The 53,303-nt window shown below is 51.5% G+C and overlaps 1 protein-coding gene across 1 annotated transcript; it reads right to left on the reverse strand.

Annotated features, from left to right (window-relative positions):
- Window positions 1-714: 714 nt before the first annotated feature.
- GPT2 (glutamic--pyruvic transaminase 2) lies at window positions 715-48,605 on the reverse strand. Its single transcript, XM_010354859.2, has 12 exons — window positions 48,491-48,605; window positions 48,012-48,274; window positions 34,760-34,849; window positions 31,887-31,995; window positions 25,359-25,492; window positions 22,478-22,721; window positions 15,264-15,343; window positions 13,215-13,351; window positions 9,548-9,722; window positions 7,423-7,578; window positions 5,016-5,128; window positions 715-3,110 (listed from the first exon to the last, which is right to left on the reverse strand). The coding sequence occupies exons 2-12, from the start codon at window positions 48,252-48,254 to the stop codon at window positions 3,020-3,022; spliced, it is 1,572 nt and encodes a 523-aa protein (XP_010353161.1). The 5' UTR covers window positions 48,255-48,274; window positions 48,491-48,605; the 3' UTR covers window positions 715-3,019.
- Window positions 48,606-53,303: the final 4,698 nt, after the last annotated feature.

Consider the following 53,303-nt stretch of genomic DNA (forward strand, 5'->3'; position numbering starts at 1 on the left):
CTCCCTCGTATAGACAATTCCCCCTTTGCCCACGAGCCCCCAGTGCTCCCTCACTCGCCCACCCTCCCCAGCCCCGGGGAAGAGACAGTTTGTTCTTACTTCTCTTCCACCAGGGAGCCACGGTTTGTGTTCATTTTAATCACATTCTATTTCAAAGAATCCATGAAGTTTCTCCACCACAAGCGAACAAAATAGCAGCTCAGGTGTCTTAGGATCAAGCCCTAAGAAGACATGGAGGCCGGGCGAGATGGCTCACGCCTGTAATCCCAGCACTTTGGGAGGCTGAAGCAGGCAGATCACCAGTGGTTGGGAGTTCGAGATTAGCCTAGCTAACATGGTGAAACCACGTCTCTACTAAATATACAAAATTAGCTGGGTGTGGCGGCATGCGCCCATAATCCCAGCTACTCGGGAGGCTGAAGCAGGAGAAACGCCTGAACCCGGGAGGCGGAGGTTAAGGTGAGCCAGAATCATGCCACTGCACTCCAGCCTGGGCCCTGGGTAACAGAGTAAAACTCGGTCTCAAAAAAAAAAAAAAAAAAAAAAAAAAAAAAAAAAAAAGACATGAAAGCTGAGAAGCTGTGCCTGGAGTTCTGTCATGTTTGGGGGAAATGCCCGTTATCGTGCTGGGAACATAAATTACAAAGGGTGAAGCTGTAAAGTTAGTAATGTCCTCAATGTTTAGATTCAAACTACAATGAAAGTTAAACACAGTCACCATTTTGGACATTTTATTTATAGAAATTTCCAGCAGAGCCATTGTTAAGTACCTTTGTCAGGAGATGCCTGTGAGAACCTAGATGGGAAAACAGCCACAAGTTGATCTGCATCTGTTCCTCCCCAAAACTCCACACACACCAGAACAGGAACAGCCAGGGGAGCCTCTGGGTGCGCAGTGATGCGCTGTCTGAGGCACAGCCCAGCACGTGCTTCCTCAGCAGATGCAACACACACAGATCTGGAGGAATGACAGAAACTTCACAGATGTAACCTCCAAGTGCGACCTCAAATGACAACTTTCTCAGGTGGTGCCCGGACAGGAAAGGCACCAGAACAGAATCTGTAGAAAACCAAACCTGTCATGATCAGCATTCCTACCCGACGTTAACCTCCTCAACTAGCTGACTTTATTTATTTTGAAAGCAAATCAAGTGTATACAATCTCTTTTAAAAAATTGTGCAAACATTGTAAAGTTTTTAGGGGCTGTTTATAATCTGAAGAGATTTATAAAAAATTACTGGATTTGTTAGGACTATAAATACTAACCCAGCCTCCCCCATGAAAAAAGCAATTGTTACAAAAATATAAAAAATATACTAGCTTCTACGATTTAACCTTTCCACCAGAAACCTCACCACTCTGGGACTCATCCTGGTTTATATACCACACAGCAAGCACAAGCGCAATTTTTTCCGTTTTTTAAGGAAGGAAAAGTTTTAGAACATTCCCTTTTGTTATTTGAGATTGTGGCTATTTTCTTCATAGGGGCTGTGACGAAGGTGGGTAAGGACAGTTTGGAGTTTCTGACTGTTTCCTCTACACGGACCCGGTGTGGAAATCACAGCATAGAGACTGCTCTAAGCCTCACTCCTCGGCCTCTTCTGCTTTCTCTCCAGCTCCTCCAATCCCATTTTGGGACATGCGGGGTCCCAGGCTCCTGAGCTTCCCTAACTTCCCACTGGGGAAGGCAGGGAGGATGGGGAGGCTCCCAGTGAGGGAGGCGAGGGCTAAGCCCGTAGCACCGCAGCCTCGAGTGTGGTCGGCCCGCCCAGGGTTGCTAATGGCAGGGAAGCCGCATGCTGGGGGATGGCACCTTCCTGGCCTGGGAGAGGACTGACGCCACAGGTCAGAGTCTGCAGCCTGGGAGGGGAGCCGGAAATTAACGAAGGCAAAACACTGCATGAAAGCACGCCAATGAACCTCCAATCACGACTCACTGACTCCTCCACAGCAGCCAAGCTGCCAGGCAATTTTATCACCTAAAAGCAAGGAAACCGACCAGATTCAGCTCGCCACCATTCAAGAAAGGACAGGGCCTTGGCTGCTCTGCAGGTCCGGCGATTGCCTTTGAGGGGAGGACATTTCCAGCCCTCATTTCCCCGCTGCCGCCAGCAGGGGGCGATGTGCACACAGGCTTGGTCAGGGCCTCGGAAGAACAGGCACCGGTCACCCACGGGATGGGTCCACACCATTCCAGTGGGACTCTCCACGGAACTGGGACACTGCCGGGCTGCACCTTGTGTCCCTGAAATTCAGAGAGACCTCTCAGATTGGGTTCCAGCCTACGCATGTTCAAGGGAACCCATCATTCCCAAAGCTCGCCGGACGCACAGAATTCTCAGGCCTGGCTGCGCTGCTGGGAAGCGGAGACCCGGTTCCTCCTGCAGCCTGGCTCACCCCCATGTCTCACCGTGGGGCCCTCTGACCGTGGCCGCAGCCCCCAGCATCTACCCAAAGCTAGTGCAGCATCCTGCCCAGTCCACGTGCTACTGTGCTCCCCGCGCCTGCCTCCAGGCCACCGGGCGGACCCTCTCTCAGCCCCAGGGGCCTTCCAGGCCCTTCTGTTCAAAGGACCGGATGCTTCACACCGCTAAGGGTTTTATTTCACAGATCACGGTGGTGAGTTTGGATTTCCAGCCCTCACCACGGTTAAGTCACACATTTCCCGACACCTGCTCATTTCTCCAGATCTTAACATCTCACCCAACACACCCTAGTTGTTGTAAACCCCAAATGAATTTTCCAGAAGCAAAAACAGTAACAGATTCAGAGAACCCTGGCCACACCTGCTGAGCAGGTCCCCTCTACTCTGGTTGCATATAGAATGCTTGTCTGCTCAAAAGAGAGGCGCTGTCAACATCAAGGCACAAAGAAAGACGTCTCCGGGGGCAAAATGATGATGAAGTGACCAGCGGTCTCTGCGAGGCCCAAGGCAGAGTCACGGGGGAGGCGAGTTCAGCCTGGTGGGCACTGGGCGGAAGAGCTGATGACGGGCCTCCCGCTGGGGCTCAGGCGTCCTCACGCGTACTTCTCCAGGAAGTTGATGTGGAAATCCTTCACCTTCTGCAGCACCGTCTTCAGCTTCTCCACTGGAGGGAGGATGGTCATCCTGGCAGGAGAGACAACAGTGTCAGCCTGGCTGCTCTGCAAGATGGGAGAGGAACGAATCCAGCAGCTCAACCGCCTCTAGGATTGGAGGAGGGAGGTCTGCCTGGTCCGCTTCCACAGCTCCAGACCGGACAGCGCCCAGCACTTGGACCACTTTTCCCTTCATTCATATGTTGGTTTTTTCACCTAAGTAATACACGTGAACAAAAGCAATAAACTAGAGCAGCATTTAGGCTAAGATATATCCACCCATTACTGCAGAAGGCCTGCACCCCCCCTTTTTTTTTTTTGAGATGGAGTTTTACTCTTGTTGCCCAGGCTGGAGTGCAATTGCATGACCTCGGTTCACTGCAACATCCACCTCCCCGGGTTGAAATGATTCTCCTGCCTCAGCCTCCTGAGTAGCTGGGATTACAGGAGGTAATTAGCTGTAATTACAAAAATCACCATGCCCTGATAATTTTTGTATTTTTAGTAGAGACGGGGGTTTCACCATGTTGACCAGGCTGGTCTCGAACTACTGACCTCATGATCCGCTCACCTTGGCCTCCCAAAATGCTGGGATTACAAGCATGAGCTACTGCACCCGGTCACATTTTTTTTTTTTAGACAGGGTCTCACTCTACTGCCCCAGCTTGAATGCAGTAGAGTGATCACAGCTCATTGCAACCTCAAACTCTTGGGCTTAGGCAATCCTCCCATCTCAGTCTCCCGAGTAGTTAGGATTACGGGCATATGCCAATATCACTGGCTAGTTTTTAAACAACTTTTTGTAGAGACAGGGTCTTGCTATGTTGCCCAGGCTGGTCTTGAACTCCTGGACTCAAGCAATCCTGAATTCAGCCTCCCAAAGTGTGCGAGCCACTACACTCAGCGCTCTGGAATATTCTAACCACTGAACAGAACTTTCTCTAGAGCATGACTCTTGCTCTTTCCTGCAGTTTGAGAGAGAGATTTCACTCCCACCTGAGGGGCCTTTTTTATCTCCAGTCAGTCTGACAGTGAGACACCCTCCAGTCACAATTCTGCCTCCAAAGGAATTCCCAAGTTGCCACAGTAACTAACACCTCCCTCTCGTCCACCAATATGCTCCCTGGCCTTACCGACAGCCTTCTTGTTCAAATCACTTTCTGACCAAGCCATCAAACACTGAGATGAGCCTGACCAGGGGTGGGAAGGCCAACCGGACAAGGTTTGTCCATCCAGGGGACACGACCCACAACCTTGCTTAAGTCAAGACTTGGCTCCGGTTGCTAACAGCTCATGCCATTTCTTCTTTTTAGCATCTGCCGCAGGAGACATCCGAGAGCAACATGTGTGGGGAAGATGCTGTTCTGAAGAGAACTGGCCTCAGTGGAAAACCTCTGCTCCAGCCAGCTCAGCTGTGGGCACTGGCATTCGCGTCCACGCAGGGCCAGAACGGGGTACGCCCTGGGCGTGAGTGGAGCGAATTCCACTGCAGCTCCTCAGCAGGTTCCGGGATCACAGGCAGCGCTGCAGCCCAGGGTGCCATCAGGAGCTACCGAGCACGTGCCAGCACCACTCCAGGCACTGGCAGCTGTGTACTGCCGTCACAGAATTGAAAATGGACAGCGAAATAAGAAAACACCTTACTGGGAACATTTCAGATGACGATGGGACAGCTGATGGAGGGGAGAGACAGAACAGTCAAGGAAGACCTTTCAGGGAATACGACCCTGAGCAGGCAACCACCCAGTTTTTCTTAATCCCTGGGCAGGGTCTGAGCTTGGCTCTGCAGCAGGACAGAGTGGGGGTGACTCATGGGAGGACAGGGTCTCCGCACCTCTCTCTCCGAAGTAGTCCTCTGCTCCATGTCAAGAAGCCCACATTTCCCTGGACCAGCCCCTGGTACGGACCAGCCCCTGGTGCGGAGAGGAAGTCGTACCTGAAGTGGTAAGTGCCTTCCCTCTGCCCAAAGCCACTGCCGGGCACGACGCAGATGCCAGTCTCCTCCAGGAGCTTCATGCAGTAGAACATGTCTGGAGCCATTTGATGGGCCTATGGGAGCAGACAGAGCTCATGATCATTCCTGGCTTTGCAAACACACCATTCAACCCTCAAAGCCAAATGTAATCTAAATGGCAGGTCTCTCTCCCACGGCAGTGCCCTTCTCCCCTTCCACTCCTAGAGGACCAGGGCCAGACGCTGGGATACTGCTGGTGGCTGGTGCCAGGCACAGACACCTGAAAACTACTGCAGGACAGCCAGGTGTAGCGGTGCTCCTGCCCGTCATCGGGGAGTGCCCATCCCCAGGCAGCCACTCAACAGGCATCAGTGGTGGCTTCCTGCAGGTCAAGCCGCATAATTCTCTGAAAATGGGGCCCTGGGGTATGCACGCAATTTTCATGGAACAAGCTTCTCTGAGGCAGTCTCAACACTGCTTTCCACACACTGGTTTGCATGACCACCCAGGGAGCCTGTTAACTACAGATTCTCAGGTTATATCACCAGGAAGTCTTTACTTTTAGTTTTATTTATTTTTTTTTAGAGTCTCCCTCTGTTGCCCAGGCTGGAAGTGCAGTGGTACAATCTCGGCTTACTACAACCTCTGCCTCCTGGGTTCAAGCAATTCTCCTGCCTCAGCCTCCTGCGTAGCTGGAATTACAGGCATGCGCTACCATGCCCAGCTAATTTTTGTATTTTTAGTAGAGACAGGGTTTCACTATGTTGACCAGGCTGGTCTCGAACTCCTGACCTCAAGTGATCCGCCTGCCTCAGCCTCCCAAAATGCTGGGATTACAGGCGTGAGCCACTGCGCGCCCAGACTACAGCAGGAATTTTTTTTTTTTTTGAGACTGAGTCTCACTCTGTCACCCAGGCTGGAGTGCAATGGAGTGATCTCGGCTCACTGCAACCTCTGGCTACCCAGTTTTAAGCGATTCTCCCTGCCTCAGCCTCTGGAATAGCTGGGATTACACTGCAGGCCACCATGCCCGGCTAATTTTTTTTATATTTTTAGTAGAGATGGGGGTTTTACCCATCTCTACTTGGCCAACCCATGTTGGCCAAGCTGGTCTCGAACTCCTGATCTCAGGTGATCCACCTACCTTGGCTTCCCAAAGTGCTGGGATTACAGGCATGAGCCACCATACCTGGCCCACAGATTTTTTTAAAACTTAAGAGGTCTTGCTCTCGCCCAGGCTGAAGTGCAGTAGCATGATCATAGCTCACTGTAGCCTCAACCTCCCAGGCTCAGGCGATCCTCCCACCTCAGCCTCCCAAGCAGCTGGGACCACAGGCCTACACCACCCAGCTAATCTTTAAATTTTTTGTAGAGAGGGTTTCACCATGTTGCCCAGGCTGGTCTCAAACTCCTGGGCTCAAATGATCCTCCCACTTCAACCTCCCAAAGTGCTGGGACCACAGGTGTGAGCCACTGCACCCAGCCTAACACTAGGAATTCTGATTCTGTAGGTCTAGGGTGGGGCCTAGACTTGGGTGTTTAACAAGGTGTTCAGGAGGCTTGGGGGTGGGTGAGGATGCCACCTGCAGAAACTGCGCTCCCTGTGAGCCTCCAAGTGGGGTCTGTGGCACCTGAGAACTCAGTGGAACCACAGACTCTTAGGTTCCTTGCAGACATAAGACCCTTTAAGAAAAAAACAACAACAAAAAAACAAGCCAGGCACAGTGGTTCATGCCTGCAATCCCAGCACTTTGGGAGGCTAAGGTGGGAGGTTCCCTTGAGGCCCAGGAGTTTGAGACCAGCCCTGGGGCAACAAAGTAAGACCCCATCTCTCTGTATAAGAATGTAATTAAGGCCGGGCGCGGTGGCTCAAGCCTGTAATCCCAGCTCTTAGGGAGGCAGAGGCAGGAGGATAGCTTGAGCCCAGGAGTTTGAGACCTGCCTAGGCAATATAGCAAGACCCCGTTCTCCACGAAAAGGAAAAACAAAAAGCAAAAAACAAAAAAAAAAGGCCCTAGGTGATGGGTGTACACACTGAAGTCTGGGAAGCGCTGCTCCAGGATGCAGTGGCTCGGTGGAGGTGGCAGCTCCTGCTGCTTCCCCCGCAGGCATCTCACCCAGGCACCTCCCTTGGGAGCAGCAGCATTGACAGAGTCCAGATCAGCTCCTCTCTCCTGGGGCCCGCCTCATGTTTGCCTGTCATCACAGCCCATGCCTGGGCCTCTGAGAACCTGTCATCTTACATGGTCAACACCATCTGGTCGAAAGGTGCATACAGTTCAGAGCCTCCAGGGCCAGCACTTCTGCTCCCCAAGATAAGCAGGGGCCCCCAACCCAGTGTCTCAGGTGAACCTGGTAAGAGAGAGCTAGCCCGGCCCATGCCCCAGACCTGAGCAGCCTCCACAGCTTTGACAGGAATGAAGATCCGAGGGAAGGCATACATGGCACCCTGCAAGGGGCTGCAGTGAATTCCTGGGACTTGGTTAAACAGGTCTTCCGTCAGCTTTGCTTTTTTGGCCAGATTACCCAGGACCGACTCCTTCTCCTGATGAGAGACGGAAACAGCACAGCAGTCAGTATCTCTGGATAAAGATTCACTCCAGCCACTGATCTTTCCTGCAGCACTTGCAGAAATCCTGGATGATGACTTTGCTCCAGCTTTGAATGTATATCCCCTCTGACCCAGGTGCTGACTCGGATTTGCTCTGCCTGGGTCACAGGCCCCATGCACACCACACAGACGGAGTGGGCGGGGTGGTTTGTTCCTTCGACACCGGGGTATCAGACAGACTGACCAAAGAAGAGTTTGTGTGAGCCCGAGCACAGCAAAACAGGGAGTGGCTGGGCCTCCCAGCAGGAATTCTTCCACAGCACTCACCCTGGGACGCTGCCACGTGCCCTGGGGTGTGGGGCACACAGACACCAGGGAGTTCTAGGCCAAAGGGTAGAGCCCGGCAGCCTGTGTCATGGGTTCTATTCTCGTACCAGGATGTCCTTCCAGAAAATGAGAAAAACCAGTTGTTGCCTGTCAGTCTGTATGGACTCGGCTCTGGAGGGAATTCCTCAGAACATGCTTCTAGGACACGTGCCCATTCTTCTGCAGACAGGCCACACCAATGCATATGGGGGCCAGTGCACCCCACCCTCTGTCTGTGTGGTGTGCATGCAGCACAGGACCCAGGCAGAGCAAGTCAGGATCAGTGACTGGGCCTGAGCTGGGCGTGTGTCTACGGCTAGAGCAGAGTCGCTGTCCAGGGCTTCCACAGGTGCCGCTGGCCAAGTGGTGTGGAAGGTGTGGGCTGCAGGTGGAGGCATAAGCACTATGTGGCCTGTCCGCGTGGGGAGCATGGTTCAGCCTGGCATCACGACACAGGCCACAACACAGATGGACCTGGAGGACATCATGATTAGGAAAATAAGCCAGCCACAAAAATACAAATAAGACATGACTCTGCTTTTTTTTTTTTAGACAGAGTCTCGCTTTGTCACCCAGGCTGGAGTCTCATGGCACAATCTCGGCCCACTGCAACCTCTGCCTCCCGGGTTCAAGTGATTCTCCTGCCTCAGCCTCCCGAGTAGCTAGGATAACAGGCATGTACCATCCCCAGCTGATTTTTGTATTTTTAGTAGATAATGAGGTTTGACCATGTTGGCCAGGCTGGTCTCAAACTCCTGACCTCAGATGATCCACCCGCCACAACCTCCCAAAGTGCTGGGATTACAGGCGTGAGCCACTCACTATTCCCGGCCAACATGACTCCATTTATATGAGGAACCTTGAGGAGGTGAGTGCAGAGAGAAGAGGGTAGAAGGGTGGCTGCCCGGGCTCAGGGAAGGGCAGGGTGGGGTATTAGTGGGTAACAGGCAGAGCTCAGTGTGGGATCATGGAACAGCTCTGGAGATGGATGGTGGTAATGGCCGCACAATAGTGTGAATGGCCTGAATGCCAGAGAACGGAGTACTTTATAAAGGTTAAAAAAGTCGACTTTATTTGCATTTTACCACAATTTTTTAAAAAAGAGGTGAGCCTGGACCAGTTGGGAGTTGACTTCTAGGTTACCTGACCCATAAATTCCTTTGTTTCAACGGATCAAAGCTGGTCAGAGCTGGAGAACTCTGTCAAGCTGTGAGAACACGGGTTAGCAGAGGTAGGCGGAGGCCTGGGATCCATGCTGCGCCCCACCACCTCCTCATCTTCTTTTCAATTTCATGAGTCCCCCCAGTGTGTTATCGGGAAACAACGCCCTTCCCTCCTCGACACTCGCCGTGAGGAAGAGGAAGGGTTCACCTGCCCACACACACTCTCAGTTCTCCTACTTCCAAACAATGACCAGCTGTACCTCTGGACTTCAACTCAAGGGGGTGGTTCAGGCTCCGAGAAGACATGCGTGCCCCTGCAGGCCACACCCCCAGGAGGCTGCCGTCTGGCCATCTGGAGACAGGCCAGCCACCGGCCCAGCAGGAAGTCTCGTGACCCTGGCTGCAGGGATGTGGACACATCACAGTGGACTCACTCGGCTGAATTGCTCAAAGGACTCCTCTCCTGCCACCGGGGGATTCACAACGATGTCCATGGCAGCCTGCCCGGACACTGGGGGGCACAGGCGCACTGAGAGCAGCTTCACCAGCTGGCCCTTGATCTCAGGGTGCAGGTTGATCACCTCCATGTAGCCTCCTCTGTAACCACACCTGGAGGGCCGAAGAGAGGGAGAGGACCACCAGTTATAGAAAGACCTCAACAAAGTGCCATTTGGACAGCCAGAATCGAAAGCATCCCCACACCCAACACCTAATGGCCAGGTGTGGCTGCGTTCTTGCCAATGGAAGGTGAACAACAGTGATGATTGTGTACAAATTCCTATTTTTTTTTTAAGAGACAGGAGCTTTTCCTGTCACCCAGGCTGGAGTGCAGTGGCATGATCACAGCTCACTGCAGCCTCAACCACCTAGGCTCAAGCAATAGTCCCACCTCGGCCTCCCAAATAGCTGGGACTACAGGTGTGTGCCACCACATATGGCTCATTTTTTTACTTTTTATATATGTAGAGATAGGGTTTTGCTATGTTGCTCAGTCTGGTCTTGAACTCCTGGCCTCAAGTGATCCTCCCGCCTCAGCTTCCCAAAGTGCTGGGATTACAGGCGGGAGTCACCATGACAAGTTTCTGTAATTTATAGCCAAAAGAATCCTCATTGATACATTCAAATCATATGAAAATAAGCTGAGGACATGTAATGAGTTAAAAAAAAAACAAAAAAAACCTTTCTAAACCAAATCAGCAACATACATCTTCTTCTCCAGTGTGTGGCTGCAAACGTTCACACTAACTACCATAGGAACGCAGGTGCCCAGAGGCAGGAACCTGGTCACCTTCTTCCATGCATCCCCCACCCCCAGCCTCAGAGTACCTGACACGATGAGATGCTCAGTAACATGCTTTTTGGGGGGCCAGGTGCGGTGGCTCACTCCTGTAATCACAGCATTTTCAGAGGCCAAGGTGGGCAGATCACTTGAGGTCAGGTGTTCAAGACCAGCCTGGCCAACATGGTGAAACCCCGTCTCTACTAAAAATACAAAAAAATTAGCTTGGCATGGTGGCACATGCCTATAATCCCAGCTACTCGGGAGGCTGAGGCAGAAGAACTGCTTGAACCAAGACCGGGAGGAGGCACAGGTTGCAGTGACCTGAGATCGCGCCACTGCACTCCAGCCTGGGCTCCAGAGCGAGACTACATCTCAACAAAACAAAAAACAAAAAAAAACATGCTTTTGGGATCACACTGCTGAACAAAACCGGCCAAGATTCCCATCTGATCCCTTGACTGGACATTCCAAGGTGGGAAGATAAATTCTAACATCTCAGAAAAGTGTCCCGTAACAAAAATGGAAAGAAAGAACTTTCTGCTTAATCCTCTGCTGATGAGCAGAGAATCAAAATGAGTAAAGCAGTCAGACCCTAATTCATCCAGATCTGAGAACACAGGACACTCAGGACCCCAACATCAGGGCACTGACTGGTAGCATAATCAATAACTGAGATGGGGCAATGTATAAGTGTGTAGTAAACACGCTTGAGTTTGAAAACTGAGTTCACCGAGAACAGATTTGTTTAGGAAAAGAGCTACAGAGCAAAAGGAAGTGAAGAAGGCGCCAGGACTGCTACAGTGTAGACCAGAAAGACCAGTCTACATTAGCCTGCGTCCAGATCAAAGAAGCCCAAGAACAGTTTCGCAGCCATCCCAAGGGGGCTGCTCCCTTGACCTGGCGGAAGTATTCCTTCGAGCTGTCACGCTTACACTGTTCCAGCCTAACAACCAACAGCCCTCCCCATGCTGACACCTGGCACAGAATAGGATCCCACCATGTTGGGAATGCATGCCCTTTGCTGCAAACCCACTGGTCTCTCCTCAGTCTCTGTGGCTTCCTGCTCTTTCCCCTAACCTCCCAGCAGTGGGGGCCAAGGCCCAGGCCTCACTCCATGTGAGTATGAGACATGTCCAGGCTCAGAGCTCCAACAATCTTACAATTCACACCCAGACATCTCCCAAACTTAAAACACCTACCAGATGTCAGCTTGTCTGGAGACTTACACATCTCTCTCCACCTGGACACCAAGCTGACATATTTCACTTTAACAGGTTCAAAACTGAACTCCTGCTCTTTCTCCCTAAACCTGCTTCACCCTCAGCCTTCCTCATCTATTGACTGCAACACCATCCTTCCCGTTGTTTGAACAAACAACTAAGGATTCATTGTGCAGTGGCGCAATCACAGCTGCCTGCAGCCTGGAACTCCTGGGCTCAAGCGATCCTCCCACCTCAGCCTCCTGAGTAGCTGGAAGCGTGCACCACCAAACCTGGCTGAGTTTTAAAACACTTTTTTGTAGAGAAGGGGTCTTGCTATATTATCCAGGCTGATCTCAAACTCCTGGCCTTGAGTGATCCTCCCACCTTGGCCTCCCAAAGTTCTTGGATCACAGACGTGAGCCACCGCACCTGGCCAGGATTCATCCTTGACTCTTCTCTCCCACACCTGTCTTTTCCATCCACAACTCCTATCAACTCCACCTTCAAATACATCCAGGATCCTCTCCCCATCTCTGCCTGGTGCACAATACTTCATCTGTGAGACTGTAACAGCCTCCTGGTCTCTGTCTCCATCTGTACCCCATCCCCTACCACACAGCAGCCAGAAGGAGCAACATACCAGCTAAGCAAGGCCACACCCCCTCTAAAAGCTCCTATCTCATGCTGAGCACAGGTGAAAAATGCAATCACCAAAGTGGCCCAGGTGACCCGGCCTCCTATGATTCTCAGGTCTCCACTTCTGCCACTGCCCCCTCATCCCCTCCTTTCCAGCTCCTGGCTGTTCTGCCAACATGGCAGGTGTGTTCCACCAACACGGCAGGTGTGCTGCTACCACAGGGTCTTTGCCCAGGCTGCTCCTGCTGCCTGCAATGCTCTTCCCCCAGATATCTGCACAGTTCCCCACCACACTCCTTCGGGGTTTAACTCAGAAGCCAACTCCTCAGTGAGGCTGCACCACTTCAGCCTTCGACCCCACCCCTACCTCTCTCCTAATGACTGTTCTCCGTTGGATGCACGATTTACTCATTTGCCTACAGCTCTCTCCCCTCACTAGAACCCATGCTTTGTGCTGGCAGGAGGGTGTTCGCTGTGGCATCCCCAGCACTGAGATCAGTGCCGGACTCATCGTAAGTGCTCAGTAAATATTAGCTGAATGAACAGACACAGGATTACAGCTGACCCTTTAGCCTCTGAGGTCATGCAGTGCCTAAGGCAGCCCTGCATCCAGAGTACGGCCCGTCAGCCTAACAGCATCTGTTTGTCTGCTCCATCTGCTCTCCCTGACCCCTCAGACATCAATCAACCTCAGAACAACAGTGACAGAGAAAACACCAGGTGTCACAAGCTGCCACAGTAGTCCTGTTTCCACTCCATCATTTGTCTGTTGTCTGGCTTCTCTGAGCACGTCCTTATTTAAGCCCCTGCACCAGGGCTGTTCTCACACCATGGCTCTCCCGCTGGGGAGATGCAGAAGCAACAGATAAGGGCAGCCTTCTCTCCATCCGGGTGAGTAGACCACGGCACAGGGCAGAGGAGCCGGCAGCGTGAGGATCTGGTGGGCCCAGCAGTGGCGGGAGGGGAGGGAGGCCCACGTACTCGCCCATGTAGCCCTTGGAGGTGGAGTGGAAGGAGGCGAGCTCCACGTTGCTGGAGTACTCGGGCCCCATCTCGTACAGCACCTTCTTGAAGGAGTGGAATCTGCAATCTGGAGAGTACACGTTGTCCTGGTACACCTGCGGGGGCACGGCAGGGACGGTCACCAAAGGGCCCTCAAAGAGGCTGCTGCCCAGTGTGGCCAAGGCAAGGGAGGGCACAGGTGCTATAGGCCATGAGGCCCAGCCTCCTGTGCCACTTCCAGGGATGAGCCAAGTGTGCCTGAAGGAACTTTCTAGAATAAGCAAGGAGGCAAGGCCTCAGGCTGGATGCTGAGACAGCTCAGGAGCTCACTTGATTTCTCTCACATTCATCCCCGCCCAATCCCCAGACTTCCCTTCCACCCCATCTGACCAGTGATGGTGCCGAGACGCCCATCCTCCCAAGCAGACTCTCCTCCTAAAGCACGGTGCTTCCTTGCTTTACCAACACCGTGGCGACGGCATTAGTGCCCCTTTCCTCTGATCTCCTATTTGAAGAGCTAACCCTGTTGGGTTTCCTTTGCAACACTTAACCCCCCAGAGTGGAATCATTGTGTTCTTCCGCCCACTTTTCCCTGCCAGAGCAGCACCTACACCTGTTTGGTTCTTTCCAGTCCCCAGAGTCCAGCACTCACAGCTGGCAGACACCCACCCTGGCCTTTGAGGTTAATTCCCCATCTGTTTTGGAGATCAGAGAAACTGAGCCTTTCTGGGGCCCTGGGGATCAGTCGGAGGGTCAAGCTGGCTCCATCACCAAGCCAGGCCCTATCCTCCTCATCCTCCTCTTCCCAGACCCAGAGGGAAGTTCTGTGTACCAGGTCATGAGGAAAACCATGGGTCTCTCTGCTGCCTTCTCTCTCCTTTAGAAATGAAGATGTCACGCCTATCTACTATTAAGGCAACAATTTGATGGGTAAGCTGTGTGTGTATGTATGTATCTGTGTATGTATGTGCATGTGTCTGTGTATGCATGTGTGTGTATGTACGTACGTATATGTCTGTGTGTATGCCTGTGTGTGTATGCGTGTGTATGTGTCTGCATTTGTATGTGTGGCGTGTGTTGGGGGTGGTGACAAGGAGCAAATAAATGAAGGCAGCGGGCTAGAAGCTGCAGCTCACCGGAAACCATGCAGAAATGAAGAAGAAACAAAAACAGGATTTGATGGAACCTCAGTTTCTTTCCAAAGCAGAAAAATAATGAGCAGACTTTGGTTCCAGAACTGGAGTTCAAGAAGCAACAGGTATGGGGTTAAGATCCCTTCCTAAGATGTAAGCGAATTAAATGAGACAGTAGATACAGAAGCGCTGGGAGGCATAGAACTACAGCTTTATGAGGAGTGGGTGTCAAGTCATTTCTGCCACTGGGAACCCACCCCCCCTTGTTGGATAGGAGCCCCTCAGCTGGCCCTCAAGGAATAACCCTCCTTGGTTCTCTATCTGGAGGTTTGGGAAAAGAAAGCAGAGGGCCCACCCTAGGCTCTGGGCCTGGCCAATCTGCATACTGGAACACCTACATCACAGTGATTGGTTCAGCAATGGGCGTGTGACTCAGGCTGAACCAATGAGGCTCAATTCTGAGACTTGCTGGAACCACCAGGGCAAAAAGCCCTCTTTCTAGGCTGGGAATCTCTAGGCTGGGAAGATAACAGGCCTGTGTATGAGGCCAACACAGAGGGGTGGAAAAGGGAAAGAGGACCTGAAAGATAAGGTCCAAGCCCCTGGATTCAGCTGCACACCTGTGACCCCACCAGCATTTTTCCTTTTTCCTTTTTCTTTTGGAACTTAAGTGATTTGGGCTGAATTTCTGAAATTTACAACCAAGAGTACAAACCAATAAAGGGGTAATTTAGGTCACAGTCTCACAAGTTGTAACACTGAACATCCTCACCCTAGGCCAGAATAATTCCTCCAACACCAAGACAGCCCTCTGGCTGCAGAACAATGGCGGCTGGGTACCTCCCTCTAGAAGAGAAAGCTAGTGCCCATCCCCTCTGAGTGGGGACACTCTTACCTCATCAGCCAGAAGAAAGAGTTTCTCTTCCCAGGCAAAGTGGATTACATCTTCTATGCACTTTCTGCTTTGTACCTGGCCTATAAAATCCCCAAGAAAACCAAAATGTTGGTTGTAATGCTGTTTAAATTGTCCCCAGGTCAGAAGCCCATCCAGAATCACTCCGGTGCCCTGTGTTCCCTCGAGTCCCCCAGAGACCCCCTCCCCAGTGCCACGCATGATGGTGTAGTCAGCCTCCAGGGACACCCAGAAGAGCTGCCCACGTGTCTGACTCTCCTCAGCCAGTTATGCGAGGGAGAAAGGGTTCTCACCCGGCTCTCTTATTTTTTTTTTTTTTTTTTTGAGATGGAGTTCTGCTGTTGTTGCCCAGGCTGGAGTGCAGTGGCATGATCTCGGCTCACTGCAACCTCCACCTCCCAGGTTCAAGCAATTCTCCTGCCTCAGCCTCCCGAGTAGCTGGGATTACAGGCTTGCACCACCACGCCTGGCCAATTTTGTATTTTTAGTAGAGACAGGGTTTCTCCATGTTGGTCAGGCTGGTCTTGAACTCCCAACCTCAGGTGATCCACTCGCCTCGGCCTCCCAAAGTGCTGGGATTACAGGTGTGAGCCACCACGCCCAGCCTGGCTCTTATTTTTATGAAGGCTTTGTGTGTAGGTGTGGTGGTGTGTGTGTGTGCATACACTCGCATGTGCAAGTGTCTGTGTGTGGTGTGTTGGCATGGTGGGGTGTGTGTGTGGTGTGTGGTGTGGTGGGGTGTGTCTGTGTGGTATGTGTGTCAGTGTGGTGGGTGTGTGTGTGTCTGTGTGGTGTGCATGTAGGTGTGGTGTGTATGTGTGTGGGTGTGGGGTGTGTGTCTGCGTGGTATGTGGGGTGTGTCTGTGTGGTATGTATGTAGGTGTGGTGGGGTGTGTGTGTGGTGTGTGTGTCTATGTAGTATGTGTGTAGGTGTGGTTGGGTGTATAAGTCTGTGTGTGGGGTGTGTGTGGGTGTGGTGGGGTGTGTGTGTGAGTCTGTAGTGTGTGTGTAGGTGTGGTGGGGGTGTCTGAGTCTGTGTGTCTGTGGTGTGTGTGTAGGTGTGGTGCGGTATCTAAGTCTGTGTGGTATGTGTGTGGGGTGTGTGTGTGGGGGGTGTGTGTGTGTATGTGGTGCGTGTGCAGGTGTGTGTATGGGTGTGGTGGGGGTGTGTCTGTTGTGTGTAGGTGTGGTGGGGGTGTGTGAGTCTGTGTGTAGGTGTGGTGGGGTATGTGTTGCGTGTGTAGGTGTAAGTGTGTGTGTGTGCAGGTGTGGTGGGGTGTGTATTTGGTGTGTAGGTGTGGTGGGGTGTGTGTATGTGGTATATGTGTAGGTGTGGCGGGGTGTGTGTATGTGGTGTATGTGTAGGTGTGTTGGGGTGTGTGTGCGCACACGTGTATGTGTGGGTGTTTGTGTGCAGTGTGTGTAGTATGTGTCTATGTGTGTTGTACGTGTCTCTGTGGTGTGTGTATGTGGTGTGTTTGTGTATGTGGTGTGTGGTATGTCTGCGCTGCAGAACAGAGAGGCATGGAAGCATCATAAGGAGCAGGGAGAAAAGGCCCAGTACAATGGCTCACGCCTGTAATCCCAGTGCTTCGAGAGGCCAGGGTGGGAGGATCGCTTGAGCCCAGGAGTTCCAGATCAGCCTGGGCAACACAGCAACACCTCATCTCTACAATAAAAATTATCCAGGTGTGGTGGCTTATGGCTGTAGTCCCAGCTACTTGGGAGGCTGAGGCTGGAGGATCGCTTGAGCTCAGGAATTTGAGGCTGCAGTAAGCTATGACTGTTCCACTGCACTCCAGCACGGGTGACAGAGCAAGACTCTGTCTCAAAAATAAAACAAAGAACAGGAAAATACAACTGCAGGAGTTAAATCTATCAGCTAGTGCCCTCCCCCGATTACTGCATACCAGCAGCAGATGGTGAAGAGACTCGCACTGGCTATGGTCACCAGGTGAAGAGTTAGCTCCTTTCTCCCCAGAGAGGCACCCATGAGCTCCACAAGGCAGGGACAAGGCCTCTCCCCGCTCATGATCTGCCCTCAAAGACAGCACTCAACAGGCACTCAATAAATAACTGCAGAATAAATGCTAAGTGAATGAGCCTGGGCACCAGCTTTGGTGTCTCCTGTCAGCTGCTACCCGGCATCACTAAAGATGAGCACGCTGCAGGACTCAACACTAACAGGGAACACTTACAACACATTTTATTATTTCTCTTTAATTTTTGAGTCAGAGTCTCACTCTGTCACCCAGGCTGGAGTGCAGTGGTACAGTCTTGGCTCACTGCAACCTCCGCCTCCTGGGTTCAAGTGATTCTCTTGCCTCAGCCTCCTGAATAGCTGGGACTACAGGCGTGAGCCCCCATGCCCAGCTAACTTTTTATTTTTGAAGAGAAGCGGTTTCACCATGTACCCAGGCTGATCTTGAACTCCTGGACCCCAAGTGATCCACTCACCTCGGCCTCCCAAAGTGCTGAGATTACAGGCGTGAGCCACCACACCCAGACTGCATTTTAGAGAAATGAGTGCAAACAGCAAGATGGTGATCCATCCGTTCACACGAAATGCCATGGGTACAGGTGAGGGAAGGAGTAAACGCAACGAGGTAGAAATGGGACCTTCCCTCAGTATTTCCTGAGATCTGCTTTGAGTGTGGCACCGGGAATATCTGATGTGCTCACAATATCCTCTGGAAAACCACCACTACAATCAGGCTTGCTAACTTCTTAACAAGGGCCATGTTTGTTTACTATATGTCTGTGTATATTACATATATATCTTGAGTGTGTGTACATACATGTCTATACATGCATGCATGTATATTCTTTGCAGTGTCTTGCTCTGTCACTCTTGCTGGAGTGCAGTTACATGATCCTAGCTCACTGCAGCCTCAAACTCCTAGGCTCAAGCCATCCTCCAGCCTCAGCCTCCCAAAGTGCTGGGATTACAGGCATGAGCCGCACCCAGCCTATTATTGTGTGTGTGCGTACATACATATATACACACATATATACACACACATACACACATATATGTACATATACACGTATATATACACACATATATATACGTGTATATATATACACGTATATATATATATGCAAAACAGTATGTAGAGTATCTTACCTTTTTGTTAATAATACCTATATTCTGGTTTATGCAAAAATATAAACATGCCTGGAAAAAACATACACACGTATCTTGTAAGAGTGTGGCATGATTCCATCAGAATTTCTATCTTGAACTAGCTAAGCAATGAACCAATTCCGTTACTAAGGGACCAACTTTTCTTCTTCCAAGAAAGCACCAATTAGCCTTCCTGTTTAAAAAGCTCAGGGTTCTGGGATGCCAGGAGGGTGGCAGGCACCAGTTTCTATAAGAAACCAGCCACTATTCTCATAGAGAAGGGCTGGCTTCTGAGGACAGCAGAACCTGCTTGTAATTCCTCCTGGTCTTGCCCTTCCATGCTTGTGATGCCACAAACTGTATCCTGTTGGAATGCAAACCAGGATTTGAGCACCAGAAAAGCTGTGTTCACTAAATGCTAAAGGGAACACAAGTGGCTAAGCAACAACCAGAGCCTTAAAAAGATTTCAGCCCAGTAAAGGAAATGAGACCCAGTGTGTGCAAATACTTCTGCTGTTACACACCACGTCAGCGTGAGGATAAGGGCAGAACTTACTTCTCTCCAGCACCTCAGAGCATGCCCGCTGAGCCAGTGAACAGACAAGTGCATGAACAGCGGTGCAGGAGGAGGGAATGTCATATATGGCATTAGAGGAGCCAGGGCACAGCTGTGCCCAGCTGGGGGTGACATGAGATACAGCTTTGATGCAGGCCAAAAGGCTGGAGAGGGGTCTCCCAAGTACCTTTCAAGGCTGGGCCAAAGTAATTCCCCAAAAGCTGATGGGAAGATCTGTAGCTTGTGACTGAGCATCCTCCTTTGAGTGACAGATCACGACTGTTCACGTAGTTTGGATGTCTGTCCCCACCCAAATCTCGTGTTGAAATGTAATCCCCATGTTGAGCTGGGTCTAGTGGGAGGTGTTTGGGTAATGGGGGCGGACCCTGAAAGTATGCGGCATCCCCTACCCCACCCTGATTCTCTCTCTTGTTCCTGCTCTTGCCATGCAATGTGCCTGCTCCCCCTTCACCTTCCGCCTTGACTGGAAGCTTCCTCAGGCCTCCCCAGAAGCTGATACCACCATGCTTCCTGTACGGTCTGCAGAACTGTGAGCCAATCAAGCCTCTTTTCTTAAAAATTACGCAGTCTCAGGTATTTCTTTATAGCAATGCAAGAATGGCCTAATACCACTGTCCTATGGGGAACTCCAGCGGGAGGCCTGGGACACAGAGCTGCCAATCAGAGTCCCAGGGATTTGACTGGTTCAGGAATGGGCAGGTGACCCAACCCCAGCCTGGTGAAACTCTGGAAGAGGCTCTGCTGTAAGGTAGCTCAGCTGATGGCAATGGCTGAAAGTGCTGAAGCCACTCCAAGGATGGATTCTTCCTGAGGACTCCAACCCAGAGGAAGGTAGAGCTGAGGAAGGACTGAGGCTCCTGTGACACGGACTCTGATTCAGGCACACTGCTTCAACCCCGCACTCCACAGTTCCACCCTCCAATCCCTTCAGTCTCGAGTTGGGTCTCTGTCTTGACACCAAAAGGGCCCTGGTTTAAGAACCCAGTCCACTTGGACACCTTTAAGCTACCCTGGTCACAGTGTGTGGTCCAGACAAGACATATGGTCACCACAGGTGGGTTTCTATTTTCCAGAGACCCTCTTCTTACAGCTGACTGACTCTCACACAGTGAAGATCGCAGAAGCAAGGCCAGGTCCTGCTCACTCATAAAGTAATTTATAAAAATTACTTATGTTAACATATCAGATTAACAGAAAATGACCTCTTTACTCAGAGCAGGAGAGTCTCTGGAACAGTGACTTCTTCTCAGTCAGGTGAAAAGATTTATGTAAACACCAGGCCAAGAATGTGTTGACTCTGTGATGTGGACTCGGTACAGTGTCTTTCCCAAGATGTTGTAGAACTTGCTACCCCAAGTGTGGTCCTGGGCCCGGCATCATTATCACCTGGGAATGTGTTAGAGATGCAAACTCTCAAACCATACCCCGGCCCAATTACATCCAAGTGTCTGAAGTGGGGCCCTGCAGCTTGGGCACCATGCTTCTGAGGCAGTGGGTCTCACCCTCGGCAGCACAGGCTACCGATATCTCAGAGATCCTAGGGTGTGGCCTCGATTTTGAGATTTTTCAAAGTTCCCTTTGTGATTCTAATGTACAACTGGGATTGAGAAGCCAGCTCTATGTTATTTTCCTACTGAATCTTTATCCGCCCGCTCCCAGGAGCTGGGGTAAACAAGCCAGTGGTATTGCCAGCTGCACCCATTTTCTGCATGCAGGAATTCAAGGGATGTTTTCAGCTGACTGAAGCATCATTTGATGTTCCCGAGAAACAGATTCCACAATCAACTCAAACGGATTTTGGCCCTGACCCAATTTATCTCAAAAAAGGAGGAGGAGCCCTTGTTCCCTGCGTCCAAATAGCACTGGGGGCATATGAAGCCAGCTGCCCAGAAATATCAAAACAGACAGGACTGCGGACTTTTTTTTAAAGAAGAATATGCAAAACTGGGGGTGCTTTTCAACTTCTGGAAATTCGTGGCTTTTCTGGTTTAGTAGCTTTAGTTTTGAATATGACTCTTCCTCTCAGGCCTCAAAGGGACACAGCAGTGCTGTATCAAAGAAAAACCAACACACACACCAGCATTCTCAAAACTGGTTCAAAAAATAAGGAGGAGTGACGGTAAAATGAGGCCTATGATTAATGGTAAGTTTTTGAGTAAATAATCTCAAGGAGGCAAGTCTTTGCAAATGTACGAACAAAAAACCAGTCTTAAAAATAATACAACCCTGGCTGGGTGCAGTGGCTCATGCCTACAATCCCAGTGCTTTGGGAGGATCACTTGAGGCCAGGAGTTAAGACCAGCCTGGGACACACAGCAAGACCTTGTCTCTACAAAAATAAAAAATTAAAATACGAGCTGGGTGTGGTGGCGCTGCCTGTAGTCTGAGCTGCTCAGGAGGCTGAGACAGGAAGATCACCAGGAGTTCAAAGCTGCAGTGAGTTATGATCATACCACTTGCACTTCAGCCAGGCCTGGAACCACAGAGCAAGACCCAGTCTCTATAAAATAATAATAATTATTCAAACTGCCTAAGAAAATGTCTGCATTTACTCACTTTTTTTTTTTTTTTTTTTTTGAGATGGAGTCTTGCTCTGTCGCCCAGGCTGGAATGCAGTGGCACGATCTCAGCTCACTGCAATCTCCGCCTCCCAGGTTCACAGCATTTTCCTGCCTCAGCCTCCTGAGTAGCTGGGACTACAGGCGCCCGCCACCACGCCTGGCTAATTTTTTGTATTTTTAGTAGAGACAGGGTTTCACCGTGTTAGGCAGGATGGTCTTGATCTCCTGACCTCGTGGTCCGCCCACCTTGGCCTCCCAAAGTGCTGGGATTATAGGCGTGAGCCACTGCGCCCGGTCTACTCACTTTTTTTTTAGACAAGGTCTTATTCTATTGCCCAGGTTGGAGTGCAGTGGCATAATCTCAGCTCACTGCAATCTCTGCCTCCTGGGTTCAAGCGATCATTCCACCTCAGCCTCCCTAGTAGCTGGAACTCCATGTACCACCACACCTGGCTTTTTTTTTTTTTTTTTTTTTTTTTTGAGACAAAGTCTTGCTCTGTCACCCAGGCTGGAGTGCAGTGGCATAATCTCAGCTCACTGCAACCTCTGCCTCCCGAGTTCAAGCAAATCTTATGCCTCAGCCTCCTGAGTAGCTGGGACTACAGGCGCACACCACCATGCCCTGCTAATTTTTGTGTCTTTAGTAGAGACAAGGTTTCGCCATAATGGCCACGCTTGTCTCCAATTTCTGACCTCAAGTGATCCACCTGCCTCAGCCAAAGTGCCAGGATTACAGGCATGGGCCACCGCACCTGGCCTACTCACTTCTTGAGGTGGCCTGTGGCAAATTTTAGGGCTTTAGGTTAGCAAATCTGGAAGGGAAACTAGGGGCAGAGAGAACCTTTAATTATTTAACTCTTTGGTTTCTAGACAGCCAGTGTATCAGCCACCCCCACCCTCTATGAAACTGGCGAGGAAGTAAAGTGCAGACCTGTGGGGTTCCCGGGGTTGATTATGCAGAGCACCTTAGGGTCACAGTGGTCTTTGGCCTCCTGCACCGCCCGCCGGAGCTCATTCACATTTAGTGCCCAGCAGTTCTCCTCGTCCAGGTAGTAGTTCACCTGGATGGCGTCGAGCTCAGAGATGACGGCTGAATAGAGGGGATACTGTGGGATGGGGATCATCACACCTGTCCGTGACTTGCCGCCTCCAGAGACGAGGATCTTCAGGATTGTCTGCAACACAGAAGTCACATGTAGAAAACCAGCACCACTTCTCATCCCTGACCCAGCCTTTCACCCGTGGCTGCACTGCATGCCTCCAGTCCAACTCTGTGCAAGTCACTTTACTCCCCCGAGTCTCAGTTTCCTCATCTGTAAAATGAGGGAAGCTGCAAGGAGTAAGCAAAATACAACATTCTAAAGTTCTCGGCACAGTGCAGAACATGTAGTTAACGACTCAGTACTTAGGCTGGGCACGGTGGCTCACGCCTAAAATCCCAGCACTTTGGGAGACTGCGGCAGCCAAATCACTTGAGGCCAAGAGTTCGAGACCAGCCTGTGCAACACAGTGAGACCTCCACCTCCCTACATAAAAATTTTAAAATATATATTTTTCTTTCAAAAAAAGTATTTTAAAAAAGACTCAATACTTGTATTTTTAATACTTATAAAATAGTAGTTCCCATACTAGCCCTGTCTCAGAATTATTCTGACCCCGCTCCTGTGATCCTGATTCCCTATGTCAGGGGTGGGGCCCAGGAGTATGTGTTATCAGTATCAGTGCCCAAGGTTGGAAAGACCCAACCCTACATCCACCCCAACAAGGGACTTTTAAAATGGGATAAAATACCCATCTACTGCCACCAGGTGGCACTTTGACCTGTTTTCCAAGCTGAGCAGGATGCTTAAGATTTCTGAGAAACCAGGCCATGAGATTCCTGTGGGGTATTGGTGGAAGTGCCAGTAATTCATTGAATTAATTAGCCAAAACCCTATGCAGGGAGAGTCTCCACCTTAAACACGGGCATAGGTCCTTTTCCAGACTCAGTTCCTTACTGCAAAAATGTCACAAGATTTTGAAGTACAATGACTTGATTCTTTCCACTGAATCTTGTGGACACGCCCCCTTCTCTCCTCCGGAACCTCTTCCCACACTGGGCATTTCTGGGATTCAAGAGAGGCCTTGACAGCAGAGGGCAATGGAAGCTGATGTGACTGGTAGCTGGAGCTCCAGTGTTAGAATCCCAAATGTCACATGAACTGACTCAAGGCAGGCAGACCACTTAATGTCTCCGGGCCTCCATTTCTCATGTGCTCCAGTAAGAGCTTAATGTGTAGGAAAGGCTTTGGGAAAGGAACAAAACATTCAACAAACAAGAGCCTTACAGGTCAGGAAACAAAGACAGCCCCATTAAAGAAGGAAGACAGCACATGGCTCCCTGAGAATAGATGAGTCAACAGCACCTAAAACCAAGCCAGGCCTTGGGAGGGGTGTGCAGAAAGGGACAGGCAGGCAACCAGTCCCCAACCCCAGACTGCAGACTCCACCAGTCCCCCAAGCCCAGGACTGCAGGCTCCACCAGTCTCTGAAGCCCAGGACTGCAGGCTCCACCAGTCTCCGAAGCCCAGGACTGCAGGCTCCACCAGTCTCCGAAGCCCAGGACTGCAGGCTCCACCAGTCCCTGCAAGGACTGTAGGCTCCACCACTTCCCCAAGCCCAGGACTGAAAACTCCACCGGTCCCCCAAACCCAGGACTGCAGGTTCCACCAGTCCCCCAAGCCCAGGACTGAAAACTCCACTGGTCCCCCAAACCCAGGACTGCAGGCTCCACCAGTCCCCCAAGCCCAGGACTGCAGGCTCCACCAGTCCCCCAAGCCCAGGACTGAAGCCTCCACTGGTCCCCCAAGCCCAGGACTGCAGACTCCACTGCAAGTAACCACTGCACTCCAAACTGCAAGTAACCACTGGCCCCAGCCCTCCCCGACCCCACTCAGCCTGATCCACCTCCTCTTGCCTCCTGTGCCCCTCGCAGCCAAAATTTAAACTTAGGAACAGAAATCTAACTGCCCCACCTCCTTCTCCTTCAAACCCTTCAGTGGCTCCCTGTTGTTCTTAGCACAATGACCCAAATCCTCAGCGTGGCCTCTAAGGCCCTGTACTGACGCCAGCTGCCTTGCCAGCCCACGCCTGGTAACTCCGTCCCTCACTGTACACTCATCCCCCAGCATCTCCAGTTCCCAGCACTCAGACTCCTGCCAGCTCTTGGCCTCTGCACACAGTGACCTTCAGCTCAGAGCACACCCCCTCTCCCAGTTCACTCCTGTGTGTCACTCAGGTCCGTGTCTGCTCAGCCTTCCTTGGAGACTTCCTGCCCCCGCCCCACCAGGTCGGAGTTCCCACTGCTCCCTCCCATAACACCCTGTTCTTCTCTACTGCAGAAGAGAAACTAAAAGCTTGTGATGTGCATTTATTTTTGTGATATCAGCTGGTCTGCTCTGCCTGTGTAGGCAGAGGCCAAATGATGTGTTTGGTTTCCCATTGTCTCCTCAGCACCTGGCACAGGAGGAACATCAGTACATGCAGAACCACAGAAAGGCCAATGGTTACCCTCGGGTGGCCCCCGGCTCCTCTGCAGCCAGACCTGCTGGTGTGTACTCCGGATGGAAATCAAGGCTGCCTCATGAAGACTAAAAGAGGCAAAGACTGCAGGCTGCCAGGGCAGGGGGACCAGAGGTGGCCGGCCACCCATGCTGCCACCCTCCCTGCTAGCCAGTCTCCCTGCTAGCCAGTTCCAATGCTGGGCCCTAACAGGCAAGGCTGCTCTTCATGTGGGTAAACACCGGATAACAACAAGCCACCCTCACACGTACAGAAATGCCGTCACTAGCTCCCGTGGTCAGGTAGATGTTGTCGGGGTCTGCAGGCACGCCGCCATCCCTCCTGGTGATATAGGCAGCCACGTCTTCACGGATGCAGTTGACACCCTGGCTAGCACTGTAGGACCCTGTAAGACAGCAGGTAAGACGGTAACAGAGGCAGGATGTCTGGCTCCACAGGGTCAATATAATATCCATATAATTATAGGGATGCCTGTTTGGGATGAGGGTCTCAGGTGCAGCCCAACTCCCATTGCTTTGGAACTGTGGCAAGCTGCTTAACCACGTGTCTGGGCTTCATCCACCAACCCCTCTATCCATCCACCCATCCACTCATCCACTCACTCACCCAGTACTGAGTACCTATCATGTGTCACACATTATTCTAGGCCCTGGCTCCTACTCAAATGGTAGGAGCCTGTTCCACCCACTCTCCAAACCTGTTCCACCCACTCTCCTGGGATTTATATGTGTTCTGTGACACTGTCAGTCACTAGAGCTGGGATTCCCATGCTTTTATGATGGTTGCCTACACATGGTTCCACAGGACTTGAGAGAATGGGCCAACATTTAGGCTCCAAAATAGCACCCTCTGGGCTGGGCACAGTGGCTCACACCTGTAATCCCAGCATTTTGGGAGGCCGAGGCAGGAGGATTACTTGAGTCCAGGAGTTTGAGATAAGCCTGGTCAATGTGGCGAAACCTCATCTCTACAAAAAACACAAAATCAGCTAGATAAGATGGCGTGCGCCTATAGTCCCAGCTACTTGGAGGCTGAGCTGGGAGGATCACTTGAGCTCAGGAGGTAGAGGCTGCGGTGAGCTATGATGACACCACTGCACTCCAGCCTGGAGTGAAACCCTGTCTCGAAAAAATAAATAAAAATAAAAACAAAAACCCCACAATAGCACCACCGGCCAGCCCCAGGCACCCAGGGCTCTGACCAGCATCAACCACAGATCCCTGGGACTGTGAGGTGTCCTCTAGTCCCCAGTCCCATGTGAACATACCCTCCCGCTGCCATTTAGGGTTGTAAGTCATTTATACTAAGTTCAAAAACAGGTAAAACTAATGAATGGTCCCGGAAGCTGAGCAGTGGTTAACTGCTCTGGAGTGGCGGTATTGACTAGAAAGACGAACGAAAGAGTGTTGGCAGCTCCGTATCCAGAGTCTGGTGGGGTGACATCGATGTTTGCATGTGTGAAAGGTATTCCAGCTGTACGTTAACATTTTTACCTCCATAAAAAAGATTTTTTTAAATGTCAGGCCACTATTTAGGTTTTTGAAAATAAACTGGAAAGATGTATTTGTACAGGTGCAAGATCTCTCTGGAAGAAGACTCAAACTAGTGAGGTGAATTCCCTGTGGAAGTGCATGGGGGCTGGGGGTCAGAGGTGGAAGGCAGACGTTTCATTGTATATTCTTTTAGACCTTTTGAATTTTACACCACATTTAAAGAAAACCAGACTATTCCTTCTGTGGCTACTGCAAAAACCACCCCCAGGAGGCAGGATGGCGAATGGAAGTAGCAGATTCTCCTCTGGGGCCTCAGCATGCATCATCAGTCCAGGCCTGGCATCAAGGAGGAACAGTCAAATGCTCTAAACTGGGGCCAGGCGCAGTGGTTCACACTTCTACTCCCAGCACTTTGGGAGGTTGAGGCAGGCGGATCACCAGAGGTCAGGAGTTCAAGACCAGCCTGGCCAACATGGTGAAACCGCATCTCCACAAAAATCAGCCGGGTGTGGTGGCAGGTGCCTGTAATCCCAGCTACTCGTGAGACTGAGGCAGGAGAATCACTTGAACCTGGGAGGTGGAGGTGCAGTGAGCCAAGATCGCACCACTGCACTCCAGCCTGGGTAACAGATTGAGACCCCGTCTTTTAAAAAAAAAAAAAAAAAAAAAAAAAAAAAAAAAAAAAGATGCCCTGAACTGGAATCCCCCAGCTCTGCCTCAGCCTCTCTGCACAGCACTGGGCTCTGCATGGCTGTAAGAGGAGCAGCCAGACCAATACTCTAAGGTGCCAAGTAGCAAACATTAACTGGTGTCACTCTGGGTGGTGGGCATGGGCTTCTGTCATGTTATTTTCAGTATTCTAATACATTGGGAGTATTTTGTAAGTTTAAAAAAGGGGAGGTGCAGATGCTTGTGTTAGAGCCCACCCCCACTAGGTGATTTAGTTGGTATTTCTGAGCTTCTGTAAGACAGACCTTCTAGGACTCCTTGCTTCCCTTCACCCCTTTTCAATGCCCCACCTTCTCCTCAGGGCCTCCCCTCTTCCTGCCTCTAAGAGCATCCACTTCCCTGAACGCCCAGGCCTTCACCCATTAGCAAGCCCTCTGCTTCTCTGAGTCACACTTCTGCAGGTCACAGACTTCCTACCCTTCCAAAGAGGCTCCTGGGTTTTTCTTCAGATCTCACGTTATGCTCCAAAACACACTGATCTTTCTAGGATCATTTCTAGTCTGTCTCCAGGAGACTTGCCCTAAAGATTCTGCTCCACCTCCAGCCAATCTCAGCCTATAATTTATCCAGTTACTTTACTATTTATTAGTTTGTTTGTTTTTTTTTAAGAAACAGGGTCTCACTTTGCTGCTCAGGCTGGTGTGCAGCGGCACGATCATAGCTCACTGCAGCCTTGAACTCCTAGGCTCAAGCAGTTCTCCTACTTCGGCCTCCCAAAGTGCTGGGATTACAGGTGTAAGCCACTGTGCTGGCCCCTCCAGTTATTTTGTACGGAAGCAGCCCTGCCCTCCCCATGCTGACTCTTGACTCTTGGTTCCTCCAGAGCAGGGGATGTTACCCGTTTCTTCTGTGCCTTTCTCCCAGAGCACCTCGCCCACTGCGGGCTGCGCTACACTACACCTTGCTGAGGACCCACTGCCGAACTCCCACTTCACTGAACACCACTGCCCTAGGGCCCCTTCATTCATCACACGGAGGTCCCGACCTCGGGGCCTTTGCGCACACTGCTCGCTGGTCCAGCATGCATCTGCAGGTTCTTACTCATCCTCCCCATGACCTCTTCCTCTCCACAGAGCTCCTTGTTATAGTCCTGCAGCTCTCTCCAAGATCTCATGAGAAATCGTGATTACACGTTCGTAGAAATTCTTTTTCATGTTTGTTCCTCCCAAATCTGATAGCTTCGTGAGCACAGAAGCTCCACCCACCTTGCTCACCAGTGTCTTTGATGTCTAGAATACAGCCTGGTACGTGCTCAGAGAGGGGCTGGACAAGGGCACACAGCTCCTGCCCTGCCCCAGGCAGGTGCTAGGTTGTACCTCAACCCCATTAAGATCTAGGACACACCTGAGAACCAAATTGCTCATCAAAGAGAAAATAAATGAAGTTGCTGGGTGTGGTGGCTCATGCCTGTAATCCCAACTACTCTGGAGGTCAAGGCAGGATGATCGCTTGAGCCCAGGAATTCGAGAGCAGCCTGGACAATAGTGAGACCCTATGTCTACAAAAAATATAAAAGTTGGCCAAGTGTGGTCGTGTATGCCTGTAGTCCCAGCTACTAGGGAGGCTGATGCAGGATTGCTTGAGCCCAGGAGGTCAAGGTTACAGTGAGCTATGATTGCACCACCGCACTCCAGCCTGGGTGACAGAGCAAGACCCTAACTCTTAAAAAAGAGAGAGAGAGAAAAAAAAGAAGCCCTGCTAAGAAATTATATATATATATTCACATACATATATATATACACATATATATATATATATATATTTTTTTTTTTTTTTGGAGGGGACAGAGTTTTACTCTCATCACCCAGGCTGGAGTGCAATGACACGAACTCGGCTCAGTGCAACCTCCACCTTCTGGGTTCAAGCAATTCTCCTGCCTCAGCCTCCCAAGTAGCTGGGATTACAGGCGCCTGTCATAATGCCTGGCTAATTTTTATATTTTCAGTAGAGACAGGGTTTCGCCAAGTTGGCCAGACTGATCTCGAACTCCTGACCTCAGGTGATCTGCCTGCTCTGGCATCCCAAAGTGCTGGGATTACAGGCATGAGCCACCATGCCCAGTCCAAGAAATCTTTTTTTTTTTTTTTTTTTTTTTTTTGAGACGGAGTCTGGCTCTGTCGCCCAGGCTGGAGTGCTGTGGCCGGATCTCAGCTCACTGCAAACTCCGCCTCCCGGGTTTATGCCATTCTCCTGCCTCAGCCTCCCGAGTAGCTGGGACTACAGGCGCCCGCCACCTCACCCGGCTAGTTTTTTGTATTTTTTAGTAGAGACGGGGTTTCACCATATTAGCCAGGATGGTCTCGATCTCCTGACCTCGTGATCTGCCCGTCTCGGCCTCCCAAAGTGCTGGGATTACAGGCTTGAGCCACCGCACCCAGCCCCAATAAATAATTTTAAAGGGCATGATAAAAACACATCCTGAGTGGCTGGGCGCGGTGGCTTACGCCTGTAATCCCAGCACTTTGGGAGGCTGAGGTGGGCATATCACAAAGTTAGGAGTTCAAGACCAGCCTAGCCAATATGGTGAAATCCCATCTCTACTAAAAATACAAAAATTAGCCAGGTGTGGTGGCATGCATCTGTAGTACCAGCTACTCAGGAGGCTGAGGCAGAAGAATCGCTTGAACCCGGGAGGCAGAAGCTGCAGTGAGCCAAGATCACGCTACTGCACTCCAGCCTGGGTGACAGAGTGACACTGTGTCTCAAAAAAACAAAAAAAAATCTCTTGGGTGAGCTTCAAGACTTTGTATACACATTTAATAATCTCCCTGTGGGTCAAGGTGGCCCTGGAGCATAGTGACGTGCTCCATTTCTTTTTACTCCTGTGGGCAGAAAAGTGCTCAGGCTGCCCAGAGCGTAGGTAACAGAGAGCGACACCACTATGTCCTGTCATGCGAAGGACCACACTGTCCTGCCCCCTGGAATGCACAGGGCTTGTCTACAGCTAACAAGGGGATTTAGCACACATGAACCTTCCTTGCAAGCCCAGAAAGTGGGTACAAAGTACTTCCTAGCTGAAGGATGAGGGAGACTCCAAGCACTCCTACCTCACCTGTATTCACGAGGTCCTGGAACAGGGCTCAGAGTGGGTCCCAAAAACCATGAGGGCCAACTGGTCTTTTGCTGCAACACCCCACGAGGGAACTCCCAGGGACACAGTCTCTCAGCCCCACTACTCCAGCTCTGGCTGACACGAAGTTGCAAAAACCTATTGATGAGGCTTAGTATGTGGAAGAAAAATCCCTACCCCGTCCCCAGACACTCGCATCAGACACACAAAAGGCACATTCCTCTCCCTCTGCCTCTCAGCTGGGGGCTTCCAAGAGTTTTAGGCCCATGGCCATGGGGTCTTTGAGAAACACCTTTGCCCTTGGGGCCAGGCAGAGCGTGCAGCAGGGAAAAGAGCCTGGCAGCTGGGCCTCTGGGCTGCAGAGCTGCTTTCTGCCAGCCTGGGGTTAGGTCGTGGCATACAAGACCCCAGCCCACACCCCATCCAGGCTGGCAGGTGGAAAAGCAAGGGGAGGCTGGCCCCCTCCTGAGAGAGACAGTGCCCAGACTCAGAGGGAGAGCAGTGGGGCTACACCCAGGAGGGTGAGCACAGGGCCGTCAATAAGGGACAGAGCAGAAAAAGTTGGTGGGGGGTGGCAGGAGATAGAGACAACAAGGGGGGCCACTCCCCTGCTGAACAAGCCGCCAGAATCTGTCCCCACCCTCAGCTCCACTTTCAGGAACATCAGGGCTCATATTCTAGGAAGATCCTAAGAACAGCAGCTTTCCTCAGGGCGAGGGAAGCCGGATTCCCAACGTGGGTGCTGCATGAAGGAACCAGCAGAAATAAACAGAGGAAAGAAAATGACAGACAAAGAGCTGGAGGCCCAGAGGCTGGAACTCCATCCCCGCAGGGAAGGGAGAGAATCATCTTCACATCTACTGAGGCCAAGTTCCAGGTCCATTCTGCGGAGCCTGGTGCCACGTCAGGAGGCAGACATTGGGGCGTGGGTCCCCGAAAAGGGGAGTGAGGGCCAGTCTGAGGGGAACACCATGAAGTACCTGGGGGTACTGGCACCACTGGACGCAAGAAAGCCACAGAAAGGGGCCGGAGGGGTCCCAAGGTGCTTCCCTTCCCCAGCAATTGGCTGCCATCTCCAAGACAATGCAGGGACATGTTCAGAGCTGGAGGCCACAGAGAGGCAAGGATGCTGAACAAAACTGGGCACTGCACTTCTACCCAGTCTCCAGCTGCTGGGTGAAAACTGCTGTGACAAAGGCAGGCTCAGCTGCTGTCCAACGAGGCTGGCTCCAGGGAGTAGGACCCACACCTGGCATGATGTAGGCACTTGCACCTAAAGGTGGTGCCAGCACCGCCCGCTTAATAAACAGGAGGCCAGCAAGGCGCAAGTGGGATGAGGACGCTATTTTTTGTTTACTCTGCGCATTGTCAGCCACCCACACACATTCACACACCCATTTGCATGCATGACTCTCACTCGAGGCTGGGGCCCCCCTGGGAACACTCGTTAATTTCACGTCCCGGGGCCTGGCAAGTTGGGGCCTCACCCAGGCTGTGCCCGCCACAAGCCTGCAGGATCCGCCGGGCGCGTTTCTTAGCATCTTCTGGGAAGCTGGGGCTGTCCAGCAGGTTTGGGTAGGTGCACAGTGCCATCACCTGGGGGAACAAGACGCAGGCTGAGCTCCCAGCACCCCGACTCCCAGAGCTCCGGGAGGGGCACAGAGGCCACTGGGAGGACGACGGCTCCCAGGGATGGGGCTGATGCAAGCCTCTCTGCAAGGACTCAACCTGTGGGAGCTTGGGGGCAGGAGGGGAAGATGCTGGGCTCTCTGCAGCAGAAGGGGAGAAGCTGAGAGTTGGGATGCACTATGACCTGGGCTGCTGGAAGAGGAGTCGACGATCAGAGTGAGGCTGTTCCTCCGCCCCTGGCCCAAGCTCTTCCACTAGGGACAGTGGGCTTACACACCCAAGGCACAATCAGGGGCCTGCAGAGCAGGGGACAGGCGATTGATGCCCAGCTGGGTGGAGCAGGGCTGCAGACCCCCCCTACTCCCAGCCTGAGCTCCCCCAATGCCCTAGGCCCCCTCCTCCTGCATTCCTCATCACCCCCTTTCCTCCCCAGATGAAAACTGGGCTAGCTTTCTCTTCTCTGTAACAGAGAACATCACCCCAAACCCACAAATTAAGAGGATTAAGCAAGCAAATGTGTACAAAAGTGCCGGTAACCCCAGCTTGCCCAGCAAGTTGAGGCTGGCACTGAGGAGCCAAGCCAGGTGCACTGAGGGGGTCAGGACTTGTGGCTCTGACACCAGCGGGGTGACTTCAGCGAGCTCCTGGCTTCCCGGAGCCCGGTTTCTCTTCATCTGCACAATGGGCAGTGAGCTGGCCTGCCCGCCTCCCAGGGGCACCTGCACAGGTCAGAGGAGATGTGTGAAGGCTGGAGGCAGCTGGCACTAGGCTGGAGAGGCTCGGCCTGCCATGCACAGTGGCAGGGCTGGACCTGGGAACACAGCTCCAGCAAATAAGGCTGAGTGAGGCCTGTTCTGAAGCCTGTCACAACTTAAACCCAGGCCCATGTGGGGACCTCTCCTGAGAGGTCACTCTTGCTTGGCCCTCCCCTTCAAAGCTCACGCTCCAGGGAAGTCAGGGCCCTCTGGCCTCCTCCCACCTCGTTTCCCTGGCAGAGCCACTCTGTGTGGTCTGATTCATTTCCCCCTCCTGGGCCCAGCATGGGGACTCTAACATCCAGGGCTGCGGGCCTGCTCCGAGGGTCAGCAGCAGTGGCCGTGGGAGGGAGGTCCAGTGAGCGCCCTCCATACCAGGCCCAGCCTCAGCTCCTCTCCCTCACTGCCCTGTGACAACTCCCTCAGGGACTGTGGGCTGAGCTCTCCCAGCCCCTCCCCAGCCCTTTGCCCCAGAGAGCAAGGCAGGGAACAGGGAACTGGGGTTCCCGGGCTCGACTTCCCTGATGGCCCTAGCCCATGAACCTTCACCACACACAGCACTGCATTTTGATCCAAAATGGGCCTCAATCCCAGTGGCTCAGGAGGTTGAGACAAGAAAGGATTACTTGGGCCTAGGAATTCGAGACCAGCCTGGGCAACACAGCAAGACCCTGTCTCTACCAAAAATTTTAAAAATTAGCCAGGTGTGGTGGCATACGCCTGTAGTCCCAGATACTCAGGAGGCTGAGGCAAGAGGATTGCTTCAGCCCAGGAGTTTGAGGTTACAGAGAGATCGTGACAATCACACTCCAGCCTGGACAACAGAGGAAGACCCTGTCTCAAAAAAAATATATATATATACACACACACACACACACACAAAATAAAACAGGCCGGGTGCGGTGCCTCACGCCTGTAATCCCAGCACTTTGGGAGGCCGAGGTGGGCGGATTGTTTGAAGTTAGTTTGAAACCAGCCTGGCCAACATGGTGAAACTCCATCTCTACCAAAAATACAAAAATTAGCCAGGCATGGTGGTGCATGCCTGTAATCCCAACTACTTGGGAGGCTGAGGCAGGAAAGTTGCTTGAACCCAGGCAGTGGAGGTTGCTGTGAGCCGAGAGCATACCATTGCACTACAACCTGGGCGACAGAGAGAGACTCCATCTCAAAACAAAAACAAAAACAAAACCTAAATAAAACAAAAGAGCCTCAGTCCTTTGAGAAAAAGTTGTCACACACCGGGTCTCCCGCCTCTGTTCTGCTCTGGGGCATCTCCCACCCCACCACCTCCAGCCCACCAACCCCACAATCCCACAATCCCAGCCCAGGCGGCACTTTTGAGGTTAGTGCTCAGACTGAAATGTGGAAGCCACCTTCTCCTGGAGCCTGAGGGGGGAGCTGGGTCACTGCAGAGGCAGCCAGGGCGCAGCAGCTCACAGCGGCCGTCCCCAATCTGGAGCTCCTGTGCTGGGCCCCAGGAGGCCTCTGCACTCTTCGCCTCACCAAGGCCCAGCAATCTGCCAACTTCTACCTGCCCAAAGCCACCCAGCTGGTAGGCAGCAGAGCCCACACTCACACCCAGAAGGGCCTCAAGTGGGAAGCCACATCCTGCCCCCCCACGACACCTCCTGCTGCCCCCCGACGCCTGCTGCCAGCCCAGCCGGCCTTTCCCTGTCCCCTGGGCTACCACCTACCCCACCACTGCCTTTGCCCACCAAGTTCCTAACTCAGCTCCTAGGACCCCACCCCGTGGAAGAGTCTCCCCGGGAGCCTCCTACACCACAGCAACCCCAAAATAGGTCTGGAAATTTTCAACAACCTCAGCAAGGCAGGAAGGAGGCTAAGGGAGACAGCCAGAGGGCATCAGGCCTGGGAGGGCCTGGACATCGAGGGGGCAGAGGATGGTCCCTACGACGGCCCGCCCAGCCCAGGGCCCTGCCCTCCTTCAGCCTCTGTTCCTGGGGGTGGCTCACCTGCCGGAGGAAGGTGATTGGCTGCTGCCCCATAGCCTGGGCGTCCCCGATGTTGGCTCGGATGACCTCTGTGAATGGCTTTTTGATACCCTGGGCAGACAGAAAACAACAGGTGGTTACTTAGAAACTCTTAAACCCTGGATTCCAGAGGCCAGGCAAGGTTCCCGCAGGATATTAATAAACAACCCTATTTTGAGCCTTACCAAGTATCTGACTTGGTGCCAGGCCTTTGACATGCCTTGTCTCATTTAACCTTCACAGCCATCCCATGAGGAAGAACTAGTATTAATCCCATTTGACAGATGAGGAAATCAAGGCTCTAAAAGGTTAGAAAACTTGCTCAAGGTCACATAATTTTATTTTTTTGAGACAGAATCTTGCTCTCTTGCCCAAGATGGAGTACAGTAGTGCCATCTCAGCTCACTGCAACCTCCACCTCCCGGGTTCAAGCAATTCTCGTGCCTCAGCCTCCCGAGTAGCTGGGATTACAGACGTGCACCACCACGCCTGGCTAATTTTTGTATTTTTAGTAGAGACGGGATTTCAATATGTTGACCAGGCTGGTCTCCAACTCATGTGATCCACCCGCCCCAGCCTCCCAAAGTGCTAGGATTACAGGCATGAGCCATTGCGCCCGGCCAACATAATTTTATTTATTACTTATTATTACTATTTTGTAAAGACAGGGTCTCACTCTGTCACTCAGTCTGGACTGCAGTAGTGTGATCATGGTTCACTGCATCCCCGACCTTCGGGCTCCTCCGCCTTGGCCTCCCAAAGTGTTGGGGTTACAGGGGTGAACCACTGTGCCCAACCACATAACTGATTAATGTAAGTGCTGGGACTGAATATAAGTACAGGAAGCCGGATTCCAAGGTCACTCTTCTTAACCACTATGTTTCTCCTCTGCCTCCCACTTTCCAGAAGGGCTGGAAGAGCTTTCCTGGCTGCCCAAGCATCCCGAACAGCTGCCACTCCACTGCCTGAGCGCCACCACACAGGGAAGCCTAAAAGGCAGCTCTGGGCCAGCTGTGTGGGAGGGAGGCAGGAGTCAGCAGCAGAACATGCCAAATGTCAGGGACAGAGGGTCCCAGACTCCTCTGCATCCTGCCCCAGGCACAGCTCTACCGCGATGGCCTAAGTGATTGGCCAGGGACACTGAGGAAACTCTCCCCATCAGAACACATGCATCAGCAGGGAATCCTCAGGGTCATTTTCTTGCAACCCATTCTTTGTAGAATGAAAAATGTGGGCTGATTTTCACATTAAAAAAAGAAAAAAAAAAGTATCAGGGATAAAAAGACTGACTGAAGAGCAAATTGAGGCCACTGCCTGAGCAATGTGTGTAGCATAGAAGAAAGATCACAGAGAGAAGTCCAAGACCCTTGCGACGTCACTGGGGACGTGATGGAAGGACACCCTGGCTGCTGCAAAGGCGAAAGCAGAGTTTGATGAAGAGAATTACGGGGACCTGGAAATGTGGGAATCCTGCACATTTCCCTGATAAACCCAATCAGCCACTGGGAGAAGTGCCGTCAACAACAGGTTCAAGGACTTCCCAGGGCAGCTGAAAGGATTACCTGAAACAAACAGTGTGAAAGCCCTTAGCAGAGTACAAATATCATCTTACAAAAGCCAGCCCAGGAACAGGTTGCCAGGGTCACAGTGGGAGGAAAAGCGGGCTCAGCAAGGTGGTGGCCACAGCCCGGGTGGGAGGGCTTGGCCATTGTCCTGTCTCCAGCTGCCCCTTCCCCAAAGGTACCCCAAATACAAATTTTACAGATATAACTCTGTGCTTGTGACATTTGTCTTTTCTCCTTTTCACGCAATGTGTGAATAAAAGCAACCTTAGAAGACATGATGGCCTTTCCAAAATCAGTAATGTATACCTTAAGTAAAAACTAGTGACTGGAAGTGGTGGCTCATACCTGTAATTCCAGCACTTTGGGAGGCCAAGGCAGGAGGATGCCTTGAGGCCAGGAGTTCAACAACAGCCTGGGCAACACTTTCAAGTTGCCCAAGACCTCATCTCTACAAAAAAATAAAATTAGCCAGGCATGGTGGCACATGCCTGTAGCCCCAGCTACTGGGGAGGCTGAAGTGGGAATATCACACTTGAGACCAGGAGTTCAAGGTTGCACTGAGCTATGATCACGTCACTGTTCTCCAGCCTGGGCATCAGAGTGAGACCCTGGTTTTTTTTGTTTTTTGTTTTTTTTTTTTGAGACAGGGTTTCCCTCTGTCACCCAGGCTGGAGTGCAGTGGTGTGATCTCGGTTGACTTCAACCTCCGCCTCCTGAGTTCAAGCAATTCTCATGCCTCAGCCTCCCAAGTGGCTGGGACTACAGGCAAGTGTCACCATACCCGGCTAATTTTTGTATTTTTAATGGAGATGGGGTTTCATCACATTTCCCAGGCTGGTCTTGAACTCCTGAGCACAAATGATCCACCGCCTCAGCCTCCCAAAGTGCTGTGATTACAGGTGTGAGCCACCTCGCCTGGCCTGACCCTGTCTCCTAAAAACAACAACAACAAACCAGTGGGCTTGAGAGACAAAAGCAGAGGCCAAACACATTTTTCTGGCCCTAGTGGGCCACCCCTAAGCCCTATGTGAGGAGGCATGGATGATTGAGGAAGATGCCCCCGAAGTGGCTCTGGGCCGTCATAAACAGGGCCTAAGTCCTACAAGCTGTTTCTTGGGGGAAGGGGGCCCTCTAAGCCCCTTGTGGCCCGTCTGCTGAATTCTTCAGTGTCTGGCCAACATGGATAAAGATTCCCAGTGGTGGCCAGGCGCGGTAGCTCACGCCTGTAATCCCAGCACTTTGGGAGGCTGAGGCGAGCGGATCACAAGGTCAGCAGATCGAGACCATCCTGGCTAACATGGTGAAACCCTGTCTCTACTAAAAATACAAAAAATTAGCCAGGCGTGGTGGCAGGCACCTGTAGTCCCAGCTACTTGGGAGGCCAAGGCAGGAGAATGGCATGAACCTGGGAGGTGGAGCTTGCAGTGAGCCGAGATCACGCCACTGTATTCTAGCCTGGGCGACAGAGCAAGACTCTGTCTCAAAAAAAAAAAAAAAAAAAAGATTCCCAGTGGCATCCAGATGCAGCCACTGTATCTGGAGAGCCAGGGCAGCACTGCCCACTACATGGGGGTATAGGCACTCCGGAGAGGCTCTGGCTGCAGGGGTACAGTCCCCACACTCATCCCACAGCCAGAAGCCCAGAGGCTGAGGGTGTGGGCAGTTACCCAAGCCTCTGTGTACAAAGGGGCGGGCCCGATCCACTGCTTGGCACTGGCCTGGACTCCTGGCATGGGGTCCTTGCTCAGCCTGACTGAATTGTTGCAGACCCCAGGCCTAGCTCGCTGAACCTGGGTGATTTCTGGGGTGTGGATACAGCCCATTCTTCATAGGGAGTAAATCTGTCACGGTTGTGAGGCCCAGGAGCCAACACACAGCTGTGGGCCTTGGGCCAGCCTAACACAGGGAGAGTTTAACGCCTGGAACAGAGCCCTGAATGTTCCTTTCCCGTGCCCTTCCCCGCACTGCTCAACCAATGCAGGGCCGCCGCCGTGAAGCCTAGGAACACAGCATCTCCATTCTTGGGTCTCGGTGCCTGCAGACCCTGGACATTTTGCTATGATGGACGAGCTGGGGGTCAGGACACTGGCTACCCTGAATGGGTAAAGAAACCAGCCCATCCAGCCAAGGGCCACCACGCAGAAGAGACTCTTCTGAGCACACTTCTGCATCTAGGCACTCAAGGTCTACATGGGGTGGGAAATACCAAGAGCCTGGGGTAGACTCCCCATAGTGACTCCCACAGTGACTTGTCCAGAGCCCACAGGCACAGCACCCATGGGAACCTTGCCCCTGCCCTGCCCTCCAGGACCTGCCAGCTCAGAGGGACTAAGGAGCCGCATCATCCTGATTCCTCTCATGGCATTCTAGAGACACCTTCGAATCCACCTGCACACATCCCGCCCAGAGCCACCCCCCCTGTGCAGCACAGATGGACGGAAGGTCCTTCCCAGGGAGGGCTCCCCTCCCACCACTTTGGCTCAAGCAGGGATCTGGGGAGGGCACCATCCCCACCGCCCTCTCCCCAGCTCTGGGGACGGCATATTTCATAGGGTGTTAGCAGGTAGAATAATTGTCCTCCCCAGCCCACAGGCCTCTCACCAGCATGAGGGTCACAGGCGGATGGATGATTCTAACCAGGCACAGCAAAGGAAACAATCAACAAAAAGGCGAACCACGGAAGGGAACATCGTCGGCCTCCGCATCCGTGGCTCCAGCATCTACGGACTCAACGAACCACAGATCAAAAATATTCAGGAAAGGGCCGGGCACAGTGGCTCAAGTCTGTAATCCCAGCACTTTGGGAGCTGAGGCGGGCGGATCACGATGTCAGGAGATCGAGACCATCCTGGCTAACACAGTGAAATCCTGTCTCTACTAAAACTACAAAAAAATTAGCCAGGCATGGTGGCACGCACCTGTAGTTCCAGCTACTTGGGAGGCTGAGGCAGGAGAATGGTGTGAACCCAGGAGGCGGAGCCTGCAGTGAGCCGAGATCGCGCCACTGCACTCCAGCCTGGGTGACAGAGCGAGACTCTGTCTCAAAAAAAAAAAAAAAAAAAAAAAAAAATCCAGGAAAAACCCTGCACCTGGACTAAACACATACAGACTTTTATCACTGTTCCCTAAACAATAGAGTTGAACCATATTTACACAATATGTACTACATATTATATGTAATCTATAGAGGCTGTAAAGATGATTTAAATTATACAGGAGGATGTGCATAGGCCATATGCAAATACTATGCCATTTATATCAGGGACTTGAGCACCCTTGGATTTAGGTATCTGAGGGAGGTCCTCCTTGGATACTGAGAGACAACTGTGTTTGTAAATAAAATATCTGATAAGGGGATCCTTATATCCAAATATCCAATATATGCAAATAAGGAATTCATACAACTCAAGAAAAAAAAAACATTAAACCTGATTTAAAAATGGACAAAGGGGCTGGGTGTGGTGGCTCAAGCCTGTAATCCCAGCACTTTGGGAGGCCGAGACGGGCGAATCACGAGGTCAGGAGATCGAGACCATGCTGGCTAACATGGTGAAACCCCGTCTCTACTAAAAATACAAAAACTAGCTGCGTGAGGTGGCGGGCGCCTGTAGTCCCAGCTACTTGGGAGGCTGAGGCAGGAGAATGGCGTAAACCCGGGAGGCGGAGCTTGCAGTGAGCTAAGATTAGGCCACTGCACTCCAGCCCGGGCGACAGAGCGAGACTCCGTCTCAAAAAAAAAAAAAAAATGGACAAAGGACGTGAAGAGACTTTCCACAAAAGACATACAAATGGTCAACAGATGCATGAAAAAGATGCAAAACATCTAATCAAACACAAATCACAGCCACAATGAGATATCATCTCATACTTGTTAGCATGGTTATTATAAAAAGTTGAAAGATCAGTGTTGGTGAGGCTGTGGGGAAAGGGAACCCTGCACACTGTTGGTGGGAATGTAAATTGGTATAGCCATTATGGAAAACAGTATGGAGGTTCCTTGAAAAACTGAAAATAGAACTACCCTAAGATCCAGCAATCCCACTGCTGGGTACAGATCTGAAGGAAATAAAATCAGTATCTTGAAGAGATGTCTGCACTCCCTTGTTCATTGCAGCACTATTCCTAAGAGCCAAGACAAGGAACCAACCTAAGTGTCCATCAGGTTGATGAATGGATAAAGATATGGTACATATACACAATGGACTATTATTCAGCCACTTAAAAAATAAGAAAATCCAGTCATTCGCAAAAGTATGGATGAACCTGGAGGACACTATGTGAAGTGAAAAAAGCCAGATACAGAAAGACAAATACTCTATGATCTCACTCATATGTGGCATCTAAAAAAGTTAAACTAATCTAAAAAAGTTGAACTAATAAAAGCAGAGGTGATAGCTGCCAGCCGTGGGGTTGCGGGAGTGGAAATGAGGCAATGTCGGCCAAAGGGTACAAACTTTCAGTTGTAAGATGACACATTTTGCATGTTCTCACTTATTTGTGGGAGCTAAAAATTTAAAAAACTGAACTCATGAAGATGGAGAGTAGAAGGATGGTTCCTAGAGTCTGGAAAGGGCAGTAGGGGTGGGTGGGGGCAAGTAGGGATGGTTAATGGGTACTGAAAAGTAGAAGGAATGATCTAGTATTTGACACCACACAGGGTGACTATAGTCAATAATTGTATATTTTTTTAAAAAGCTAAGAGTATATATAATTGGATTGTTTATAAGACAAAGGACAAATGCTGGAGGGCATGGATACCTCATTTACCCTGATGTGATTCTTACACACTACATGCCTGCACCAAAATATCTGGTGTACCCCATAAATAATACATCTACCACCCGGGTGCAGTGGCTCACGCCTATAATCCCAGAACTTTGGGAGGCCGAGACAGGCGGATCACAAGGTCAGGAGATATTAGCCAGGTGTGGTGGTATGCACGTGGAGTCCCAGCTACTCAGCAGGGGAATCCCTTGAAGTCGGGAGGCGGAGATTGCAGTGAGCTGAGATTGCGCCACTGCACTCCAGCCTGGCAAAAGAGCAAGACTCCGTCTCAAAAAAAAAAAAAAAAAAACTACCATATACCCACAAAAATTAAATAATTTTTAGGCCAGGCGTGGTGGCTCAAGGCAATTTTAACATTGTCTTGAGATTACAATAAAGGGGGCTGAATTTAGCCTCCAGAAACTTTCATTTCATTGTTTCTTTAAAAAATCCAGGCCGGGCAAAGCGGCTCATGCCTGTAATCTCAGCACTTTGGGAGGCTGAGGCAGGAGGATCACCTGAGGTCAGGAGTTTGAGTGAGCCAAGATCGCGCCACTGCACTCCAGCCTGGGCAACAGAGTGAGGCTCTGTCTCAAAAAAATAATAATTTTTAAAAATATGAATAAGTTCTGGGAATCTAATGTACAGCATGGTGACTATAGTTAATAACACTACATTTTTGGCTGGGCACGGTGGCTCATGCCTGTAATCCCAGCACTTTGGGAGGCCATGGCAGGTGGATCACCTGAGGTTGGGAGTTCGAAACTAGCCTGACCAACATGGAGAAACCCCATGTCTACTAAAAATACAAAATTAGCTGGGTGTGGTGGTACATGCCTGTAATCCCAGCTACTCGGCAGGAGAATCGCTTGAACCGGGGAAGCAGAGGTTGGGGTGAACCGAGATCACGCCATTGCACTCCAGCCTGGACAACAAGAGCGAAACTCCATCTCAAAACCAAAACAAACAACAACAAAAAGCCAAAACAAAAAACCTGTATTTTTTACTTGAAATTTGCTGAGAACAGGACTGAAATGTCTCAGGTGCACACACACAGATGGTGACTGTGTGGTAAAGGATGGAGTATTAATAATTGACTGTGGTAATCATTTCCATGTCATATTACATATACAATGTATAAATGTCAAACCACCACACTGTGTCCCTTGAATATATACAATTTTTCTTTGTCAATTATATTTGTCTCCCCCTCAATAAAAATGGGGAGAAAAAACCAGGCACAAGGCTGTTTCCTTATGCAAGGGATGGCTCTGGTCACTTTACATGGCCTGTGGGCAGAAAGGCTGGCAGAGAACTTTCCTCCAATTCAACAAATACTGGTCACCCATGCCCCAGTGACAGCCATGAGCAGCACAGATGAGACCGCCACCCTCCAGAGCTCAGGCTGGTAAAGAATAAGAATGGGGTGCGGGGAAGGAGAAGGGCAAGGCGTGGGAGAGAGGGCCTGCAGGCCCCAGCCCTAGGAGCATGACGTGAAAGTGCTCCCGGGCTCCTGATCCCAAAAAGGGCACTGACTGGGGCTAGGGCGGGCAGAAAGTCCTACAGAGAGCTCCCGCAAGAGGTCCCAGAGACAAACATCAACTAGACCCACAGTCCCAGAAAACAGGTTCATTTCACAGCTGAGGCTCAGCACAAGATCTGGTCCCAAAACAGAAAGACAAGTGAAACCAGAAGAAACTGGAGCTGCAGCTATACACGTCTGTGACTGAGAGCATAGGCGAGAGTCCCTAAGGCTGAGCTGCCAGATCACTGAGGCAGGGAAGGCAGGGTGTAGGCCCCTGAACTCTGAGCGTCCGTGGGGTGGTCAACTATAGAAGCCCAGATTCGCAAGGCAGAAGCAGGGGTGAAAGCTGAATAAATTCCAAACAGGAGAGTGGGAGCTGCTCAAAACAGCAAGCAGCTTGCCCAGGAGGAAAGAGCAAACCCCACAGAGCACTTCCCAGACCCAGAGCCTCAGGAGGTAGGAAAGACAAGCGACCCTCAGAACTTCTTATCCCTAGACCACTCTCATTAGCTTGAGAAGGAAGACCTGGCAGTTCTAATTAGCTTCACAGCTGTTCAAAGTATTATCATCAAAGTATCAAAGACTCAAACTAGTCTTTCAGAGAAATAAACTGGTCACATTTTGCAAATGAGTAAACCAAGGCTGAATGACTTGTCTGAGGCCCATAGCACACAAAGGCAGAGCCCAGCATATGTGTGGTGACTGACCTGCGCAGGCTGGGTAGATGGAGGGTTCATCCTATTGGAAGCCTGCACTACAAATTTTAAAGTAGCATCTAGACCAAGCACAGCGGCTCATACAGGTAATCCTGGCACTTTGGGAGGCTGAGATGGGAGGATCACCCAAGGCTAGCAGTTTGAGACCAGCCTGGACAACATAAGCAAGATCCCATCTCTACAAAAAAGGAAATTAGCCAGAATGGTGGCACACGCCTGTAGTCCTAGCTTCTGAAGAGGCTGAGGCAGGAGGATCACTCGAGCCCAGGAATTTGCGGCCACAGTGAGCTATGATTTCACCACTGCACTCCAGCCTAGGAGAAAGAGTGAGGCCCTGTCTCTTAAAAAAAAAAAAAAAAAAAAATTAAATTAATAGCCTGGGCAACATGGCAAACCCTGTCTCTACAAAAAAGTGCAAAAATTAGCCAGGCACGGTGGCATACGCCTTGTGGTCCCAGCTACTCAGGAGGCTGAGGTGTAAGGATCGCCTGAGCCCAGGAAGTCGAGGCTGCAGTGAGCTGAGATTGCGCCACTGCACGCCTGCCTGGATGATAGAGCTATGGAATCCTTTCGCCAGGTGCTCTGCAAACAGTATGGGCTGTTTGGCTGAACAGCTATAATTAACAATAATTAGTATTACTGTGTAATAATAATTACAAAAGAAAAAGTAGCTGGGTGTGGTGGCTCACGCCCACCCATCCAGCACTTTGGGAGGCCAAGGTGGGAGGATTACTTGAAGCCAGGAGTTTGAGACCACCCTGGGCAACATAATAAGACCTGGTCTCTACAAAAAATTTAAAAATTAGCCAGGCATGGTGGTGCACACCTGTAGTCCAAGCTGCTTAGGAGGCTGAGGTAGGAGAATGGCTCGAGCCCAGGAGTTCAAGGCTGCAGTGAGTCATGATTGTGCCACTGCATTCCAGCCTAGGCAATAGAGCAAGACCCTGTCTTTTAAAAAATAAAGTAGCATCTGGTGGGGTGCAGTGGCTCACACTTGTAATCCCAGCACTTTGGGAGGCCGAGGCAGACAGATCACAGTCAGGAGTTCAAGACCAGCCTGGCCAACACGGTGAAACCCTGTCTCTACTAAAAATACAAAAAATTTAGCTGGGCGTGGTGGCGGGCACCTGTAATCCCAGCTACTCAGGAGGCTGAGGAAGGAGGATTGCTTGAACCCAGGAGGCGGAGGTTGCAGTGAGACGAGATCGTGCCACTGCACTCCAGCCTGGGTGACAGAACTACACTCAGTCTCAATAAATAAACAAATACATAAAGGAGCATCTAAATGCCACAGAAAATAAGTGAGATTCACCACCTGTGCTTGGCACATACAGGGTTTCCAATCTTAGTTCTTAGCTAACTATAGCCACGTGCCTTAGCACTCTCTGCCTTTACCTTTGTTTGGATGCAACACACACTGACATGACCAGTAACCGTCAGTCTTTCCCTCAGTTCTGAATGTCTGCCCTGACTGTTGCCTTACAACTAGAAGCAAAGCCATTCCTGTCTCCACTTGTACCAATCCCCAACCCCCATCCCCCAATAAAGCAAGGGAAAAAGTAGGTTGAGAAAGAACTGTCAGATCTTTTCAAAACTCATTTTAATTGCAGCTTATTTTTAAGTGCTGCTTGCAGTGAACACCAGGATGTGAAAAGCTAAGATAGTTCTCCCCTTTGGAGCTGCTCTCAGGGAGAAGCAAGGCCCCTCTAAGAGCACAGAGCTGGGGTTGCAGGAGAACGGCCCTTTTCACAGCCCTTAGCCCACCTCCCCGCCTCCTTCAGGCTCCACTGCCAGAGAAGCAGAAAGGACAGGGATTCAGCTCAGCCAGCCACCCAAAGTCAAACACCAGAGCCACATGCCCAAACAGCCCGCATTGTTTGCAGAACACCTGGTGAAAGAGTTCCATAGACAGCATGAAGTCCTTGGTACCACCAAGAGTCACCTTGAGTCCCCAAGGACAGTTTTGAACGGACAAGGAGGTATAAAACTGAGGACAGGGAGAACCCTGGCCCAGCCAGGCCACATCTGTTTATACTTTAGGGAACCTGAGGTCCAGAATGGATATAGGATTCACCCTAAGTCACCCTCCTCCCTACAAATCCTAGCCCATCAAATCTCTAACCAATCAGTTTTTTTTGTTTGTTTGTTTGTTTGTTTGTTTTTTGAGATGGAGTCTCGCTCTGCACTCTGTTGCCCAGGCTGGAGTGCATCTCGGCTCACTGCCACCTCCACCTTCCGGGTTCAAGCGATTCTCCTGCCTCAGCCTGCTGAGTAGCTGGAGTTACAAGTGTGTACCACCATGCCCGGCTAATTTTTGTGTTTTTAGTAGAGACAGGGTTTCGCCATGTTGGCCAGGCTGGTCTCGAACTCCCGACCTCAGGTAATCCACCCACCTCGACCTCCCAAAGCGCTGGAATTATAGGTGTGAGCCACCGTGGCCGGCCTCTAACCAACCAGTTTTGATCACGACAGTTCAAAACAGAAGTAAAAAAACCAAAGCTGCACAAAGAGAAGGCAAGCCAGAAATAACTAAAAAGAAAGGACGGGAAATGTGGCTCTTGCAAGAAGGGCACTGTTTAAGCTGGCAAGGAGAAGCAAGGCTGTCTCCCAAGAAGGAAGGGTTTCAGTGAGGCTATCTAAGCTGGTCTAGCCAGCACCCACAGCCAGCGAACTGAGACTCACAGTGAGAAGAGAATGAGAATGGATGCGCTTGAATGAAAGTACCAGAATGTAGGTGGCCAAAAAAACTCAACTAACTCAGGAGTAGGATATGGGGGTGTGGAGCTTCTGTCTCAGAAATCAGAGATGTCCCTGGCCCAGTAACCAAGATATTTGCCCACCTGCAATCATCAAGCCACACCCCTGCTGAAAACCCTTTCTGGTTCCCACCTCCAACCAAAATGCACCACGACGTCCTAATCCCAGCACACAAGACTCCAGTCCACCTCTTCTGTCTCATTCACCGCCCACATCTCTCTGTTAGCGTTCCACTAAAGCACCAGCCCCCTTCCCCAAATGCCCAGAACTCCCCAACTTCCTGCCGTTGCTCACAGCACTGCTCCCACTTGGAAGGCTCTCACATATTCTGCCTGCTAAAAAATCCCAACACATTCTTAAAGAATCGGGGGAGGGGGACTCAGGCTCAGAGAATAACACAGCAGTCAGATTCCTCAAGGCAAAGACAGTGCTCTTCTGTCCTCATCATCCTCAAGCCTCATGGAGCCAACACAGGAGCTGCTTTTTAGCAAAAGGCAGAGGTAATTCCTGGAACCCCTGCCAGTTATGGAACTAGAGAAATCAGCTGTAACGTGATAAACCAGGAACACGTTAATCCCAGCTGTGTTTTAGCAGGGAGGCTGTTGCCTCAAGGAGGGCCAGCTCCAGCCTGCCAAGCAGCAATAGCCCCTGTTCTCTGCCGGGCCCACCTCTGGGCCAGGGAGGCACAAAAACAAAGCCAGCCTCCTCTCGGCCAGCTTCAAACTTAGCCCTGCAAGGAGTCCGCAGGAGACTGGACTCTGACTTGTCCAGTTCACTGCTTTGAGTCAGCAGAACTGAGTGTCTCAACCAGGTCTCAGGAGGCCAGGAGCTCATTAAAACCCCCAAGTCCCCACCGGAATGGAGTCAAGTGTCATGATCCCCCTGAAGCTTACTGCCATGCATTCATGCGGCACTAAGTGATCTGGGTGAGGGCAAGATCAAGGAACCCTCCCTCCCACCTCAATTCTCAGTCAGACTCTCTCTAGCAAGCAGCTGGGTGATTATTAGCTTCTTACAAATCTTAGGAGTATTTACTTTTTAAGATAACCCCTCTCGGCTCTGCCTCCTGAATTCCACCCAGGCTAGAACTCTCTCCTACAGGGACCCCTCTATCACCCCAACCCCAGACATCCTGGTTGTGGGGAGGCAGAAATCCTTCCTGGCTGTGGGGTCACCTTACATGAAGCTATAAACTCAAGCCAAGATCCCAGCCAGCCGGCTGGCCACCAAGGTGACGAAAGTCCCAGGGCCCCCTTACCAAAGCCGGACAGGCCCAACCCTCTGGTTCCCCACCTCGGTGACTGTCACCAGATCAGAGAAGTGGCTGGTCGGCCAAGGCTCCAGAGGGGCCTAAAGGAAGGAATTCTGCCGACTCTTCCGGGAATCAGGACTGGCAAAGACCCTAAGGGCCAAAGACACGGAGAAAGACTGGGGAACAGACCCAAGTTTCCGCAGAGCGCCCCCCGGCCCCCCATCTCCCCTCCTACCTAAAATGGTTTCCCTCCCACCACCCCATTCCAACCCTCTTCCTTTTTACTTTCTTCCAAGAACTTATCACTGAGACTCTACTGCTTCTTTCTTCATTCGCTTATGTTCCTCCCTCCACTGGACCTTGGTTCCACGAGGGTAGGGCAGACACACAACGTGCGGTGCCTGGCAGCACCGGCTGCTCAACAATTGAATTCAATTCAACAAGTGAACCGTATTGCAAGGCCTCACTGAGTGCCGGGTGCTGGGCACCAGTGAGTGAAGGGGCAGGAGGAGGCACTCTCTCGTTTTAGCCAGGCTTGGCTGCCTGAGAAGCTGGCCATGGGGGTGGACGTCGTGGGGAGGACCCCAGCTGGGGCTGCTGCGGTTTTTCCCTTGCTCAGCGGCCCCAGCCTCCCGGAGGCCCGGCGCGCGCTCACCCGCTGCAGCTCAAGCTCGATCTCGCCGGCCTTGAGCACGATGGGTCCCCGCACCGCGTACTCCACCGCCTTCACCTGCGGGTTCATGGACTCCAGCGTGAGGATGCGCTCGCGCCGGCTGCGCTCGGGCCGCACCTTGAGCACCGCCGAGGCCTCGGCGGCCGCGCTGCTCTGACTGCGGCCCCAGGAGCTGGGGGTCCGGGGACCACAGCCCCGCCGGACCAGCGCCGCCGCCCGCTGCATCGCGCGCTTGCGGAGGAAACCTTGGCACAAAAAGAGAAAGAGAATAAACACGTCGCGCACTGCCCTAGGCGGGCAGCAGTCCCACACACAAGCCCAGCCAAAGGCTCTTTCAGCGAGCGGTGCCAGCCTGGCTTCGGTCCCCCGGCGACCGGGACCCTCCACCGCGCGGCTGAAGCACCAACGCGCACCCAGCCGGGTTTCGCAAAGGCTGCGCCCAAGGTATGCATGCAACGTGCCTGTCGCCCCTGGTAGGCCCTCGCTGCGCCGGGTTAGTTCGCACGCCTGGAGCAGCTTCCCGGCCCCGGCGCCCGCAGCCGCATCCCCGCACCCGGCGCCCGCGCCGCCCGGCCCCTGCGCTCGCACACCCACCGCCGTCGGGGCCGCCCCGGGCCTGCGCGCTGCCTCCTGGGCTCTGTAGTTCTCCTGGCCGCTCCGGAGCAGCTGCGGAGAGCGAAGCGAACTACAAGTCCCACAGCGCCCCGCGCCGGGCCGGACGGGGACCGGACAGTAGGCGGGAGTGCTCGTCCGAACGTGGCGGGGTCTGGGCGGGCTCATTGTCCCAGCTGAGGGGACTGGAGATCCCAGAGGGGCCCGGCAGGGGCCGTGCTGTCTGTCGCGTCTGCGAAGCTAGAGCTGTTGGCAGCCTCTCCCTAGTGGCGCGTCCGCCCCCCACCGCCCTCACTGCCAGCACCTGCGAGGACGCAGGCTGCTGGATGGTGTAGTCATCGCCCCGAGTTTCATCATCCAAGGCCACACGGTGCCTGCGGCTGCCCACCGGAGCTGGCAGGAAGCGGGGTGAGGAGTCTGGGACTTGGCCACGCCGCCCTGACTCCCGAACGCCAGCTTCCTTCTCAGCAAGACGGGGATCTGCCCATGGCCTCTGAGGGTTATTGTGAGACTTCAAGGACCATCTGCCAAGCGGTCAGCTTTTCCCGACCACTCCGTCTGACCCCCGACCTCCATCACTAACGTTTTATTTTCTACCTAGCATCTGAAATTATCTTCGGTTACTTTTTACTGGCTTATGGTTTACCTCCCCCGACTAACCGTGCGAGCTGCAGAGGAGCAGGGGCAGTGTCTTTCTTGTTCATGGCATTCGCAGCACCTCTAACAGTTCCCGCCACAGAGGAGCCACTCAGTAAATGTTTGTTGAAGAATGAATGCCCAGCACAAGGGGGCTATTATGTTTGGTAACGGTGTCTGCTGGCGAAAGGCTTCCTGGCTTGCCCAGACCAAGAGCAGGGCAAGACTAGGAGGAGGTGTAGGGTGGCGCAAAGGGAGTTCTGGAATACTCGGGGTCTAATGGAGACACCAAAATCTACAAAATCAAAAAATACAAATACAGAATCTACAAAATCCCGTCTCGGTCCCAGATTCTCCATGTGCAAAATAAATTGGGTTAAATACCCTCTAAGGTCCTTTCTCTTGGAAATTCTGTAAGTCTGGGTGTCTTCAAGCAGAAAAACAGCCCAGAGCTCCCACATCCCAACACACACACTCACAGTAGATTTGTGAAAGCTGGGGCAGCAGTGTAGGGGAGAAGGTAGACTTGAGTCGGAATATTCACAGTTGCTTACAGCCGTACACTGCTTAACTGAGTTTGTACTACCTTGTCTTCGTAAAGCCTAGTTTTCCCATGAGTAAAGTCAGGGTAACACCTGCCTCATACTGTGATTAAATACATTGGTTGCCAATAAAAGAGGAAAGGAGGTAGGGAGAACAACAGAAACCGAAGATATCTTTGAGTATTCCTATGTCAGCAAACTGGGTTGGTCCACCAAAGGCCCTGGAAGGATATTTGGGCTTCTCATGTACTGGTTCCACCCCCGCACCTTTGCGTACACTAGGTCTTGATGGCCAGGTATTCACTCAGTCTTCAGGTAAAAGTCTTCCCCAGTGAGCTTAGCTCCTCCTTCAGTGTCGTCATTATCAACTGCCCAGCTGAGGAGACACAAACATAACCCTCCACCTCCAAAAAACGCTGACCTTGACTTGCATGTGATATCCATGCAGTCCCTTGCTGTCCACCCACGGGTCAGTGTGCTATGCTCTTCCGTTGTCTCTGTCTCTGATCAGTAGGGACAGGGGAGGAGGGGCTTAGAGAGGTGATCACAAATCTATTTTCACAACTGGGAACAACAACTAGCACACAGCCTTCTTATGTGTGCTCCCACATCGTCACTGTGAAAAACACATCGAGTGCCTAACATGCCCTCTGCCAACCCATCTCTCTGGGATTGCTTGAGGAAAAAAGCTTCCTTGTTTTCTTGTGAACCACTGTACAATTTGCAAAGCACTTTCTTACTCCAAAGCACAGGCAGTATTATTCCCACTTTATAGATGAGGCTCAGAGAGGTTAGGTGACTTGTTCGGGTGGTGCAGCTAAATGGGAGAGCAGGAATTGTGATTTCTAACCCAATGCTACAGCCCATGCCTGCAGGGACCAGTCTTGTGTAGCTCTCTGGGTTTGGAAATTCAAGCTTGCTGTTACAATGCACAAAGCCTTTGAAAAGTTTCTGGGTGGTGGTTGTGATGACAATGGTGGCAATAGCATAAACTTTGCTTTTATTTTTATTTATTTACACATCTAACCCAGTCCAAGAGTGTGCGTGTGTGTGTGTGTGTATGTGTGTGTTCATTTTGTTTTGTTGTTCTTGTCTGATTTTTATTTTTATTTTATTTTTATTTTTTGAGACAGAGTCTTGTTTCAGTCACCCAGGCTGGAATGCAGTGGCACTGATCTAATCTCACTGCAACTTCTGTCTCCTGGGTTCAAGCAATTCTTCTGCCTCAGCCTCCTGAGTAGCTGAGACTACAAGCGTGCATCAGCTAATTTTTTTTGGGGGGGGGTGTATTTTTAGTAGAGACATGGTTTCCCGATATTGACCAGGCTGGTCTCGAACTCCTGGCCTCAAGTGATTCACCCACCTCAGCCTCCCAAAGTACTGGGATTACAGGGGTGAGTCACCTCACCCAGCCTAATGATTTGCTTTTATTTTGCCCTCTAGACCAGGTGGGGATGGATAGGAGCTGGCTCCTGAATATTAAAGCTAAAACCTGATTGAAATTATCATTAAAGCCCTTCCTGTAAGCTGAGTGAGAGCTTCAAATACACAGCAAGGTCCCGTCAACCCACATAGCTGGAGAGTCATATGTTTGCAAGACATAATACCCATCTTTATTCCATAATGTAACCAATTCTTCTTGGGCACTTACCCTGTGCCAGGCATGAGGCTGAGTTCTGGGACTACAAAGAGTCAAGCCGACTGTTCCTACCTGCGTAGAACATACAGTTTCTTAGGGAAGGCGGAGGTCATCACAAGTGATTACAAACTGTCATAACCCCTGGGGATAAAAAGGATGGAGTTTTCTGAGCGTTCAGAGGTCTGCGCAAAGATTTCCCAAACGAGGTTGTCCATGAGCTGCTCCCACCCCAGCCCTGGAAGTTTGATAGGAGACATCACTCCTGGCCAGTGTGGAGATGCGCCTAGCCTGGGATTGCCGTGGTGCCCTAAGTGAAGAGGTGGGTACTCAGCATGTAAGAATCCAGCCGTTTCCATAGCTCCAGGGCTTCCCCAGCAGGTTACCTGAGGCTTTGTCAGGCCTATTTTTCATTCTCTGCCCAATCCTGCTTTCTCCCACTTCCTCTTGCAAGAGTTGATCCCTAATGCCTATCTTGCACCTTACACCCCATCTCAGTGTCAGTGGTGAGATGGATGGCTTCCCAGTCCGGGGCCACTGAAGACCCTGAGGAACTCCAAGAAGGCCAGAGGGACTGCAGGGCAAACAGTTAAGCAAAACGGGAATCAGTGAGGTGAGCTGTGTCAGCACAGGTAGGCCAGGTCCTGAATGTAAGAATTTTGGTCTTCATCCTAAGAATAAATGGAAACCTCTGGAAGCCTTAAAGCAGGGGAGTGACATGATCAGATTTCTGTTTTAAATTATGTTGCATGGAGGATGGATTGGAGGGGTGCAAGGGAGGTTGCAGGAGGTGACTCCAACAAGGTCTGACGTTGGCCTGGACCAGGGTGTGAGGGATGGGAAGTGGATAGGTTCTTTTGTGTCTTCAACACCCAGCATATTACCTGGCACACAGGTCTTCAGTAAAATGTTGAATGGATATGGAAGTAGATTCTGTAAGGTCCATGCTCTCCAGATATCTGTAGTCCAGCAGGAGCTGAGTGGCGTAGGTAACTATGCTAAGGGCAGCCCCCAAGAATGCACTATCCCGTCCTTGGAGGCAGTGAGGGCTCTTAATAAATAACCACAGAGCAGAACAGAAAGTGAGAGAATCTTCTGAGAGAGCAGGTGGGCACCGTGAGGCTGGCAAGGAGGGACAGTAACCTCCCAGAATGCCAGATCGTGCCTGGTCTGGAGGCTTGGGGAACCCTTTCAAAGGTAACTCTTAGTCCCTTGCTCCCAATGGAGCCTGATGGAAGTTAGTGCTCTCAGCCGGTTGTGGTGGCTCACACCTGTAATCCCAGTTCTTTGGGATGCCCAGGCAGGAGGATCACTGAAGCCAGGAGGTGGAGATCAGCCTGGGCAACATAACAAGACCCATCTCTACAAATTAAAAAATTAGCTGGGCATGGTGGTGTGTGCCTATAGTCCTAGCTATACAGGAGGCTAAGGCCAGGGAATCACTTGAACCCAGAAGTTCTAGGCTGCAGCGAGCATGATTGTGCCACTGCACTTTAGCCTGGGTGATAGAGTAAGAACTTGTCTCAAAAAAAAAAAAGTATGTAATTAATCAAATGCCTTGGCTCATGGTCCAGGGTAGTGATTCTAAAGTGTCCAAGGATCACCTGAGCATTTGCTTAAAATGCGGATTCCAGAGTCTTGCCCCACACTTGCTGGTTCTGAAATTCCAGGGGTGGGTTGGCCCAGGAATTTTCCTGTAATTAGGATTCTGATATGCGCTAAAGTTTGAGAAATCTGGGTGCAGGACCATGTGCAGGGTGTGTCTCTTTGGGAAAAATCCAGATCAGGGAGGTCTGAATTCTGATTCCAAATTTGTTAATAATCTCCGGTATGACCTGGAACCAGTGC

This window comes from Rhinopithecus roxellana, chromosome 20, assembly GCF_007565055.1.
Source record: "Rhinopithecus roxellana isolate Shanxi Qingling chromosome 20, ASM756505v1, whole genome shotgun sequence".
In the NCBI taxonomy this organism is placed as follows: Eukaryota; Metazoa; Chordata; class Mammalia; order Primates; family Cercopithecidae; genus Rhinopithecus; species Rhinopithecus roxellana.

Coding starts and splice junctions, on each gene's coding strand:
- GPT2 (XM_010354859.2), bottom strand. CDS start 48,254: ATGCAGCGGGCGGCGGCGCTGGTCCGGCGGGGCTGTGGTCCCCGGACC. Junction 13,352..15,263: donor TCTTTCTTCTGGCTGATGAG/GTAAGAGTGTCC, acceptor GTGCCCCCGCAG/GTGTACCAGGACAACGTGTA. Junction 3,111..5,015: donor GAAGGCACTTACCACTTCAG/GTACGACTTCCT, acceptor CTCTCCTGCCAG/GATGACCATCCTCCCTCCAG.